Source organism: Lacerta agilis, chromosome 10 (genome assembly GCF_009819535.1).
Source record: "Lacerta agilis isolate rLacAgi1 chromosome 10, rLacAgi1.pri, whole genome shotgun sequence".
In the NCBI taxonomy this organism is placed as follows: domain Eukaryota; kingdom Metazoa; phylum Chordata; class Lepidosauria; order Squamata; family Lacertidae; genus Lacerta; species Lacerta agilis.
Window position 1 is genome coordinate 50,741,256 of NC_046321.1, and position 72,089 is coordinate 50,813,344.

The 72,089-nt window shown below is 42.8% G+C and overlaps 3 protein-coding genes across 3 annotated transcripts; 1 reads left to right on the forward strand and 2 right to left on the reverse strand.

Moving 5' to 3' along the window:
• Window positions 1–3,665: 3,665 nt before the first annotated feature.
• Window positions 3,666–5,599, reverse strand: LOC117053855 (serine/threonine-protein phosphatase 2A 55 kDa regulatory subunit B alpha isoform). The gene has a single exon (XM_033162137.1). The coding sequence runs from the start codon at window positions 5,502–5,504 to the stop codon at window positions 4,158–4,160; it is 1,347 nt and encodes a 448-aa protein (XP_033018028.1). The 5' UTR covers window positions 5,505–5,599; the 3' UTR covers window positions 3,666–4,157.
• A 5,135-nt stretch (window positions 5,600–10,734) lies between these two features.
• On the reverse strand, window positions 10,735–44,137 carry PPP1R3A (protein phosphatase 1 regulatory subunit 3A). Its single transcript, XM_033162313.1, has 4 exons — window positions 43,275–44,137; window positions 16,278–16,336; window positions 16,031–16,167; window positions 10,735–13,637 (listed from the first exon to the last, which is right to left on the reverse strand). The coding sequence occupies exons 1-4, from the start codon at window positions 44,093–44,095 to the stop codon at window positions 10,827–10,829; spliced, it is 3,828 nt and encodes a 1,275-aa protein (XP_033018204.1). The 5' UTR covers window positions 44,096–44,137; the 3' UTR covers window positions 10,735–10,826.
• Window positions 44,138–52,526: 8,389 nt separating this feature from the next.
• On the forward strand, window positions 52,527–53,628 carry LOC117054560 (hepatocyte nuclear factor 3-gamma-like). Its single transcript, XM_033163517.1, has 2 exons — window positions 52,527–52,530; window positions 52,682–53,628. Exons 1-2 carry the CDS (start codon window positions 52,527–52,529, stop codon window positions 53,626–53,628), a joined length of 951 nt encoding a protein of 316 aa, XP_033019408.1.
• The last annotated feature ends 18,461 nt before the right edge of the window (window positions 53,629–72,089 follow it).

A 72,089-nucleotide genomic window follows, 5' to 3' on the forward strand; every position in this document is an offset into this window, starting at 1 on the left:
ACCTCATGAGAAGAGATGACTCCCTGGAAAAGACCCTGGTGTTGGGAAAGATTGAGGGCACAAGGAGAAGGGGGCGACAGAGGACAAGATGGTTGGACAGTGTTCTCGAAGCTACCAACATGAGTCTGACCAAACTGCGGGAGGCAGTGGAAGACAGGAGTGCCTGGTGTGCAGGGCCGTCTTAAAGGGATCGGGTGCCCTGGTGCGACGATTCCTCGGCACCCCCGGTGGGCCGCCTCTCCGCCCACGTCCCTCCCGCGCTGGCCGCCCCTGGGGAGGGGGGGTGGCTGAGCGGGGGATGAGGGGCGTGGTGCTGCAAGCCAGCCACCCTCCGGAGCCCCAGCTGGAGCACTGGGAAGGACGCGCAAAGCCCCACACCGCTCCAGCGCCACGCCCCTCATCCCCCCATGGGGCGGGGGCGGGTTGGGGAGGGGGCGCCCGGTATGCCGGCGGGCTCGCGGGGTGCCCCTGGGGGGCCTGGCGCCCTGGTACACCACGCCACCCAGCCCCTATGACGAGACGGCCCTGCTGGCGTGCTTTGGTCCATGGGGTCACAAAGAGTCGGACACGACTAAATGGCTAAACAACAACAACAACTGTGATGCTATGCAGCCAATCAGTTTTGGCCAAGTGGTGATGTCCCTGAGTCAAATGAAGTCAATTCAGAGCAAGGGCACTATTTTCTGAATAGACAAACTTGTGACAAAATCATTCATAAATCACTACACAGGAATAGCAATTTTTGAAAAGGTGCATTAGGAATAAACGGACTGTGCAACAAGAGGAACTGTAAATGATTATTGCCTTCATGTGGAAACTTTTATAACTCATTAAGTCAGAGCTTTCCTTATGACTTGGTTAATGATATTTGATGAAAAGTGCTGTGCCTACTGTTTCAATGTATGTTGCTATTTAACCTCTACATCTGTATTTACTTTTTGCATTTTAATTATGCAAAATTAAACTTAGCAGAGTTGGGGCAGAGCATGACTTATTTTGCACACAATGGCTGAGGATGTTCTGGCGTTGGACTCACTCACATGCCCCTTCACCCAGATCACCTCCAAACCTGTGCAAACCTGTGCAAACCTGTGCAAACTGTCGGTCCTGCACAATGGAGGTGAGACTGTGAAGATGCAGAGACTATACTGATGCTCTCTGATCAGCAACAGTAAAACCTGGAGTTCTGTGATCAGCCCTAAGCAATGTAAGTTTAGAAAATATGTTGACAAGTTAGGAAGGATTTTGAAGAAAGCAACAAGGATATTCAGTCATATGGGGGAAACAGTTTTGCTTGACATACAGAAAAATTAGAAGGGACACATTAAAATATTTCCCTATAGGATGTCAGAAAGAAGAAAAAGAACTGCCTTCACCTAACAGAATGAAATCCATTGGTTTTAAATTAGAGTAAAATATATAGTTAAAGATTAGGAGACACTTCTTATAAGCAATGCAGCACTGGATAAAATGATGTGCGAGGGGAGTCTTGAATATTTTTGTCTGCCTAGGATGCTATAGATATAATATTTTCTGTCTGAGAATATGGGATTAGATAAGAACATGGATGGAAAATCCAGATGGCATTAGCCTCCAACTCCCATCATCCCTGACCACTGGCCACTCTGGCTGGGGCTGATGGGAGTTGGAGTCCAAAAACGTCTGAAGGGCCACGGTTTTCCCACCCCTTCCATCACCATCACCACCAGCAGCAACTCATTACACTTGACATTGTACTGGCACCAGAAAACCCAGGGGTAACAGAGGTCCTGGATCAATCCACTCTGTGTAAAAATACACCGCAAGTATTTCAGCTTCAAGGATTATATAGAAGAGTGTGAAACTTTTGAAAACAAAGAAAATCAAGAACAATAAGATGAAGGTTAGAGTTGGTCCTTCTGAATGACTATATATTGATTTTGATGATGAAATAAATAAGTGAATGATGGATAGTTCTGTTATCTCTTCATATCTGGCTCACTCCTTTGCTTTGGCTGACTAAAATGTATTGGAGCGAATAAATGTGACGGAGTGTGTGAAAGAAATAAAGCAAAAGTTAATAACTTTGCATTGAGCATCTGGGAATACCACATCTCTTTGCTAGATCATTTTTAAATGATCTAATGCTGTAGGCAAACTTGTGTATTGCAGATTGTTATTGATGATACATTAATTTATGAAAACTCAAATAGCTGGAGACATTAAAATAAAAATTGCATTCTGTCTACAAGCCTGAAACAAATTATTGCAGGATTTATTCAACTGTTAGTTTTAACATTTGGCATGAGGAATTTTCTCTTCTAATTAAGATATCAGAATTAATTCTCTTCTTGTCTCTTGCAGTTCAAAGTTGCCAACAATAATGATGCAAAAAGAAATGAGAGTGGATGTATTGATGTGCAATGTATAAAACAAAGATCAAAACATGCTAGAATGCTGGCTTGGGCTCTGTTGACAGTCCAGAGCTGCCTGGAATCAAAGTGTGCACAGGCATTGGGTGAGCAAGCAAGAAGGCAGCCCTGCCCCTGAATTCCAACTTTCCTACTGCCATCACCATGCCCAATCCCCAACGCTCAGGAGAGGCTTTTCAAATGGGGCAGTGAATTGCAGTAGGAGAAGGGTTGGCAGATCTCCATTATAGGAGATGGCTTACATTTGCATAACATTGAATGTGGCCCTCAGAGTGTTACATTATCAGAGGGAGCCGTGAAACAAACTTGCAGTGATTCAGGTAGGATGTGGCACACTGGCATCTTAATCATGGCGGTTATACAGAGGTGTCAAGGCTCAGGGAATACTATCCCTCCACCGGTGACAGCCCTCCCCCCAAAAGCAGATAACACGCAGAGTCCTTAATACGTAATTTATTCAGTATTCACAGAGAATGACAAAGGGATGTAGTCTCTATGCAATGATGGTGTTGCTCCAAGTAAAGTCCCCCCCCCACCCCTCGTCTCCCTTTATCTACGTCAGTCCTGCGTCAGCTAATCTGAGCCTTCTGCTGCTGAGGTCTCTGTTCTACTACCCTCAATGCCCGTCTGGTCCTGGGGAGAAGGGGGATCAGGAATGCTTTCCAAGGACACTGAGTCTGTCAGCTGTCTCTCCCCTGGTGGTGGTGCTGCTGCTGCTTCCTGCTGATCCAATTTACCAATATTTGAAATGAATGAATAATGACTGTTCAATAGAATCCAAGAGGTTTTTTTTAAATGCAAACTGCTCTTAAATACTAAAGTGACATTTTAACATTTTCATATAGGAATAAAAAGAACCCTCCCTCCATTTCCTAATGAAAAATAATACTGGTTAAAATCAATGCCAAAACATTTTATCATGCGTCAAGTTATTTTTAATAATAAAAAAAGAAATTCATATATAAAGAGGTAGATTAAAAGGGGGGGGAGAACAGATTCACCATCCTTTGTCACTTTTATTCAGTAGAACCCCCCACCCTTTTTAGGATTTTATTTTTTATGCCACAAATGGCAAAGAGTGATTACAGTCAATTGTTTATTAAAAACACTTTATTCTTTGCAACACAGACCCCTTTGACCCATTTTATGTGCTTTTCACTTTTTTTCTCTATGCACCACCACCATGGGGCGGAGGGGAGGGGAAAGGTTTTTTTGTTTGTTTTGTTTTTCTAAGGGAAAGGAGTCCAGGAGTCATAGGAGGAATGCTACAAGCCACAGCAAGAATGAGCTGTTGTTTAATAATAAAAAAGGGCCACAAATAATACAGTAATGAGGTTACACAATTAAATCCCACAGCATGACTTGAAGGCTTTTCCCTGTGGCAGACGTCATCACAATGGAAGGCATAAAAAACTGGAGGAACCAAATGTTGATAATAGTCCAACCTCTAGTCCATTAGGCAAGATGGTGCAAGTAGTCGTTGTGTTAAAAAGTGCCCTAGCCTCACCTAAATGGCTAGCAGACATGGAGAACTCCTCAACAGAGAGAAACCATCCACATAGCTATCTAGAAGAGTGTGTTGTTAAATATGGCACATTTTTTAAATACTGGGAAAGATGTGCCACAATGGACTTCTCTCGCTCTCCCGCACTCTGTTTTCTCCCCTCTATTGTTTACGGGTACAAATGCTAGATTCATCTATCTGAACTATGCAGGAAGTGGACTCCTCTGCTAGGAACACTAGCTCTAATTCACTTTGTCTTGAAATATATACAAGTTGTTTGTAGTGGCTACGGCAATGATATTTTCCTTGGGATGCCAGGCTGTGTGGAGGATTTTCTTGTTGAAGTCTAGGCTGTCAACACTGATCTCGTCCTTCTTCCGTTTGCCGCTTGCGCAGACTTTGCGGGGCTTTAAGACTGTGCGGGGTTTATTGTTTTCCCGAGATGCTTCTAAAGTGATATCCCGCTTCGTGTTCCTATCAAACATTCTGAAGAAGTTGTTGTAGGATCCAGTCATGACGACACTGTCTGATCCATTCCAGCAGCACTCAAACTTGTCAAAAATGCAGTCATTTTCATAAAGTGAACAAAGTTTACTTCTGAGGTATTCATGTACCTGGTATGTTTCCACAGGTCTGTTTTCCATATTTAAATCCCAAATTTTCACAGACAGATAGTCCCTAGTCATCATATATCGACCACTATGGCTGAATTTGACATCAGATATGGAGGAGATGATTTCGGAGAAAAACGATCGGTTGCTAGGGTCTTCTGGCTCTTCAAACAATTTTGAATGCCTGTCGCAGAGTGCAGATGCCCTCATGTCACAAAGACGGATTGTTCCTTTGCTACTGCTGTATACAAATGTGTTACAGCTGTTTGGATGGAATTCTGCTGCCGTTATCACCTCTGTCAGTTCTTCCATGTTGGCAGGCTTAATATCTACAATATTAAAACTTCTGTCTGTAATTTCCAGGTGCCACAAGTTAATCCGTAGGTCATCAGCAGACAGGTATGTTTCATAATCACTATTGATGGAGATAGAGTTAATGTGGTATGTATGTGCATTGGCAAATATTCTTCGTGGACTGGCTTCTACCATGAGATCCATGGGCCTGAATACTGGCACCCGTAATGTTGTGACTGTAGTAGGGTCCCTATACCGCCCATCTTCTTCTTTCAAGTTATAGCCCTCTGGTCTTTTATCCCGTTCACTGATTTTCCATAGTTTTATTGTTTTATCATTTGTAGACAATAAAAACTGAGCAGCATTTTTCTGGGGTAACCACCTAATTTTGTTGATCTTTTCTTCAATTTCTAAACTTTTCAAGTAGTCAAACTCTGGTTCATGGCTTTGAAAGGTACTGTAAACATTGTATTCTCCTCTGGTGTGAGATTGTGTTTTGTTCTCCTGCTCTTGTTGAAAGATAACAACTCTACCGCCTTTGTCTCCTGTTGCTAGCAATTCTCCAGAATGATTAAACTCTACTGTAGAAATTATATCTGCTTCAGCTACATCGTCATCCACAGCCCCTTTCACCTGAGAAAAACACCACTGAATGTCATTCCCGCCACCTCCGGCTCCTGCCATGTTGGGCTCCCAATGGTGGCCGGGTTGGCTGAAGGGGCCTCTCAGCTTTCCGGTACTATCCCCGTCCCAGGCTGAAACGGAGCGTGGAGGGAGGATGGCGGCGGATCGCGTCCGGGGGGGGGGGCGGGGAGCGGGAAAGGCGGCTTCGCTTCCAGGGCTTCCCCCGCGCCTGGCTTCCCTGCTGATCCTTTCCCAATATTTCCCAGTTTCTGCCCTCTGCAGCCTCTGAACTATGCCCTTCTGCAAGCCGCTGATCTAAATCTATACTGTCCTCCTGTTCCCGGGAAAGTTCAGGAGAAGAGGGGAGACGGTCCCCACCATTCCGCCTCAGTCCAGCCCCTGACAAGAGGACAGACATTGCATAATTTTCCGTGAAGTCTCCTTTAACTGCATGCATATGTTCTTGTTCTCCATATTGCAAGCAATATTATAAGCACCAGGGGTGGGCTGTAGCTCAGTGGTAGAGCATCTACTTTGCATGAAGAAGGTCCCCATTTCAATCCCCAGCATCTCCAGGTAGGACCAAGACCCATTCCTGAAACCCTGGAGAGCCACTGCAATGTAGCCAATACTGTACTGAGCTAGATGGACCAATGGTCTGTCTCAGTGTAAGGCAGCTGTGTTCCTGTGGGAGGCAATAAGAGGTGACACAGGAAAGAGAGAAACAGAATGCACGTTTATTTGTTCTAGACAGAGAGCACATCTTGCCATTAGAATATGTCATTTTAACATGGCCCCCTGCCTCTAAACACCATTGCATCATGTCCCAAAGAAGAGAACCTCAAACTTTAGCTCCTGTTATGCTATTATTTCATGCTTCTTTGGGTACCAATCCAAATGGTGCCAAATTGTCATGTTTAAGAATATTGTTATAACTGTCAAGTTTGAAGATGGCCATGTATCGAGTCTTTTCTGTGGTGAATAGCTGGAGACAGTTGATGAACATGCATCCAAAGTTTTTTTTTGTGTGTTTTTTTTTAAATCTCTCAGGAGAAAGGGTGATAAAAGTGCACATATCTGTGAAGATTGCATTAAAATGCATTATATTAGGGGGAAATACTTGGAAACAATGGCATATTGGGCAAGACTGCATAGAAAAGAATGGTATATAGGGTGAAATGTGCACTCAAATGCCACTGAATTTTCATACAGACTTTTTAAAAATTGCAAATTGATGAGGAAATATAGTGAACTGAATTTAAGATGGGAAAAGTGAGAGAAATTAAAACTGACAGAATCCTCCATTCCTGGCTATATATTCCACCATAGAAAATCATGGGCATCTCTGTTTGCTTTGCAAGCCATATGTCTGCACTAAGACTTGATGTACAGCTGCAGGTGGTTGTCCGACCACGTCATCTAATCTAAAATGTCATGGTACGATTTGCTAGTGTTGAATTTCTTGCACTCTGCACCTTATGATGTTTGACAATCCTAAATTAACGAACCATTTTGTCTAAACACTGCTTTTCCATGACACCTTGCACATTATCAAATTAGTGAAACAGTGCCATGCTATTCTGGGGGTTTTACGATGCATTTCGACATGTGATTTAAAGCAAAAGGTCAGAGCTGCAGCCCAGAAATGGCATGGTAGTTATGAGCTATCTATCACATGAAGAGGAGAAAGCAGTGGCCTTCCCTAAATTTGGCTTGCACCACATATTCACATGCTGGTCGTTCCATGCAACTCCTTCCTGCTCTCTGTTCCCCTGTCCATCAGCATCTCTTCAGATGTGACTCTTGGGGTTTGATATTATTCATGTGTTTCAAAGTTCTATATCCAGCTCTTCCATAGATACCAAATAGTTTGCGAATGTTGAAAACTGCACATGCTTATATATATATATATATATATATATATATATATATATATATATATATATATGATTGGTTGAGGCCTGCAGCTCTTGGAAATTCATATATATATATATATATATATATATATATATATATATATATATATTGTAGGGTGTGTTTTTTTTTAAAGCTACCCCTTTAGCTTCAAAGGTGGGCAATGATGGTTTGAAATGAAAAACGTATGCCTACATATTTAACATGTTAATAAAATTGTTCTGCACAATAGCTGATAAGGTAAAAGAAGACAATGAAAAATATTTTAGAAATAAATAGAACACAACAACCTGAAAGTTTTGTCATTGTCAGTAAAAAGAGAAGTACAATTCTGTCTCTTGCATAAATATGTAGAATATGTATTTTATTTTATTTTATTACTTTTTGTGGCAGATATTTTATCTGAAATTTAGATATTTATTTAATTCATCTTATCACTCCCCTGCCCACTACCCATTTGTCTGATTATTCAAGAACAGATTATTCAGATATATATTTGATTCATTTCAGCAGCCATGGAAATATATATATATATATATATTTATCTGTGGGTCTCAGTGCATTTTACATATTTTAAAAGTCAAACAACTAGATAAGAATCTAGGTAACCAAGCTGTCAACATTTTGACCGCCATTTTGGATCCAGAACTTTTCATTTCCCATTTTAATAAAAACTGAGACAATGGAATGCAGTGGTTAATTACATAAGCTCCCAGTCAACAAGTCTCTTACTCAAACCTCAGATTACTCTAAATGCACAAGGTGGCAAGGTACAATCAGCCTCAGCATACCCTCCCTTGTCTGTTAAATGGGGATAATGTGCTCTACTGAGGAAATCTGTGGGAAACAGTTTGATCATTTAGGAAAACAAGTATACAAATGCCAAGGCATAGATATGTAAGGGTGTTGGGAGTGGAGCCATAGAATTATTGTGCAGTGCACAGCTCCACACATGTGAAGATAGGGATATGGGGAAATACTGGATATAACTTAAAATGTTTTCAAAGTAACCAATTATGGAGTCTATTCTGTCAACTGATACAAACCATTGTGGCAATAGAAATTAAACCTACCTGTCTTGCCATGAAAAGAAAGAAAGAAAGAATTTTGTTTCAAGATTGGCCCAATATGGATGCTTGGGGGGAATATATTGACCAAAGCAACTGATTTTCATGGATTCTTTCTATATTCGCTTTTCCATAATTTTCACAAAGCCAAGGCTTGTGGTGAGGACTATATTTTCCTTGCTGACTGATCCAAACTTATGGAGCATCAACCTTGGAGCAATAGAATATACAGCAGGAACTGGAGATGTTTGGAAATAGAACACCACTCCCAGGGTTCTCACATTCCCAGACAATAAACTGTCATATTAGAAGATTTTTTTTAATGTTTTGGGCATACATTTGAAATGTACTTCTGAAAATATGTTCTCTCTCAGCAAGTAAGTTAATGAATGCAGCAGATAGTTTTGCTTATCACTCACATCGTGGATTATTTCCCTTTAAGAAAACAAAAACAAAACCCTTATTAGAACCATTAACAGTCCAAGTAATATTCATTGGACTACAGCTCCCATCAGCCCCAGCCAGCATAGACAATGATCAAGGATAATGGGAATCAAAGTCCAACCACATTGATGACACCCTGCTATGGAATCCCTGCAAAAAAAGGCTTAGGATTCATTATTATCTTTCGGGGTTCCAAAGTAATCCACACACAATCCAACCATTCAGAATTTGTTTATTATTACTATTATTCAACACTTGTTGGGATTGCCTTTCTAAAGCAACATGGTTTGAACAACACCATTCAGAAAGTCCAACTGGAATAATGCTAAAATTAAGTGAAATTATTCCTTTCTGTTACACAGTCTTCATTTACAAAAAGTATATATATATATAAACAATATCTGAAGACAACCAGGCTCTAATTTGTATCCTTCAGTCTACATCAGTCCATATCAGCTCTGTGGTGTGAACAAGAGCCTGCTTTTTCTGCATAGCACTTTTTTTTTTTTTACACATACAAATTTACATCACAATTGCACTGGAGTCAAGAGTTGTAACTGTGCCAACATTAATGTTACCTATTTAACTCATCACATTGGGAGGGGGGGACAACAGCAGCCACCTATGCCTCCTTCAGGCATTATCAAGAAGTATTAAGTTAAGATTGGAGCTGGGGGTAGCTCTGCCTCCCACTTGTCGCTATTTCTGCCAACCTCCAGTGTGTACAGGACAATCTTCTGAAGTGGGGGATCTCTTGTACATAAGCCGCCCAGAGTGGCTAGGGAAACACAGCCAGATGGGCGGGGTATAAATAAATTATTATTATTATTATTATTATTATTATTATTACATCTTTCTATGTTTTTTAGAACGCTAGAAAATCAGGGTTCTAAAGCACATATGAGCCTTCATGAGGGTAGAAGGCTTTGCTTCAGAAGACTGACCTCGATTTGGAGGGAGATGAGAATTGTTACAAAGGGGAGAGCTGGCATACTTGACCGCATGACCCCCCTCATACGTTTCCTTAATTCTGATTGGCAATGTCTGATGACGGCTCCACTTAACCCATAAAGTTGAGTTTTTCTACCAAAATATGTTTGCTAATTCTAGTTGTACATCATTAAATGCATATGGGGCACATTTCTTGCACTCTTGCAGAACTCTCATCAATTTCAGCGGTGCATGCAGAGTGACATCCCAGTGGACCATGCCTATGGTCAGTATTAATATATTAAGGGCATGTCCACATTGCATAGTTTGAAAGAGGAGGAAGAGAAAGGCTCCAACTCGGTGCATCAGATCCCTGCAAACAATACTGCAGCTTTGGTTTTCCCATCTGTTCACCCAGCAAAACAGGAAAATCATGGGATGAATGGAGGTGATATAGTCCACAGACTCCACACTGAGGAATGGTGTGCAAAATTCCCTGACCAAACAATACCTTATTTTGTGGGGCCTACTTCTCATCCTTCCATTTTAGTGCTTAAGTGCCCAGTATAAAAATACAGGAAACTCCTAAGTGGACATGCCCTATTACTGTGTTAGTCATAATGCCATTCCCTCTTTACTTACTTGCTATATAAAACCGTTTTTTAAAAAGCCTTTCAGAAAGAAAATAAAGCTTTACTACAAAACAAATGAGTGCGATAAAAATCGTAAGAGACTCTGAAGAGACTCAAGCTTCACATCTTCCTAACCAGAAAAGGAGCAGCTCTATTTAATTTCAACTTGATGTGCTTCAGAACTCATATTCATATAGGTATTTAATGATCCAAACTTAATGGTCCTATGCAGAATAATTACTTATATGATGGGAAAAACACAATGTACATTCCTTTAAGCATTGTTTTAAGGGAAGGGGGGGATCTTGAGTTGGTTCTGTGTGGACATGGCTGTCCTTTGGGATATACTGATATTAAATGTTAAGTGCTTCATGTAGACATTTGGAAGCTTTATACTACTCTTTTTTGACCGATTCCTCGCCCCTCCTGCCCTCACAGTATAGCCAATACAATGAAAAGAAGTAGAGTGCAAAGCAAACAATTAAATCGTAGTGGTACAAAGTGACGCAAAACACAACGAACAAGAGGAAATAAAGTATTTTGTAACCAATGTGCTTTAAAACGAGACACTCAGATGGTAAGCTATAAGCCTCACTTTGCTGGCCAGAAATTGCTGTGTGACCAAAAACAAACTGGTTGCCAAGCCCGTCAGTGTTCAATGTTTCTTCCGTTATCAAACCTTCAGACTCTGAGATTCTCTCTTCTCTTTCTTCTAGGGGTTCACTAATTAAAATGGTTGGCCCTAATAGCTTTTCCTGTTTGAGCTCTGTCTGATGGGGAAACTGACCTGTGCTTCTTTCTCCTTTCTCACTAGAAGGCAGCACTGCTGAACTCTCAGGAAGTTCTTGGAGTTCAGTCTCCAAAGAAATATTTGGAATCATGGGAGCTGTTTCACCAGTTGGGGTGAAGCCGCATGCTGAGTCAGCTGCAATATCGACTGAAGCTTCTGTGTCTGGATGCAACTCTTGCCCCCCCTCAGCAGAAAGAGCTCCCCTGGACTCTTCCGAAGATGTCACAGATGAACTTTCATAATAGCTGCCAGCAACAATGACCTCAGAAGGTGAAATTTTGCTTTCTGCTTTAGCACCGTCATGAGGAAGTGTTCTCCAGACACTTGCCTCTTCAGCCTCTTCGTTGCATAGGCCTTGCGGTAGGCCCTGCAAAGCTTTCGGAGATGTTTCAGGATATAAATCCTGCTCTGAAATGGCTTTTACTTCTGCAGCAGAAGTCCATAATATTTCATCTGGTGGTGAATGTTCTGCTCCACCAAGCTTTTCGCTTGCACTGCGTACTGACATCATTTCTCCGTGCACCGTTTCATGTATGCGTGCATTATAAATATCTGAAACTGATTCCTCTTCAAATTTGGTGTCATATAATACACCCACTGTATTGCATTGACAAAGAGGATAATGTGAACCATCACTTCTCCCTTCATGTATATCAAACACTGCTTCCTTTTCCTCTGTGGACCTGTCACTTAGTGCAGTCTCTTGAGGTAGCTTAACAATTACTGCTTTTTCACCAGCAGACATTTTTTTTGGAGTGCTTTCTGATGTCATTTTAATTATATAAGAGGCTGTAACTGCCTCTGCTTCCCTTATACTATCATGCTCCGCTACATAAGACTCTTCATATCTCACCGGGTCTTGGCAGGTAAACAATTCATCTGTGGGAGTTACATCCAAACATCTTGTATCGTCTTTAATTCCCCATATAGCTTCGCCACCTGTTAGCTCTTCCACCTGCACTCCTTCATTGGCTTCGCTTTCTTTTTCTGCCAATTGACTTCCTAAGTCTTTCCAACTTTGATTCCCCCATGTGGCCCTGCTGCTCTGATCATCATCAGTTAACCTGCCAGGATCACTTTGGCACAGCTCTGCCTGCAACATCTTTCTGTTTGCTAGGTCATAGCCCTGACTGTGCTTCCCTTCTTCTAAATTTCCTCCAGCATCAAACACATCTTCAACATTTGTTGATGCAGAATATGTGGGTATACTTTCATCAGCTGCCTGTACCAAATTTGGGTAGCTCAAGCAAATCCCACGTGTAGTCTGGATGTCTTCTGGGTAACTACTCTCTGCTCCCTTTAAATTTTGACTTAATTCGGCTACAACAGAAGTTGTGCTTTCCTGCTTATTTCTTTTGCCCAAGATTTCTCCAGCATTTAGCCATGATAAATCTATGGACTCATGTAATTCCTCATCTTTTGCTACATCTAACACACCAGGACTTATCATTTCTGTTTGAGAAAACTTCTCTATTGTACTGCCTTCGTTGTTACTTGGTGTGAACAACAATGGTTGTTGATTTTGTATTTCAGTGGAATCTTTTCCATGCCTGTTAGTAGGGCATGCTTGTGCCTCTTCTGAAGATTGCTCTAAAATGCTCAACTTTATTTCTTTCACCTTATCGAGATTATACTCAGACTTATATTTTTCTTCTACAATGTCATCTTTGGTTTGTGAACTTGTGAAAGACCTTGGTGTGACATCAGCTTCAGCTAAGGTATTAAATTCTCCTCTTAAATATACCTTCTTGCTCCCATATCTCTCAATTTTGGATTCATTTTTGTCAATGTTTTCTAAAACTGATTGAAGAGTTTGGGAAGATGTTTCTTGCATATGTTGCCCTAGAAATGGCTTGACCTTGTCATCCACTCTTTCCAATACTTCCTCTTTTAACTGGATGGCTTCATCATACTCAAAGGGAACTATTTTGGGCCTTGTTTCCCATGCCTTTCTGTGGTGATCGTAATTATCCTCTCTGATTAACAAACTGTCCGTTGTTTTGCTTCCTGAGGCATCTTCAGATTCATTCTTTTGAACATCTGCAGGACACACCCCATGTTTACTTGAGATAACATCTGTAAAATGGTCGGCCTCCTTTTCTTTCGTTCCAGACCTGTGCTCCAGTAATGAAAGGGTTTCAATGGTACTAAAGCTTTCTGAAGACTGGGCCCTATTGTTTACCGAGTCCAGTGCAGTCAATTTTTCTGCGGGTAACATGCAAAAATCATTTCCTGTTTGGTTATTGTGCAGACCTTTGTCTTGCAAAGCACGTTCGGATGAACTTATCGGCAGAGGTTGCCTAAGCAAGCCAGAGTCTATCTTGCCCCCCAGTTCTTTTGGTTCATTTGGAAATCTAACTGGCTCGGTTGTGTATAATTTCCTTTCATCCTTGGCTCTAGTGAAGTGCTGACTTAGCTGAAAGAACAGAATAAGAAAAAAATGATCAGAATGCATGTGTGCATACACATATACTTAGATATATAAGAGGAAGGGTTTTAATCAGGAAAGTTTTGTATTCAGTAAGATGGACTTGGAGAAAACAAATCAGTTACAGATTTTATGTTGCGTGTCCTCTTTAAAATAAAGGGTCTTAGAAGGTTGTGTAAAAGCAAGAAATGAAATAGCCCCGAGTCCCCTCTCTTTCTTTCTCCCTCCCACCCCCGCCCCATTCTCCCCACCCTCTTTATTCATGAGCTCAGTAAGCTGCAAGTCCATTTCATACAAATGAATCCAAAAGAGAATATTCTCTACAAGAGAAGCTAATTCATTCACAGAGCACATTCCCTCCCAGGCATGTTTTATTTTAAAGTGACTGCATTGACACTGCATATCAAAGCTAGAGAATGAATGGTATTGTCCGGTAAAATAAAGATACATTTGCACACTGACAAATACTCTAAGGGTTCCCTTTTCTTCGTTCCTCTCAGCACCCATTTTACAGGTTGCATACCAGAATGTTTTGAGAGTTCTAGAAAGTGTAAAAGGAGTTAGTAAAGGAAAGGCCAGGAACAAGTAAGTTTCTTCCCTCTCTCTTTCTCTCCCCCCTCCAAATATTGCATTATACAATTCAACAGCATTTGCTTGTCATGGCATTCTCTCCTTGCTTTCGAATACTCAGGCTGATGGTTTCATACCAATCAATTAGAGGATAGCTTCTTGGGGGCCACCTTATTACATTTACACTTGCAGAAGATACCCCCATTACAGTGACTCTTATTAATATGTTTTCTGCAAAGCCTCAGCAAACTATTAATAGTAAAACGTCACTCAAAGAAAAGTGAAGGAACTAATGTTTCTGCAAATTCTGTTTTAATGACCCTCTGCCAACTGGTGCTCAAATGTATCTGAGCTCTTCAGTGATGCCAACTGTCAGGATTTAATAGCGAGATGCCTGGGTTTTCCCCCTCCTCTCTCTCCCTCCTCATAACTGACATTTGCATGATCTCAATAATTATATGCAAATCTTACGATTTCCCCTTCTTCTCACATAAGGCTCATGTTACTTGTCAACTGCCGAGCTGTCTTGTGAGCAATTGCCTATGGGTTTCAAAGATTTGGTTGCATTTCCATTTATTATAGGCCTCCATTGTTTAATTCATTACGCAGCACATAAGGTAAATTAAAATCTGAATGACATACATATACGCTCTTCATTTATTGTACAGATGATCACTTTGATTTTCCCTTCTTGTTAAAAACTGTTAAATTTTAGTGTATTCATTGTCTCAGGGAATGCTAAGAGTATCCTGTGATTCCCACCCCCCTCATCTTCTTATTTCTGTCTTTTTGTTTAAAAAAAAAGGTTAAAAAAATAAATTTACAAAGATGCTGGTTTTCACACAGTGAATGCTCCCGCATTGGGTGACAACTCTTAACTACCCTAAAGTTAGAGAAAGGGAGTCTTCATGCTTATATGTGAAAAAATCATTTTCTTGCTCACTGTCCAAAAGGGCTGCAAGTCCTGTTGTGGGTTTCAGCTTTCCTGTGTTCTCAAACAAACAGTATTGTACTCCATACTTATTTAGCTATGTGCACACAAGCGATATGAGCTCCAGACTTGCTGTCATTTCTTCCCACAAAATGCAAGGCAAGGCAGCCTATTTTGGACAACCCACGCAGGTTAAATGCTTGCCGTTTAGAAGGGAATTGATATGAATCAGAGATGCTGGGAATCTATGTTTGATAGCTGGCAGGTGAGATACATGACCAAGATGTGCACAAATATTGGTCTTAAAGAGGTTCATAAGCAGGAAGAAAGAGGAAGTTGTCATACCAGGGATGTGGGGTACAGCATGATTCACCTTACCCATTGGCCGGATGCCAAGATAACTGACTCCCCACATCATTGCTGTTGCTCTGTGGTGAGCTTACAAGCAGCCACTGCAGGGCAAACAGCCATCTACATCCAGTCATAGTCTGTGTTAGGCAGCCTACATGTAGAACAAAGGAAGTCTGCTGAACAAAAAAAAATGTATACATGTGTACACTGATCACAGAGACCAGAGAGACAGGACTTTGAAATAGTCTTCTAGGGCTCTCAAATTGTCCCTTATCGCCTGTGATAAAAAAAGAAAAGAGATAAGTTATTGAATTAAGGGCAGCAGAACATAATGGAATAGACTGAATCAAAGCACTTTTTACCACCGATCATGTTAAAGGTGCAATCATAACTCTGATGTTGGCATAGCATTGGCGGATCTCTCAGTGTACCTATCAGCACTGTTGAAGCAGGGGAACACCTAAATTTCTTGGAGGAATAAATGGGTTCAAATTATCAAACCGTTAAGTGAATAATGCACAACACTTACCAACAACTCTAATTCTTTTTCATTATCTTCATTATCATCTTCATTACGTTCCACATCTTTACTGCTTACATTTTCCTTAAGTTGTTGAATTTCATTATCATCCACGTGTGAATAAAGAATTTTGGGGATGTCTGACTCTGTAGAGTTAACAGACACACACACACACACACACACACATCAGAGTGTTTGTTACTTTTAAAAATTAAGATGTGCAGTAAGGAAGAACTAATTGAATGGGGTTTTATACCTGAACTCCTGGAATTATTCCATATGTCTTCATCAGCCGTTGGCAATATTTCTTCTTTACTGTTAAAAGAGAAAAGAAAGTCAGTGATGCTCCCCAGAATTTAAGTTCAAAATCTTTTTATCTGCAAAGCTAATGGCATCAAAGTTAACGAGGCAGAATAAGCCATTAGCATTTCCCCATAAACATATCAGGGTTCCCATGTGGCTTGTGAAGTATCATCATCTGAGGCCACCATAGGAAGACCCTGGCAGTTGCCAGAGGTAGCCTAACATCTTTGTGTCCTTTCCAAATGAGTTGGGCTGAAAGCAGAGGGCCAAAACATTTCCTCCCCCCAAAACTGATTATCCCACGCCTTGTGTTGTTTATTGGGCCATATCCGCAAGGCAATTGTCCACTAATCACATTGTTTGCAATTCACTGGGGTCCATTCTGTGTATGCCATATAGATCAATGGCTGTGCATGCAGAAGCTCCCAGGTTCAATCTCCAGACTGGACTGGGAATGACTTCCTGCCTGAAACTGCACAGCTACTGCCAGCCAGTGTACTGAACAAGATGGACCATTGGTCTGACTCCACATAAAACGCAATGAATGATATACTGACCTCCAAAGCTGAACTCAGAAACTGTGTTCGCTGAAGACAAAAAATGATACTAAGTATTCCTAAGTAGTATACAGAGGGTATACAACTTTAATCCTACATATAATATTAAAATCTAATAAGGGTATAAATAACATTCATCTATCCAGGTCAATGCCTGGTCAACAAACTAATGTGACAAACAGGGCCATCTTATCCATAGGTGCTAGGGGTGCGGGGCGCCCGGGTGCAGGCTCTCAGGGGTTCCAGGCTGAGAGTCCAGGGCCCAAGAGTTGAGTCCAGAGTGCTGCCCTGGTGACAAATAGTGGTGTCTTAATCCTGAAGGGAGTCATATGGGGTCGCTCATGCCATTCTGTGCCCCTAAAGAAGAGATACATGCATATGACTGTTAGATCTATTAAGACCCACATTTGTGAGCACAAACTATATCAAGAACCACTTGCTCAGCACTTTCTACAACAGGGGCATGATTCTGTTTGAATTCTGACTGATTATAAGACAGCTTCCAACAACACACTATGTTTCTATGCTGTCAATAATTGTGTTGTCGCGTGCATTCTCCATTCTCAAGATTAATTTGCACGTTCTGTGGCTGAGGACAAGGAGAGGTTGGCCATCTGTTTTGTTCTCTTTTATTGTTATTTATACCCAGGCTCTTCAATAGCTTGTGCCTTGGGAAAGACTGCTTTGGCGCAGCTTGAGGAGAATTCTGATTTGAAATGCCAATGTCTTTCCCTACATGAATGAAAGCATTTTTAGAAATTGATAATACAAAGAATGTTTGTTGTGATGGTCAGAGAAGGAAGGAAGGAAGGAAACCTAAGTAGTTCCAGTGACACCTAACCTTACATGTGTTATGTTGACTGGAAAGCACAAAGACAGTTTTATTGTGGAGTAAGCCAATAAGTGGTGATGAGTAGGTAGACACAGTGCCAGGGTGGGAAAAATTCATGTTAGTGCTCTGACTACCTTTGCCTATGGCCCCATGCACAAGTGGCATACAGCCCTCAGGCCAAAGAAGGCTTCCCACCCCTGGCCAAATGTGTCCCTAAAATCACTTACTTGTTTATCGCATCACTGGGAATTTTTCACAAGTCAACTGGCACACCACTGATCACAGTGCACCCCCTTGCTAAAGCTAAGCAGGTGTCAGTCTGGTCAGTGCCTAAGTGGGAGACCTCCTGAGAACCCCACGTTTGCTGCTTTGAGTGCCAGGATGGCAAAGAGGTGGAGTATAGATAGAAGTTGAAGAATATATTTTATTTTACTTTGAGTATATTTATAGGCTGCCTTTCTGTGTAGGACGGTCTCAAGGGAGCTTTCCTGATAAACATTCAAAAATATAAAATATCAGATGTTTTGTACAAAACACCCCAGCATTAAATGAATCAGCCATAGGAAAACACCGCTCAATCCCAAATACGAAAACATTGTTTTCCCTTATTATTCCAGTTCAAAGAGCACTACAGCAATGAAAGATATAATTCATGTCTAGGTCACCTGAAACAAAGAGGTCCTCAGAATCTCTCTATAGGGCTGAAGTGTGGTGAGCTGACAATGAATTCTAGAGACATGGAGCTACCACAGAAAAGGTGCTCTCTCTGTGTCCTTTTAATAGCTCTATAAGCAGTGCTATTTTTCGAGAAGAAGAGGTGCCAGAACTCACCATGAATGCCTTCCTTGTTATTTTATCAGGCAATGGCGCCCACCTGAGAGGTGCTGGAACTGAGTTCTGGTTGAAAAAAGCCCTGACTATAAGGACATACAGGTATTCCCCCCCCCACACACACATACGCATATTCTATGCATGCACATGGCACCAGGAAATAATAAAATAATTTAATTCATATCCGGAAATGGCAGGACAGAGCTGCAGAGTCCTTGTGCCTTGCGACAAGACCCTTCCTGGAACCTGAAGAGGACATCGGTGAGGGTGGAGGAAGCCCTGAAGAGACCAGAGGCACAGCAGGGCTTTGCTTACGCTGCTCAGCCTCCCCGTCTAACAGCTGGTGTGTGGGGTAGAGCAGCAGCAGCAGCAGTTTTACTGGGCATCCTCCAGCTTCCTGCCAGCCCAAGAGCTTTAATTCTAGTTGGGGATAATTTTGGATGCAGTATTTTTGGTATGGATTGAAGAGTGTCAGAGAGGGCGTTTAAAGGGTGTTTCCAGGGTGCTCCCCACTTTGTGCGATTTCACTTATGTGTGTGGAGACCCAGAACATAGCCCCTGCATAAGTGATGGACAAAGGGTTTATTATGATCCCTGTTAAAAACAAACTCATCCAAAACCTATTCCTACACTCCATCAGGAGCAAATAAATAAGATCAATTACACTGCAAATCACTTTGAACAGGGATCTGTTGTTTTGGCTAACAATTTCGTTAATTTGCAAAAGCAGTGCATACAATTGTGTAACAACAATGGCAAAAGCAGCAGTTATAGCATCAGCCACAGAATTATAACAGAAATACCCTTTGGGACATTCGTTTTAAGATCAAGTATAAGTGGGGGGGGGACAGATATGTCAGTTCCTGGTCTCTCCGTTTCTCATTTTCTTCCTATCTTAAATTCAGTTCTCTGCGTTTCTGCAGAAATTTGCAATTAAAAACAAAAAACCCTCATGAAAATTAATGAGCATTTTGGTGCAAATTTACCATATAAAACACTTTTTTTGTACAGAGTTGTGACTGAAATATACAGTTTTGCATGTTATTTTCCTTAATAGAATGCTATGTTCACTAGCATAATGTGTTTTTATGCATGTCTCTCTGACATGTGCATTTTTAGAGAAGTGCATCATGAAATTCAGAGAAGAGTGAGTTTCTTAGGATAGCTTTGTTTCAGTTTGTGTATTGGTTCAAAAAGTATGAACTAGGTAGATTCTCATTAAAATGTAAACAAAACCAAATTTCTCCTCCACCCCTAACAATACCTTTGAGGAGTCTGCTACAAAGCTAAATCAGTAAACAGCTTGCAGGTTCCTCTGTAGCAAGTGCTTATTTCACTTGAAATAGTTAGATGTACTTTATAACTAAATATCTTGTATTTTTTACCTATTGCAACATTTACCACTGATGTTGCCACATGGCAATGGAGAGAAACAACATGCATGGCTACTAGCATGGCCAAAGACAAGGGATGATGGGAACTGTAGTTTGGCAGCATCTGGAAGGCTACAGATTCTGCATCCTTGCTTTAGGGGTTTTTGCAACAACAACATCCTAACATGGACTAGACGGCCTTCAGCTCCATTTCCAGCCTTACAGTTGGCCAGTTTTATTCCCTTCCTTCATCCCAACTATAGGAACTTCTCCTTTAGGAGAGCTGTCTTGTAGATTCTGCCCTATATAATTCCATTTGGGTAGGGGAGGCATTTATGTGCTGCCATTAGAGAAAATCCTGGAGTTATAATGAATTATACATCTTTTCCATTCCATTTTATTCAAACATCTTGCAGGCAAGCTGAAATAATTCTCCAAAAATATTCAGCGGCAGGTTGCTAAATTTATACTTGGTTACAACAATCTACACATGACCTGTCACCACCTTTTTAAATTTATAATGTAGCCTTTATTTCTTTCCTTAGTTCACCAGTATCTTATTCACAGTGGGAAAAGTTGTTTTGGACAAATAATGTTTTTATTTAAACAGTGTATCTATCGTCAAACAACATCTCTGCCCTGGATATGTGAAATCCACAAAAGGAAAGGAAATATATATTTCCAGTTTCCTGGCCCCATACAGTCGCTTCCCACAGAAAATCCACTGAGTTGTATCCAATGGTTCTGTGAGTGGAAGACAACTTGCAAAATCAATATTACCTTTTCCCTCATCTGTCCTTCCCCTCCACCATCTGCAATCTTCAGAGGATCAGGGGGACATTGTGGGCTAAATCAGTAGCGTAGCATGGGTTGCCAGTGCCCAGGGCTGCGTTGAGGGGGGTGGGAAGGAGAGAGGGAAAAGGACAGAGTACACATGCACATTCAGCTGCCTAACAGTGTCCATGTCACACAGGAGATCGCAGCCACTAAGATTAGAAAAGAAAAGTCATACCATTGTCTGGAGAGATCACTTCCTGGTTTACATAGAGAAGCCGTTTTCAACGGACCCCATCAACAGAAGCGCAGTAGGGAGAGTGAAATGATACAAAATTGGGCTGAGGGACCTTTCCCCAATGGAGTTCTGCTTGTGTAAGGTTTCTTTGTCTGGTTTTGGTGATTCCCACATCCTCATTCCCCCATCTTACATTGTGGCACAACCCACAATGATCAGCAGGTCCCCTTGGATAAGCTTTTTGGGGTTATTGGGGGCTGCAGGAAAGAGATGGGGAAGGTGAAGATTGGTTGAGCAAGCTGCCTTCAATTGACACAGCCACTGGACAAAAACCATTGCCTTGTTGACATTTGTAGATGCTTCCAGTTACATTTTCATTCTATCGGTATTATATCAATCCTTCACTTTGATTCTACCTTCTAGTTTCCTGTGCATTCATTTCTGTTCATGAGCCAACGTAATATAGAGGGAGTCTGTTTTTTACACATATCTTGCTCTACAACAAATCACATCACATCACGGGCTTTGCATAAGCTGTCCATTCTGAAACTGGGGGTGATTCTAGATCTCAGTGATTCTGGTGAAAGGGAAGCCACTTTTAGGGAGGGCCAGCAGCCTGACATCTAGTCTGAAAAATAGCATTCAACAGACCACCCAAAACATGAGAATCCAACACTTTCCTCTGATGATGGGGATTTAGACTGCTAAACCAAGGCACCAGATTCACCGTTCCCTCGTATCTCCAGCTGCCCAGGACCCCTCTTTCCCTGGGGTGCTGTGAGAGGCAATCCAGCTTTGGAGCACCACAGGCCACAGCACTGCCCTCTTTGAAATCTTGCTACCCTTATGCTTTTAAGGGGTCAATATTTAGGTGCCCAGCTGAGCTCAGGCCTTTGCTGAGCAACCAACATTGATTCTGGGCTTAGTCCCAGGTTCCTTTCTCAAGTCTAGCCTTCTCAGTCACCTTTACCCAGTCTGACTTACCTGGATCCTGGCTACCCATTGTTTTCTGCTCATCTCAAACTGTCATCTCCAACTGACCTTGTTTTGCACTATGCAGTGTGATGGCCTGGGAGTCAGACTCTGATGCTGAACCTGAGGGATCCCAGCCTGCACAGGATTCCCCGCCTCCAGAACCAGCTGAGCCGGGGCCAGGGCTTGAGCCTGAAGGATCCCCACCTGTGCTGGATCCCCAGGTGCAGGCATCAGCAGAGTCTGCTCTGGCTCCTGATGGGAGGGAGGACCCATTGCCTGCAGGTGCTCCACTCCCAGCCTCTTCAGAGGAAGCTGAGGCATCCCCTGGGTCCAGTAACCCACCAGCCTCTCCTGAGCTACAGAGGCTCAGGGCAGAGAGGCGAAGGGAGTTAAGTGTCTGCAGGAGGAGTGCTCGCCTCCAGGCCCGGAGGAGAGGCGAGTCTCCAGAGGATCGGGGCGGCCCTAAGCATAGGGCCAGATAAAAGCCAGCCAGACCCAGCCCAAGTTGCGTGAGCAACATAGTTGCAAGCGTGTGCTCAACCTGCAACCTTGTGCCTGAACCTGCCTTGGACCTTGACCTGCTCCCTGCCTTGCTCCCCGCCGGACTGACCTCCTTTGGACCCCTAGACCCAGGACTGGACTTGGACCTCGCTTCATGGACAAACCCTTGGGGCCAGCACAGTTTGCTCACGCCACACCCGCACTCCCCCTTCGCTGGGGTGCGTTCGGGAGGAACTAATAGCCATGGCTGACCAGGCGGCTGCGCTGGAGGCATTGGCCCAGGAGAACCAGGCCTTGACCCACACCGTGCAGCAGCTAAGCAATGTGGTTACGGCGCTTCAGCAGCGTTTGGATGCCTTACCGGCTCCTGGGGCCGCCGCCCCAGCTCCTGGCAAGTACCCCGTGGCCCTGCCAGAGAAATTTGATGGGTCCCCAGCCAGCTTTCCCATGTTTCTCGCCCAGGCCAAGCTGTATATTCAGGGGCGAGCTCGGGATTTCCCCGACGACCGCACCAAGGTGCACTTCCTGATCAGCTTGCTGAAGGACCAGGCGGCCAAGTGGGCGTTGCCGCTGCTCCGGCAAGACTCCCCCTTGCTGACAGACTATACGGGGTTTTGCAATCTTCTGGAAACCACGTTTGCCAACCCTCAGAAGGGGAGTCAAGCCAATCGGGCAATTCGGCGGTTGAAACAGGGCAAGTCCACAGTGGCCACCTACGCCACAGAATTTCGGCTGCTGGCGCAGGACTTGACCTGGAACGACTCTGCACTGCGGGACCAGTATCTCGAGGGACTTTCAGACGAGGTACTGGATCAGCTGGCCACGTTGGATCGCCCTGCCACACTGGATGCCCTCATCCAACGGAGTCTGCAGATAGATGATCGGTTGGAGGACCGTCGCCAGGCCCGGGGCCGCCGGCACTCCGGGCTCCCAGCGCCGGTGCTACCCTGCAGTTCCGTGGCCAGAGCTGAGTCATTGGAGGAGCCGATGCAGCTCGGGGCAGCGCGGCCTCGCCTCTCCCCCTCGGAAAAGACTCGGCGTCGGGAGGGGAACCTGTGTCTCTACTGCGGTGGGAGTGGACACTACGCCCGAACCTGCCCTGAGAAACGCCAGCCGCAGGTGAAACGGCCAACCCCAGTAGCCGATGGCCCAGGCTACCTGGGGCCCCAAGCATCGCATGATGGGCCCTCACCAGTGGAATTGCAACACCTCATGATACCGGTGCGTCTATACCCCCCCGGTGGGCCCTGGATTCTCACCCACGCTCTGGTGGATTCGGGGGCAACCCGCTCCTATATGGACTCTGCCTTCGCCACTCAGCATCAGGTGCCGCTTCAGAACAAGCCGGAACCAGTACAGGTGGAGGCAATTGACGGACGGCTCCTACGCTCGGGCGCGGTTACTCGGGAGACCCAGCCCTTGGTCCTGTGCTACCAGCAGCACCGGGAGGTGCGAACCCTGGACATTGCCACCATACCCCGGTTTCCCCTGGTGCTTGGGATGGACTGGCTGGAGTCGCACAATGTTCAGATCGACTGGGTCAATCGGACTGTACGCTTCCCAGACCCGGGTTCCCATGCTCAGTCCGAGTTAGTAGCAGCTGCTCCCATGGGGCAGGCTGTGTTAACGCTCCCTGCCGTGTACCAGGACTATTTAGACGTGTTCGAGGAACAGGGAGCAGACCAGCTGCCACCTCATCGGTCCTTCGACTGCGGCATAGACCTCCAGCCTGGGGCGCCCCTGCCTGTAAGCCGCCTATATTCTCTTTCGGAGCCAGAGCGTGAAGCCTTGCAGGACTTCCTTCGCAAGAACCTGGAACGCGGGTTCATTAGGCCCTCTACCTCACCCACTGCCGCTCCTGTACTCTTCGTTAAGAAGAAGTGTGGGGAGCTTCGCCTCTGCCATGACTACCGGGCCCTGAATAAGATCACCATCCCAGACCGGTACCCCTTGCCCCTTATTGCAGAATTGCTGGAGCGGGTGCAGGGGGCGCAGATGTTCACCAAACTGGACCTCCGAGGGGCCTACAACTTGATTCGGATCCGTGCCGGGGACGAGTGGAAGACGGCATTCGGGACCCGGTATGGGCAGTTTGAATACCTGGTTATGCCGTTCGGATTATGCAACGCACCCGCCGTGTTTCAACGGTACATCAACCACGTGTTCCAGGACTTGCTAGACAAATACGTGGTGGTGTACCTAGATGATATTCTGATTTACTCCCGTGACCCAGCCCGTCACGAGAGTCATGTTCGGTCCGTGTTGCAGCGCTTGCGGGAGCACCGCCTGTATGCCAAGCTCAGCAAGTGCGAGTTCCACCAGCGGTCAGTGGACTTCCTTGGACACCGACTCTCCCCTGACGGGGTGCAGATGGACCCTGGGAAGGTGGCTGCGGTTCGGGAGTGGGCAGCGCCCCGGAACCGCAAGGACTTACAGCGGTTCCTAGGGTTCGCCAACTATTACCGGACCTTCATTGCAGATTATGCTCATCGCACCACCCCATTAACCCGACTGCTGCGCCCCAAGACACCCTTCTCCTGGGATGAGGAGGCTGAAGTGGCATTTCAGGGGTTGAAAGCCTGTTTCCAGAGGGCGCCGATTTTACAGCATCCTGATCCCTCTCGTCCCTTCGTGGTGGAGACTGATGCCTCCAGTACGGCTCTCGGTGCCATCCTGTCTCAGCAACACGGACCCGATGCGCCGCTGTTACCCTGCGCCTACTACTCCCGGCAGCTCCTTCCGGCGGAGCGTAACTATACCGTGTGGGAGCGGGAACTACTGGCCATCAAGGTGGCCTTTGAGGTCTGGCGCCATCATCTTGAGGGGGCACGACACCCGGTGGAAGTGAGAACGGACCACCGGAATCTGGAGTACCTCCAGACCACCCGCAAGTTGAACCAAAGGCAGATCCGGTGGGCGCTGTTTTTCTCCCGGTTCCAGTTCCGGATCCGCTACATCCCTAGCTCCCAAAACCGGAAAGCGGATGCCCTGTCCCGGAAACCCGAGGACGTCGCAGACACTGTACAGCAGGCAGTACCGACGACTATCTTACCACCAGCCACATTCCTGGCCACTCAGGAGGCCAAGCCACTGCAGGCTCGGGTGCGAGAACAGCAACGGGTCGACGCTTGGGCTCAGGAACGGCTCCGGGAACTGTCTGACGGGTCATGCCCTCGATATCCAGGGCTGGCCCTGCACCAGGGCCTACTGCTGCACCAGGGTCGTCTATACATCCCACCAGGCCCATTGCGGGCTGAGGTTCTCCAGATGTCCCACGATGCCCCAGCAGCAGGGCACTTTGGGCGGTACCGGACCACTCATCTGTCCCACGATGCCCCAGCAGCAGGGCACTTTGGGCGGTACCGGACCACTCATCTGGTAAGCCGGGAGTTCTGGTGGCCCCGCCTGAAGGCTGATGTGGCACGCTATGTTGCTGGTTGCGATGTCTGCCGGCGGGCCAAGGGTCCTACTGGGCGACCCCCCGGTCTGCTCCAGCCATTACCAGTCCCACCACGTCCCTGGCACACGGTCTCACTGGACTTTGTGGTAGACTTGCCCCCATCTCGTCACTGTACCTGCCTCCTGGTTTTCACGGACCATTTCACTAAGATGGTGCACTGTGCCCCCTGCCCGTCCATACCCACAGCTAAGGAGACGGCTCAACTGTACATGCAGCACATCTTCCGCCTGCATGGCCTTCCCGAGCGTGTGGTTTCTGACCGCGGCGTCCAGTTCACATCCCACTTCTGGCGAGCCCTGCACCAGACCCTTGGGACGGAGGTCTGTCTATCTTCGGCCCACCACCCGCAGACCGATGGCCAGACGGAACGGGCAAATGCGGTGCTGGAGCAGTACCTCCGGTGTTACTGCAGCTTCCAGCAGGATGACTGGGTCGATCACTTGCCATTGGCGGAGTTCGCCTACAACAATGCAGTGAACGCCTCCACCCAGCAGACCCCGTTCCAGGCCTCCTACGGCTACCATCCACGTTTGTTCCCGGACGTGCTGCCAGCTTCCGCGGTCCCCGCAGTGACAGACTGGCTTCAGGAGCTTCAGTCCCAGCAACAATTATTGATGGAGCAACTGCGCCAGGCCAAGGACGCATACAAGGCCCAGGCTGACCGACATCGTCAGGAGGGGCCAGAACTCCATGTTGGCGATCGGGTTTGGCTCTCTACCCGTCACCTGCATCCTTCTCGGCCCTCACGAAAGCTGGATGCACGGTTTGCCGGCCCATTCACCATCACTGCGCAGGTGTCACCGGTGGCGTTTCGCCTCCAGTTACCTCCATCACTCAAGGTTCACCCAGTATTCCACCGGTCCCTACTTAGTCCAGTCGCCCCGCCCGACGAGTTCCACCCAGACAATCCACGACCGCAGCCAGTTTTGGTTGAGGGGGAGCCTGAGTACGAGGTGGAGCGCATTCTCGACTCACGATACCGCAGGGGGAAGCTCCAATACCTCATCGACTGGAAGGGGTATGGGCCTGAGGATCGTTCATGGGAACCAGTGGAAAACGTCCACGCACCTGCCTGCCTCCGTGATTTCCATGCAGCTTACCCCAGCAAGCCTGGTCCGGCCCCTCAGTTGAGGGGGAGGCCTGGGAGGGGGGATGGTGTGATGGCCTGGGAGTCAGACTCTGATGCTGAACCTGAGGGATCCCAGCCTGCACAGGATTCCCCGCCTCCAGAACCAGCTGAGCCGGGGCCAGGGCTTGAGCCTGAAGGATCCCCACCTGTGCTGGATCCCCAGGTGCAGGCATCAGCAGAGTCTGCTCTGGCTCCTGATGGGAGGGAGGACCCATTGCCTGCAGGTGCTCCACTCCCAGCCTCTTCAGAGGAAGCTGAGGCATCCCCTGGGTCCAGTAACCCACCAGCCTCTCCTGAGCTACAGAGGCTCAGGGCAGAGAGGCGAAGGGAGTTAAGTGTCTGCAGGAGGAGTGCTCGCCTCCAGGCCCGGAGGAGAGGCGAGTCTCCAGAGGATCGGGGCGGCCCTAAGCATAGGGCCAGATAAAAGCCAGCCAGACCCAGCCCAAGTTGCGTGAGCAACATAGTTGCAAGCGTGTGCTCAACCTGCAACCTTGTGCCTGAACCTGCCTTGGACCTTGACCTGCTCCCTGCCTTGCTCCCCGCCGGACTGACCTCCTTTGGACCCCTAGACCCAGGACTGGACTTGGACCTCGCTTCATGGACAAACCCTTGGGGCCAGCACATGCAGGATTATTGCAGCTTTTTGGGAGCAGGGCAAGATATCAAGCAGCTGCAACTTTCACATTTTCAGTAGGTCTCATGTAAATATTATGGGACTGATAAGCAGAGGTGGCTCACCACAAATGGAGCTTAAAAGCTAACAAGGCTACATATATTGTGAGAAATTGTAGGAATGACTAACGGTGGTAGCTAAGGCACAACAAGAAAAATTGCCAGTTCAGAGCTAAACATGTGAAAGGGATTTTGGTATAATCAACATCCACAACCACAGGAACCTTAATATTTAATCCAAATTCTGTGTTTTATGAATTTCAGCAAAGTTTTGAATTTCATAAAAGGTGTAGCTGATAAGAAGGTAAAGAACTTATTGGCTCATGTGCAGGTTCTTACAGAGGCGATGGAATGGCTTTTAAAATACCTGTCATATTTAATTACAAGGTATTATTCTGGTGCTGTGCCAAATATGTCTCCCACATTTTTCTATTAAGGGGTGGAGGGATGGTGTTGAAAAATATTTCAAGGGAAGAAAATATTTCTGTGAAATACTCATGGGCGAGATGCAGGGTTTGGGTTTGCTTCCCTTACATTTGAGGAGGGCATGGGTTGCTAGTGATGAATGTCCTTCTTCCATTCTATGACTCTTCTCTGTGGTGGTTTGTACTCTGCAGCATTCCCAGATGTCTGCTGCTTCAATGAAAGCCCAGGGAAAGACAAAATGAGGTTTTTCCACACATGGACTTTAAAAAAAAAAAAAGATCAGGAAGCACAGACAACTGGTGTGGGACCGGCAGAGTGCTAGATTTAGGGCAAGAGAAGTATAGCTTTGGACAGACCCCACAGAAAAAGAATAAGCAGTCAAAATTTTGTAATCACATCTGTTCTGTTAATGATCCTGTAAACATACATAGCAGTAAACACAGCAGCTCTGAGTGCTGAGCGATGTCTCCTATCTGTAGTGCAGGATGCAAGTATCATGTCACCAGTTCCCTGTTCCATTAAAAGTCAAGGATCCTGTTTCCAGTTTTCATGAGTAAATGCTATATTTCTTCCTCACACCATGTATGTCAGATTTGTCTCACTTCCTCCATACTAAGTAGATGCAACCCCAAACCTATACTATTTGCCACAGATGCAAAAGATGGCTTAAATCCTGTTCCTGTGAAATTAGATGTTATATTAGTTATGTAGCTGTACCCTTATGTGTGGTATGCAGGTGGCTCTGTGTTGTAAACCACTGAGCCTAGGGCTTGCCGATTGGAAGGTTGGTGGTTCAAATCCCTGTGGCGGGGTGAGCTTCCATTGTTCGGTCCCAGCTCCTGCCCTCCTAACAGTTCGAAAGCACATCAAAGTGCAAGTAGATAAATAGGTACCACTCTGGCGGGAAGGTAAACGGCATTTCCGTGCGCTGCTCTGGTTTCACCAGAAGCGGCTTAGTCATGCTGGCCACATGACCTGGAAGCTGTCTGTGGACAAACGCTGGCTCCCTTGGCCTATACAGCAAGATGAGCGCCACAACCTCAGAGTCGTTTGCGACTGGACCTTACAGTTAGGGGTACCTTTACCTTTGCCCTTATGTGTAGCGTTTGTTTGTTTGTTTACACAAATTGCCAGTGTAGGGGTTCCATTCTGGATCAAAACCTTAGTGCCACTCTCTGGTTCACTAGGTTTGACATTTCTTGAGAAATGTCAGCTTTCTACTGGATCACATTAAGTTTGGATAAGGAATTAGGTGTGGTTACAGTAGCAACTTGAGGCAAATTAAATCCTATGCTTGTCAGATAATTGCATAGATTGTTTCTCTGTTTTTGAGCTTCAGTCAGTATTCAGAGTTAACTGACTCATGCGATGAGGTGTAGAAACACTTCTCTTCTCATTCTCCAAAGAACAGAGCCACTAGTGCTTGTAGGAATCATGGATTCATATAAGTTAGCAAAGGTCAACATCTTCTCAGAGGAGGACGTACAAGTGGTAAGGCATTTTTGCTGTGTTTCTCCTGGTTATTCCTAAAGTAACTCCAAGAGCAATTTTTCTAAAGTATCACCAAGAGTGTTGCCTTCTAAAAAGGGGCAATCCTGCATTATTTGGCAGCGATCCTCCCATTGTAACAAGCAGGCCCTCCACTTTCAGACTCTTCAACACTTCTTGAGATGCTTTTATGCTGACCGCTCTTTTAACTTCTTAGAATAAAGTGGATCTTAAGCGCTCCTCTTGTGAGCCACTAAACCATTCAATAAGTATTAAGATGCAGCAAAATAACCATTGGGCCTCAGCATGCTCTTGGCAAGGTGAGTGACTGCTACATTAAGGAAGAGCAACCACCCCCAAATGGGCAGAGATGGAAGCATATTAGAATCAACCCAGCAATGTACTATTCCAGAACTATACATGGTGGCAGGAGAGTTCTGACCTCACATTGCATAGGATACCACTGGGGTAGCACTCCAGTCTGTGCCTTATCATTTCTATGCATATACCCAGGGTATATGCCAGAGGCATAAGACAGGAATTGGAGGCTTCTTCATGCTGAGGAACATGAACTCATTCCTGGGTAGTCATTACGTTGTATCAAGTGACAGCTAGTTCTCATAACCTTTTTGGCATGTAGGTGGAGATGTCTTAGCCATGATTTTCCTGTTCATGACAAGGTCATCTAAAAGTTGCATCACAAGCTCCGATCGTCAGCAAGCTTGCGTTTCCCTTCGTTACTCAGCTCAACACCCATTTGCCTGAGTTAACAGGAGGAATATGGTGTTTTTTTTAAGGTGACTGTGCAATATGTGTTTCTTTCCCTGTCAATATAGCCAGCATTGCATGGCCAAAAACCCAGCATTATTCCATCTAGTAAGCAGGATTTGGCAGCAGCCCGGCTGTGCAGCCAGCACTGATCCTCTTAATCGGCTCGGACTAGCAGGGATTGGCACAATTCCAGTGTGGCTTTGCAGAAACCGGGCAAGAGACGGTTTCAGTTCACCCAACACTTGTGAATACTTCTGCCTGCAACAGTCCTGAGACTAAGCTGCCAGTTTGAAAATATTAAAACTTATCTCTGACAAAGAGGGAGATCAACCATTCCACTTTTCCTACTGATAATAAGACAAAAAGCAATGAGTTTAAACTGCAGGAAGATTGTTGTTAAGGGTTAACAACAAGGGGGGAATATTCTAATTGTTGAGATACTAACACGTTAAGCTCTTGGGGCCAAGTGGACCAAGGATGTTCTCCTGCATGAGCCCAATGAAATGAATGGAGCCTTGTCCATGCAAGAACTCTTGCAAAGCTCCCATTCATTTCAACAGTTTGGCAGGGGAAGTTCCCAGTGGATTGTGCCCTTGGGCTGTACACAGGAGTTTCTTGATTTTCTTTACAGTCCCATCAGATAGTCCCCATGGTAGGAGGTACTGAGTTCTTTGGAGCATTATTTCAGGTGAGTCCATAATCGGTCACCCTGGGAATGCTTCAGTAGAGCAATGGTAATGCAGACAGGGTGTTCTTGTTCAAAGCCACCCAGAAGGTCCATACCCTGAGCTTAAAAGACAAGCATTGGACCTGGGAGACAAAGTGCCCCAAGTCCAACTCCAAGACCCACTTGGCTGAAATAAAGGGGGCATTACACTCATTAATCCACATTGTTCACTATCATTCTTGCTTTGTAAATCCTTAGCTTCAGTCTGCTGCATGAATGGCAGCAAACATGAAGGCTAATGCTCTCACCGGGTTCTGCCACTGATTATCTCATTTTCAACTCATATGAGCAGCTGGCTCATGTGATCAGTGCCCCGTGTGAAAAACAGCAGGCAGCACAGAATGTAGCACCTTCTTCTATGATGCAGAGAGCTCCAAAACATTCCTAATAGACCACACATTATACACTCTTCGCATCTACATGCCTGAAAGAGACAGGAAGTGTAGGACAGGGAGTCTAAGCCAGTAGTGTATGACAGGGAAACCAGTTATTGTCTCCAGAGATAAGTATGGGCCAGGATATTGGTCTATCTAGTCATATATTAGACTAATATTAAAGGCTCACATGCCTAAGGTCACTGCAGATTACCACCTTTGGAGATGATTAGCAGATGAGTATATTTGAGCATGATATTTGAGCTGTTTGGTGTGCTGATCATGTTCAATGTTTAGAGGGTAACTGACCAATGGGGAGGGGATTTAAAATGTGACTCTGGGAAGTTTTAGAAATTCATGAGAAAGCTCTTCATGGTGCTGTGACAATTGGCCTCCCTTGTTCCATGGGCTTCTTTATGGTGACCAGAATGGTACACCACCAGATTGGTCTATTTTTCATCTGTGTCACTTTGCATGCATTCAGTCATAAACATGTTCTGTTTCTGCACTAATCTAGGGGTTTGCATTTAAGTGTGTGTTTAAATGTAATTGCCTGCAAAAGGGCGTTAGTAGATATATATTCTCTCATGGTGTGCATTTTTTTTTAAAAGTGCATTTATCTCAAAATGCAGCTCTTTAAATGCATGCTGGTGCATTATTTTAGATCTGAGAATTGCATAAGTGTAATTGGAGAAGTGTGAAATCTAATGAATTGCTACATTGTGGTCTGCATATTACTCTGGAAAGGGCAGTTCACATCTGAATTCACAAATACTGAATTCTCCAAGGATCTATAGTGTCAGGATGTAGCACAGAATATGGAAATATCAATGAGAATTAATGTTTAATTAAAAGTGTTGATTTGGTGATCTAATTCAGGGTTTGCTCTTTAGCAGCCCAGTGGGTTAGGGAGTAAAGCATAACCAGGGATAAACAGCAGATACTACAGATTGTACCAAAGGCAAATAATTTGGTTTATTGGAACACCATACTTCAGTCACCTGCACAAATATAAGACAGACGGACAACTGGCTTACCAGTAGCATATGTGAAAAGGATCTTGAGGTCTTAGTAGACCACAAGCTTAACATGAGTCATCACTGTGATGCAGCAGCAGCAAAGAAAAATAATGCTATTCTAAGGTGCATCAACAGAAGTATAGTGTCCAGATCAAGGAAAGTAATAGTAGCACTCTATTCTGCCTTGGTCAGACCACACCTGTGGATTACATTCACAAGCTGGAACATATTCAGAGGAGGGCAGCGCAAATGATCAAGGGTCTAGAAACCAAGCCTTATGAGGAACAGTTGAGGGAGCTGGGTATGTTTAGGCTGGAAAAGAGGCGATATGACAGCCATCTTCAAATATCTAAAGGGCTGTCACATGGAAGAGGGAGCATGCTTGTTTTCTCCTGCTGTGGAGGATAGAACTTGAACCAATGGCTTCAAGTTACAAGCAAGGAGATTCTGACTAAGCATCAGGTAGAACCTTTTGAAAGTGGAACAGTCTCCCTCAGGAGGCTGTGGACTCTCCTTTCTTGGAGGTTTTTAAGCAGAGGTTTGTTGGCCATCTGTCATGGATGCTGTAGTTGAGATTCTTGCATTGCAGGGGGGTCAGACTAGATGACCCTCGGGGTCACTTCCAACTCTATGATTCTACGATACACGTTGATCAAAAAGCAGAGTCCCTTGAATTTCTGGCTCTTTCAATATGTCTGTGTCTGAGACCTGCTGCTTACATCCATTAATTACAGGCAGCATCATTAGGCACACCAATTTGATGTGTGTTGGACTGGCCAATCCAGTCTGCTCACCATGGAGATGTGTATGATCAAACTAGATTCATCTACTCTTAGTTCCTGCTCTGCTTGTTCCCCACCCTTTAGTCTGACTAATAATTTCTCCAGATCTATTTATCCTATTGAATGTTTCCAGAGATAAGGAACATTTACTTAACACTCTAATGCAGGGGTCAGCAAACTTTTTCAGCAGAGGGCCGTTCCACTGTCCCTCAGACCTTGTGGGGAGCTGGACTATATTTTGAAAGGGAAAAATTGAACAAATTCCTATGCCCCACAAATAACCCAGAGATGCATTTTAAATAAAAGGACACATTCTACTCATGTAAAAACGTGCTGATTCCCGGACCGTCCCGGGCTGGATTGAGAAGGTGATTGGGCCGGATCTGGCCCCTGGGCCTTAGTTTGCCTACCCATGCTCTAATGGCTTGTAAACTCATTTGAGTTTCAGCACTACCTGCAGCACACAAGAAGTGTTTATCTTCTCACAACGCCTTTCAAATTGCAGCTTCTTCCCCATATCCATTACAAAACAATAGAGTGCATTTGCTCCAATGGCATGTGTTGAAAAAGAGAAGGAATTACACACACACACACACACACACCCTAGTGACATTAGTCAACATTTTGCTTTGCACCATGAGTACTAGAAATTTACTTTTGGTGGGGAGGCCAATTTTCTAAGCATGCTCACTAAGAAATCATATCATTGACAACTTTGGGGAGCATGAGTTTTCATGGCAGAAAGACATAAAATGGCCAGCTGCAATACTGGCAGCTTGGTAAACGAAAAACTGAGCACATCACTGTTTATTGTGTGCTGTGGTGCTTGTCTGACAAAGGCGCCAGGGCTTTCCCTCCCAGCTGTAGCCAATTACAGCCGTTGGACGGCCAACAGAACCAGCCTCTCTGATGGCTGCAACACGCCCACTCTTGAGCATTTGCCCTTCACACACATTTAAATTTGCTTTTGTGCTTCTCTCTTGCTGTTTATTTCAGTGCCTGATCATTGTTCTCATGTGCAAGAGAAAGTGGAGGAGAGGGTCTTTGTAATGGAAATGAGCATCCCAGCCAAAGGCACATTTTACATTCACATTAGGAAGCTGATTGAAGCTCGAGCCCGATGTTAGGGTGGGGGATGTTGTGTGTCTTGCTGCCATGGTCCACAGTTCCTGTCACTATTCTCTATTAACTATTGTCCAGATCAGATGAGCAAAAGAGAAATACTTCCCTTTCTGGGGGCTGATGGTATATGAGTCACCCTATTTTTAAGACATAGTAAGTTTTTTTTTACAACTGTTATATAAATATGATTTTTTAAATGCCAGCAGATCAACATAGTTAAACCATTTTCTTGAGTAGCCATTTGCTTTAATGATTGCTTTTAAAAGTTTTTGCACTGCTGTATAAATATTTTAATAAGTTAATAAATAACTGCATTTACCAAAAATCTTACCCTGTTACATTACAGTGACTGCATAAATACCATGCCTGTACCTACATATTCTGTACGTCTGGATTTATTTGGTATTGGGTTAAAGTCCTTTTCCCCTTATAGTTGTTTCATTTATTGCCACTCTTTAGATTTAGGGTTGTGGCCAAGTAAATTCCACTCAGAGTAGACCTGCTGAAGTTAATGGGCTCCTTTGGGGAAAGGGGTGGGATATAAATTTAAAAAATTAAAATTAACCTAGGTTTGCCATCTCCATTAATTTCAATGGGTCTACTCTGAGTACGGCCAACACTTAATACAACCCACAGTATTGTAAGTAAGAGGAACTGCTTATTGATGGTCAGTTAACCTCTCCATCCTTTCCCACACTTCAATGGTTGGCCAAGATGATGAGAAAATGTTTCTGAACCTCTGAACAGCACATGTGGAATCTGGTGGCGATTGAAAAAAACATGATTAACTTACACACACACACACACACACACACGGAAGCAAATAAACAGGTAAGAGGCTTTTTGTGGTAGGCTGGGTGTGAGCTAGGAAGTCAAGGGTGAAGGGGCTCTCTTGATACTGAGCTCAGTCTTTGTTCCAACACTCAAACCAACCTGGACACCACATTCAGCCCCTCTGTCCTTTCTCCATTTGCCTTTTCAGTGGTAGCTTCCTATTTGTGGAATACTCTTCTGAGGGAAGCACAGCAGGTGCCTTTGTTGTCTGTTTCTAGGCACCAGGCAAAGGCATTTTTATTTACAGCAAGGCATTTGGTCCTCAATTTGAAGCGTAACTAGTTATATCTGTGGCCTCGTCTTATGTGCATCATTTTAAGTTGGGTGAGTAGGATTTGTACCATATGTATTTCTATTTTGATTATGCCTGCAGCTTTGATGGACTTCAGTGTAAAAGGCAAATGATGATGATGATGTCAATTGGATATTATTTATGTGTTGGGCCCAAAGAAGTTGCAAAAAGCAATCTATTTCTTTTTACAATTTCGCTGCCAGAAGTGCCCAAACATTTGAGACTTCACTAGCTACCCAAAAATTACTGTGAATTTCTTAGCGCTCTAGTGTAAAGAATATTAAAGAGGACCTGAGAACAGCGAGAGTGTTGTTTTCTCAGTTGTCACCCTGTAAATGCAAAGCCCACCCTCACAGTAGCAGGGAACAGCTGCTCTGCTGGAAAAGACCATGTACTGGAAAAGACCATGTACATCATCACTTCCTAATAATAGCAAAGGGCTTTAACCAAAGCCACAGGCTGAATGCAGGGTGCAATTTCAGTTTTGGGCTTGGAGCAAAAATCCCGAGCTATACACTTTTTAACACATGTCTTTCTTTTGTCAAGAAAAAAGTTATTAATTGCTGGAGAGCAATCATTTAAAGGAAAACACAAGGCAAACAAGTTTTCTTAAAGAGGGAGAAGATAAGCAGCTGTCGGCATTATCAAGTGAAGGCTTTGACAAGACTTACCCAAAGGTCCGTTGAAAACAAAAACAAAAACGCAGCCTGCTTCTGCAAGATGAGCACCCCACGTTTCTGACTTATCCTAGAAAGGGAATTATATGCATTCGCCTGTTTTCCAGCATCTTAACGTGCATCTTTTGTTTAAAAACAGATATTTGAGATTTTGTAGTTGTTGTTTTTTTCATTTGGCGAGGAGCAGACTGATGGCAGGAGCAAAGTCAAAAGTGAAGGAATAGCAACAGGGGTGCATTCACATGAAAACATGACTGGGTGCTCTGTGCATGCAAGACCCTATACTCAAAGGAACAGAGAGCTGATTCAAAACGTTAACAGAGATACACGGTACAGCCCTTACAGGATTTTGCCACCTCTGAACACATGCAATCCTAGACACACCTACCACTTGGGAGCAATCAACATTTGACTCAATGGGTCTTGCTCTTAGTAGATATGTATACAGTGCTGGATTTACGTATAAGATAAACAAGCTAAAGTTTAGGGCCCCACTCTCTTGGGGGGCCCCAAAAAAATTAAAGGAAGAAAACTGGATGTACATTTCCAAAATATAAGATAAAAAAACCAAATAAAATAAATCCTACATACAGCAACAGTGTTTTGTGTTGTGTAGGCTCCTATGATGCAAGTAATGGTCCCCGCCTGCTAGCCTGCTCCCTAAAATATCACTGGTTTGCTCATTTCTATAACAATTACTTTGATAAAATACATATTTTGTTATGTGTAAATGGCTTTACATACCTATTAGGTCCATAAATTACCATATAGCATATATTCAACACAAAAACAGAGACAATTTGTTGTTGACAAAGGACAGCTGGACATATAAAGGGCCCCATTACCTTCAGTAGCTTAGGGCCTCATAAAACCTAAATCCAGCCCTGTATGTATAGGTTGACTCGGTTGTTAACTCCCTGCATATGAAACAAGTTATGTTACAGGAAAAACTCTGGCTAACATTATTTGTTCTTTCTTTCATTCATTCATTTAAACATTAGTGTCCTGCCCTTCTGGTGCAAAAGCAGCACTCTGGGCACCTTGCAACATTTAAAACCAAAAACATATTCGTAACCAGTTCTTCTCCCTAACATAGCAGCAGGAGTGCCAACTTGAATTAAATATTGGGGGGCAGGTAAGCCCCGTCCCACATAATCAATCACATGACACGGCACATGTACACCATTTGAATGGCAACGCCCATCAACTGGGGGAGCAGTCCCCTCAGATATGGGGGAGGCTGAGGTGACCTCAGCCCCTGGGAGTTGGGTCCTAGAAGTGACAGGTTTGCATATGCAAGCATAATTTAATATGAGGTTTTATAGATGTAAGCTCTTGGCAAGGTTGTATTATTTTCCTTTATTGTACAATTCCCAGTATTAGGTGTCATCATCATCATCATCAGGGGATACACTCAGATTTGTGATCTCTCTCTCACACATATATAGTCATGCTGTAATCTTGGGATAATCTGTACCCCATACTTTTGCTAAATGTATGAATTAGTACTAAGCCTTTTGCAGACACTGGGTTGTATCCGTTGTTACAGTACATACTCAGAGTAGACCCATTGAAATGAATGAGCATGGCTAACAGGGGCAGTAATTTCAATGGGTCTACTCCGAGTAGAACTTAGTTGGGTTAGAACCCATCACTTTAATATTTCTAAACATTTCCACAGCTCTATGCACTAGATATGAGTTAGGTTTTTTTCTTAAGAGAAAGCAGACAGTTTCAGCAAATCAAAATCCTACATAATTGTCCAGATTTCTATAAGAAATTCTACCTACATTGGCAACAATCACTGTTACATGCATATTTTAGTTGTGGTTCCTTGTGATAGAACACTCCAATATTAAAATATTTGGTCTCTCGTTTATCTTAGACCTATGAGGGAATAGATCTAGTACTCCATCATGTATTATCTCTTTCAAAAAAAAAAATCCTTCACTAACATTTCAGATGGATCAACTTGGGCTCTAAAGAATTATATAACTAATATCTGACTATCTTGACACGGTGATGACAAAAATAATTGACTGTGCCTTTCTTTGAAAAAGAACAGATTACAAAATCAGATCATATCGTAAACTGAAAATGTGTGACTGTGATCCAGGAATGCGCCCTGCTTCCATGGAGCCCTGAATGATGCAACAAACTCAGGAAAGATACTACTACGCATTTTCATTAAGTACACAGTAGAAGTGACTAGTTCAGGTAAGTAAAATAAGTAAGTACCCCCATCCTAAAGCAGTTAGAAGCAGCACCCCATAGCGATATGTTTTGGGTTAGCAGCTGGCTCCTCTAGTCTGCTTCAGATATTTCTGCCATCCCCTTCACTCCCTCATGAGAGGGAATTTTGGCCTCTGCCCCACCTCTCTGAACCACCCCACTGGCCTCAGCACTCCTGATAAGATTTCTCATGACTTCTGGCCATTTCTGCCCACTCCTCACATGGCCCATGTCTCAGCCATTCTTGAAGGCAATGTAGAGTGATAGCCCTGTCAATCAATCCCTAGCCCCATACCAAAGTCAACCTGCTCACTTCCCATTTTCTATCTCAGTCTGCCAGCATCCATGGCTGATAACATTTCTGAGTATCACCAGACACAACTGAGACAAACTGACAATTCAATTGTGTGGGGCCAAGCTATAGAGAGGGGGCACTACAAGCTCCCAGGCACAGTGAGCTGCTATATTATATATTTATATTATTAATATTTTCTAATTTTATTACTGGGGGTGGCAGCAGCCTCAGGAAAACAATGTGTACAGAACACATTGCAATATTGTCTCATTTATGTTCCCTACTACAGAGTGAGAAACTTTAGTTTGAGAGAGACAGAATGACTTTCACAGCACCATCTAGATGGCTTCATGGCTGAAGGAGGAAACGAATAGAGATCTTTCACATCCATTTCACTTGCTGAAAGTAGAAAAATCAAGTCAGCTGATAACTACTCACCTCAAACCTAAACACACTTCTTGATACTAAGTTCCATTGATCTTAATAGCACAGATTACTAGAATGTTCATGCTCCACAAGCAGGAAGTTTGGGAGAGGGTTATCTGGGTGCCATTGGCTTAATTGCTGTGACACCACCAATGGATGAAGCAAATTGGAGTTCAGGAGGTGACTTGTAAGTGTAATTGGGGAGATTTCAAAATTCTAATGTCAAAGTCTATTAATGACTTTCGTTACAGCAGGTATTTCTGTTCACTGCATATTTTTTAATGATACCTCATTGTTACAAGTGAAGCATTTTATTAAAAAACAAAGAGACACATGATGCTTAGTCCATAAAAATATGAAAATTCCTCTTGCCCAAAATGTTGGGCCCTAATCTCTGTCTGGAAAAAAATTGTAAAAATTGTAAATTGTTGCAGGTTACTTTAGCAAACAATTTAAACTACATGGGGCAGGAAAGGAGAAAGAAAGGTAGTTTGAAGATACAGCCCAATAAACACTCTGTATTTTCTCTAAATGTATGAGTACATGTGACTATATATAAAAATCTGCAACAGATTACATTTTACAATTAATACATAAAAGGGGTTGACCAGGTTCTCTGGAACTACAAATCATCATCATCATCTCATCATCATCATCATCATCATCATCATCATCCACCCATCTGACTGGGTTGCCCCAGCCACTTTGGGTGGCTTCCAGCAAAATAGAAAACACACACACACAAAAACATGGTGATAGTGTCAGCCACACATCTCCCTTATTCCCATACAACCTGTGAGGCGGGGCATTATTTTACTAGTAAAACCTTTGGATCGTGAACACCACACACACACCCTGCAACAAAGCACACGCCACAAACTATCCCATTGGCTCTAGTGGAGTGCTTCTTTCAAGGTTAATTTCTGCAGGTGGTGCAGCCAAAGAAAGAAACCCTGTGGATACCAAGGAAGGTCTCGACAGATGCAGGTATGCCTCTCTGTGCCACATGGGCAACCTTCGAAAGGAATATATGAGAGCGCAAAGGAGCATCTGGTGAGTTGGAAAGGTGCTGAGTGGCCGCCCTCCCCAAAAGCAGCATTGTCGCCACTTACCAGGATGGGCCACCGGGTGATTGAGAGGTCGGGGCAAGATGGGCACACCAATGGGAACAATGCATGGATTCTGAGGTGTGGCTGGGCACCCCCAACCTCAGCACCACCGTGCACCTCTATTGCATCGGTAAGCACACCACCTGTTCCTGGGAGAGGGGCACTGCATCCCCCTGACGCATGAACCCCCTGATCTCCCCTCACGCAGTTGCTCCAAGCACTTTTCTCCCACCTTAGCTTTGATACTAGAAGTGAGCGAGGAAAAGAGAAAAGTGTCTAAGCCATAGACTGAGAGGAAAGGAGGCAGGAAAGAGGATTTAGCACATCTTTCCTACGCGCTTCTTTTAGTGCTCAGTCAGATCCAACCACTTCCAATTGTTAGATAGAGAGATAGAGAGATTATAGTCTTTCACCATAAATTTGTGACATGTCCTCCCTAGTGAGGTGTGCTTTTTTCCTTGTTATTAACTTTTAGGAATAATTTGAAAATGCTCCTTTGTGGTTGTTCCTGGCTACCTCGAGATCATTGGATCATAGGTTTTTAATTGCAGTCGCTTTTAGAAGTTTCTAACTGTAATTGTTTTTTGGGATGTTTTAATACAGTTTAGAATATTTTTGTTTTGGGCTTTCGGATTATATATTTGTTGAATTGTATACCCTTGGGGAGGATGGGAAAGATATAAATTCAAATAATAATAATAATAATAATAATAATAATAGTCACAGATTAACCAGGGCGACAACATACATGTTATATCAGTTCCACAGAAGAAGCTATCCTAATTCAGCAAAATCTGATTAAGATGAATACATTTGCCCCCCCCCCCATCTGTGAACAAGGCAGGGAGGCATGTGGGGGGAGAAAACCCTGCCACTGTCCTGCATAGTTCAACCCTTAAGACTTATTCAGTTGCGTCACAAATTGTCAGCCTTATATTTGAGTCCTTAGAATCATGACCAACTATATACAAATAGGTTATTGTTATCAAAATATCCCCTTAGGGTCAAAACTATTAAGGGAGCAGGTGCCTGAGCTTAGTTTATTGCTTACAGAAAACTCATGATCAAATGCAGGTCTAACAGATTCTGAAAGGCAGCATAGGTGTTATGCTTTTGGAGGTCAGGGCCAGGATCCAACAGAACTGCACAACTAGTTCCCCACACCCTAAAGGGCTTTGGACTCGTGTTTCATGCACATCCTCATCACACCATACAAGTTGTGAGTGTAAGGCGATGTCCGAAACCACTGCTTTGAAGCAGGGCTCTCAGTGGCACCTCGCTGTTGATATCCCACTTGTGGGCTTCCTGTAGGCATCTGGCTGGTGATTGTGAGAATGGGATGCTAGGGAAGATAGGTCAGGTCTGATCCAGCAAGGCTCTTCTTAATTGGATCTAATCTTATAAATCCAGTCTGCACAACCCCACCACAGGCCCTTGGTACCTCAGGTAATCACTGAGCATCCCCACTAGTGGATGCCTTCTGCCAATTGGGCCTGCCTACCCACCTTTGCTCCCTTGAGCCCACTTTACCTTCTGAAATGGAACAGCAACCAAAATGATCACAGGGAATTGAACAACATTTGAAATGGTAGCTCCTTGTTACAGATCATGGCGCACTGCCACTAACATGCCCAAAGAGGAGCCACCAATGTTGCGGCAGCCTGCCAATGTCAGGAGCCCACTAGGCAAATGGCTCAGATATAGAGCCAGCTCTGATTGTGGCCACATCGGGGCTAATGGATCATTGTGCAAAAGAAAGCATCTCTGTGCATTATTTTATGCCATGGCAACGAAGCAAATCATCTATGTAAACAGAGCAGGCGCCATTATAGGCTGCTTGTTTTAAACCTTCAAAAAGATAGCTGAAATCTCTGAGATAATGGAGATTGTTAGGGACCCAACATTTCATCCGCAATATACATTTCTACACTTGTAGACTTCCAGTCAAAACATACACCGGTAACAGATAGGAAACAGCACAATCTAGATCAGGGGTACAGCAGAACTTGTGGCCTTCCAGATGCTGGTGGACTACAACTCCCAGCATCCTTAGCTATTGAGCCTACTTGTTGGGGCTAATAGGAGTAGGAGTCCAACAACTTCCAGAGGGCCACAGGTTTCCCATCTGTGGCCAAGATTATGGTTCAAAACAAAACAAAACAAAATTGATTATTGCTTTTCTCAAAGCAACCAAAACATAGATCTTTACATTGTGTGTTTTCTTTATGACTGAAATATAACAAAATCCTAAATATATTTATGCTATTCCTCTCATGCACGAGTCAACAGCTGCAGACCTCTGAAGCAAACCTGGACCCCCAAGGATGCTGCTACCTGCCCCTTCCCAAGTTACCAGTCTAAAGGTGAAAGATAAATTGGTCTCTGTGGCAACAGAACTTGGTGTAATAGCATACTAGGTGGTTTTCCCATCTCAAAGTGTCCTCTGGACAGATTCTTTACCAGAGCTCTGTTATGACCAATATAATTGTTTTAAAAGGATTATGGGGCTTTAAAAACATTTCAAACATTTCTCAACTATCGTCAAAACCCATTTAAACTCTCAGGAGTATACAACAACTATGCAGGTTTATTGCTAAATTTCTACAATGGAATTAAATTGGAAGTGATCAAAATCTAACTATGCTCCACGTTTTAGGCATCAGGAATGAGCTGCTTCACCTGTAATGAACTGCTTCACCTATACTTAGTAGTTATGACTTTATACTATTTTGGTAATACACTTAGTATGTAAGACTAATTACATTTCCCTCCAGTTAACTTCGCTGGGGGAATATATATATATATATATATATATATATATATATATATATATATATATATATATATATATAATTATATACATTTTATTTAAAGTAGTATGGAAGCACAAAATTAACCACAGGAACAGATTTTGAAAAGTTATTAACAGCATCTCCTTCTTTGAAGAGATAGGGTCATATTTTGGGGAAACTATCATTGAAAGAGGTTTTACAATACTTTTTTAAAAGGAAGGAAGTGTAAGGTGCAACCTCACCTGCTTGGTATTGTCTTTAAGCAGCCTTTGATAGATTTGTCTGTAACACCTTCCTGGACTTTATCTGTAACTTCTCCCTGGGCTTTATTCTCTTCTGCTGGTGGCGCAGTTTCCTTTTTGTGGCAGATCAAAATATAATTGCGATTGTCATTGTTTGCCCAAAATATTCCCACCGATGTCTCATAACGGATGCAAAATTCAACCTTAGCGTCCTCTCTCTGATAAGGAGGAACCAATGAAATCTTGAACAAGAACTGGTCAGTCTCGCCATCACAAGAATTAGGCACATAATCTCCTAAGATGTCATAATAAGTCTGCCAGTTGTCCAAAGACATTCGGACATAGACCAGCTTTTCGAAGGATACATTCAGAACACGGATGGTGCCCTTCATACATGTTATCCCTGGCAGGAACTCGACAGACTCTAGCCATACTTTCTGTGCACGCACTTTTTGCAAAAGCTCTTCTTGTGTGGCAGGCAGTATAAACAGTGGAGATAAATAGAATTCCTCCACAGGCACAACTTCATCTTCTAAGTCGTCATTTGGTAATGTAATTGGAACATCCCAGGTATCAAACTCCTTAACAGATACAAGGTCAAAACCAAATGCATCAGCAAATGAAACTTTTCTTGCAATGGTGGATGGGGCTTCTGCTTCCATTTCTTCAGAAGAATCTGAATTCCGCCTCCGGGGGCTGGGGGAGAAGCGGGGCTGCAGTGTAGCTTTAACATCTTCATCTTCTGAGAGAGAATCGCTTAAAGTGGGAACTTCTAATAAGTTCTCCCTACTAACCTGACCAGGTTCTTCAAAAGACTCCATTGGGTTCTCTGATATAAACCGAAAGAGACCCGTCTGAGTAGTGGCAGCTGATATTTGAGACCTGTGATTTGAAACAAGGATTAATATTACAGTTGACATTGCAGAAGGGAATCTGCTCTATTAATAGAAGCAATGGCTTTTTAACTATGCTTGCCTGTTCTCCAAAGGCCTTCAGTCTGATAGCATTACTGTGAAAACATCCATTTTGAAACAAATGTCTACCAGCCAACAACCTTTAAACCTGAAACCACTGTCATCATGAAAGCTAGCATAAAAACATACTTATTCATAATATACTGTACTAAGTTGACATTCCAAGTGATAGAAAACAACCATAGATTCCTCATCTGGGATGTTTATTTTGTCATCTTGAGGATTCTTATATTGTATGAGATTTCTATGTTATGCACAAAATAAGCAATTTGACTTGCCTTGCATATGTGTATTTTTTAAAGGGCAGGGAACCCTTAAAATCTGCCCTCCATGAACCATGTTAATCAACACCTTGCAGACAGATCCTAGGGTTGTAATCAGTTAATTTGGTTTAAAGGACAACCACAGTATTGATGCCACTCCTTGTCTCTGTCATTCCTATAGCTGCCTTAAGTTTCATTTAATATCCTTTCTATATAGTTTTTGCCCTGTGGTTTAATGCATAGTGTCCTAAAATGCACAATACTTTCAGCTTAAATGCTTTTCAAAAGGTAAGATTCTAACAAATGCATTTTTCAGCAGGAACTCAATGGAACTCAGTTCCAGCACCTCTCAGGTAGGTTCCATTGCCGTTCTAAGAGAACAACGGAGGTGTTCATGGTGAGTTCTGGCACTTATTTTTCCAGAAAAACAGCACTGATTCTAACCCTTACACTTGAAGCAAAGGATGAAACTGCCTTGTGTCAAAACACATGAAGCATTGTGGGGAAGATGGAAGGAGGGAGAGAGGGCCAGGGGGGAATGTTGTAGGATTTTAATAAAAGGTTATGATCATTGCCAGCTAGCAACTGCAACACAAATGTGTCCTATGTGACGCAAGTGTGGCAAATCTGCCCTGCTATGGTGCCTGTCAGATATAATCCCATTATAACTGAATACTACAATGTATCAGGTAGCTCTCGGCATTTCATGAGTCATCTTTTGACCAGCCCCTACAACAGTCTTTCTCTGCCCATTTATATATATATGGAATGACTTTGTGTCAGCATTAGAAAGCACCTGCCCATTGTGCAAAAGAGTTAAAGCCTACCCTGAATAGATTACAGATGGGAAATAAATTTGGTTCGGTTAGGATTTTATTGTGAACCTACCTAAATTGCACTTAACTGAAACAATATATGAGCCAAAACTCATCTGTCCTTTGAAATTTCTCCAATCAGATGTTTGCAGAGATGTGTGTCTTAGGGGACAGTTTGCATAAAATACATATATTAAAGAAAATTGCATATGCATTGTATTGGGGGAAATTGCCTGCAAAAATGTGTGTATTAGAAGAAATGCTGATTTTTTTTATGTTGTGAACCACCCTGAAATATAACAATGACAACAATGTTGTTGTTCAGTCGTTCAGTCGTGTCCGACTCTTCGTGACCCCATGGACCAGAGCACGCCAGGCACACCTATCCTCCACTGCCTCCCGCAGTTTGGCCAAACTCATGTTAGTAGCTTCGAGAATACTGTCCAACCATCTCATCCTCTGTCGTCCCCTTCTCCTTGTGCCCTCCATCTTTCCCAACATCAGGGTCTTTTCCAGGGAGTCTTCTCTTCTCATGAGGTGGCCAAAGTACTGGAGCCTCAACTTCAGGATCTGTCCTTCTAGTGAGCACTCAGGGCCAATTTCCTTGAGAATGGATAGGTTTGATCTTCTTGCAGTCCATGGGACTCTCAAGAGTCTCCTCCAGCACCATAATTCAAAAGCATCAATTCTTCGGCGATCAGCCTTCTTGATGGTCCAGCTCTCACTTCCGTACATTACTACTGGGAAAACCATAGCTTTAACTATACGGACCTTTGTTGGCAAGGTGATGTCTTTGCTTTTTAAGATGCTGTCTAGGTTTGTCATTGCTTTTCTCCCAAGAAGCAAGCGTCTTCTAATTTCGTGACTGCTGTCACCATCTGCAGTGATCATGGAACCCAAGAAAGTGAAATCTCTCACTGCCTCCATTTCTTCCCCTTCTATTTGCCAGGAGGTGATGGGACCAGTGGCCATGATCTTAGTTTTTTTGATGTTGAGCTTCAGACCATATTTTGCGCTTTCCTCTTTCACCCTCATTAAAAGGTTCTTCAATTCCTCCTCACTTTCTGCCATCAAGGTTGTATCATCAGCATATCTGAGGTTGTTGATATTTTTTCCGGCAATCTTAATTCCGGTTTGGGATTCATCCAGCCCAGCCTTTCGCATGATGAATTCTGCATATAAGTTAAATAAGCAGGGAGACAATATACAGCCTTGTCGTACTCCTTTCCCAATTTTGAACCAATCAGTTATTCCATATCCAGTTCTAACTGTAGCTTCTTGTCCCAAATAGAGATTTCTCAGGAGACAGATGAGGTGATCCGGCACTCCCATTTCTTTAAGAACTTTCCATAGTTTGCTGTGGTCGACACAGTCAAATGCTTTTGCGTAGTCAATGAAGCAGAAGTAGATGTTTTTCTGGAACTCTCTAGCTTTCTCCATAATCCAGCGCATGTTTGCAATTTGGTCTCTGGTTCCTCTGCCCCTTCGAAATCCAGCTTGCACTTCTGGGAGTTCTCGGTCCACGTACTGCTTAAGCCTGCCTTGTAGAATTTTAAGCATAACCTTGCTAGCGTGTGAAATGAGTGCAATTGTGCGGTAGTTAGAGCATTCTTTGGCACTGCCCTTCTTTGGGATTGGGATGTAAACTGATCTTCTCCAATCCTCTGGCCACTGCTGAGTTTTCCAAACTTGTTGGCATATTGAGTGTAGCACCTTAACAGCATCATCTTTTAGGATTTTAAATAGTTCAGCTGGAATATCATCACTTCCACTGGCCTTGTTGTTAGCAAGGCTTTCTAAGGCCCATTTGACTTCACTCTCCAGGATGTCTGGCTCAAGGTCAGCAACCACACTACCTGGGGTGGATGAGACCTCTATATCTTTCTGGTATAGTTCCTCTGTGTATTCTTGCCACCTCTTCTTGATGTCTTCTGCTTCTGTTAGGTCCTTTCCACTTTTGTCCTTAATTGTGGTAATCTTTGTACGAAATGTTCCTTACATGTCTCCAATTTTCTTGAACAGATCTCTGGTTTTTCCCATTCTGTTATTTTCCTCTATTTCTAGAGGAAATAGAGGAAAATAACAGAATGGGAAAAACCAGAGATTGACAACAATAACAATAACAATAATTTTCACGAGGACTTTAAAAAAACAGTCCATTAACTGATGCAGAAATGTAGCAGTTCAGGGAATGTGAATACATTGATGTCAGTTACATCTGAATAACAAGGATCTGCATATGGTGCAATTCCATGTTTATTGAACAATCAGGCTCCATATTGGTATTCAGAATCAATTCTGAATTAAACTGAAGTCCCACCTAGTCTGGCATCCTGTTACCCACCGTGCCCAACTAGGCATTTCTGGGGAGCGCAAAAAAGAAGGCATGAAAACAACAAGCCTTGGCTGATATGGCTCTGCAGCAAATGGCATACAGAGGCATGCAGGTTTCATATAGCCACCATTACCCATACCCCATGTGACTTTGTCTAATCCTTTTTAAAGTCATCTAACCCACAGGCTATCACTATGTCTTTTTGCCACAAAATCCCAGAAATTACAAATTATTTTGTCTGTTCAGAATCTCCAACAAATCAGCTTCATTGGATTTCCCCAGATTCTTCTATTATGGGACAGGGAGTAAGAATACCTTTTCTCTATCTCCTTTCTTCATGCCATGCCTAATTTTATTAAAACGCTTAGCATTTATCCACCCCCAGTCACATTTTTTAAAAGTAAAAAAGCCCCAAATGCTTTAGCTTTCTTTTCCAAATAGACACTACTTCAAACCTCTTAGAATTGTGATTGCACCTTTTTGCACCCCTTCCAGCTCAACGTATCCTTGTTCAGATGGGATGAGCAGAACTGTATACCTTATTGCACTTGTGATCCACATTGCAGACTTGTATTAAGGGAATGATCATACTGATGCTTTTATTTTTAATCCATTTCCAAATTCCCTCACATGGAATTTCCTTTTCCTTTCTTTTTCTTTGCAGTCCCCACACACTGCATAAAATAGTCTTACCCTTCTCTGAATTTCTTCAGCATCTCAGCAAGAAAAATTCAAGCAAGAAAAATTCGAAACAGGGATGTTTTCTGTTGGAAGAATTCTCTGACTTGATCTCACATGTGGCTCCACCAAGATCCATGAATTTTCTGTCCAGTTTACTGTCACAATATATTGGTAGTCACAACATATTGGCATTTAACGTCTCTGTTTTGTATAGTATATTTTCAGGCTTCATTTCATGTACTTAGATACATTACATTGGCAAGCGGAACGTAAAATGGTTTTGTAAGGGACTTGGCCCTTTGTAAGCTGGAATATTTTTGTCTGCGTGGCTCTATTATTTTGTAACATTTAGTTGTTGTTGTTTTAATTGTTTTAAGTTGTTGTGGTTAGGATTGTTTTACATTCTTTAAATAAATAGTTGGGAAGTCCCTGGACCATAAGGGAAGGTAGAATTGGTCTTAATTAACTAGTTGATTGATGCAACCTTTTGGATAAGCTTTTCCAGCTACATTAAAAGGTCTCTGTCCTAGGTATTCATTTTGTAATCTTCAGCTGTTTTTTATATGTATATAAAAGGTGGTTCATTATGCATGAGACATGTGTAAAAGTTGAATGTGTGTGTAGTCTTTCTGTACACCAAAACAGGTAATGAAAACTGCTAAAATATTAATCCAGTCTGATCTATCCCATGGGTGTGTTTAGATCAGATGTGCTGTGTATCAAACTGTATCTCACTGAGCCAAGGCAACCTCATTTGCAGCAAACAAATTCCTTGGCCTTTCCACAAGAGAATAGAAGCAGCCTGGTAAGAATAAAAACCAAGAAGCTATCAAAAATCATCCTGGTATGGGGAAAGGGAGGATTTCCAGATGTTGTTGAACTACATTGCCCATCATCTTGACCATTGGCCATGATGGCTTCGACTGATGGGAGTTAGTATCCAACAAGTTCAGGAAGGCCCCCCTCCAGATATTCAAGCCACCCCTGCATCAACAGTTCACATGTGCGTTATTAGCTAACCACCTCTTTTATTTAGTATCTCCAGCTCCAAAAGCCAGCTGTGGGTTTTCTGAAGATTTCACAATTGGTGCACAGCACATGGAAGATAGAAGGATTTCGTACCAGCAACTAGGACCAGCGCCGGCCCACCCATGAGGCAAGGTGAGGTGGCCGCCTTAGGTGGCAGTTCTGGCTTCCAAGGAATGCATTGCTCATTGTTGCTGCCACTGCACTCCACTGTTGTGCCTCATGTAGATCTTTACCCCCCCTGAGCCTGGTAGAGATCTTTTTAGTCCCCTCTTGTTCCCTGGTGGATGGGCGAGCGCCATTTTGTGGTTTCCCTCAGGTGCCAAAATGTGGCTAGGACCACATGTTCCAGAACCACACTGCACAATCACTTGATATGTTGGTAGTGGTCAGCTTATCACCTGCTAAGCTTGCATTTCACGGACTGGTGTGTTTGCATGATAAATAAAAATAGCACTATACATAACTGTTTATCAGTGGCAGCTTTTTCATACATTTCTGTTATCTTGAGGTTGAGGTATTGAGGTGCTATTGAAGCTGTGTTTTTAATAAAGGTTTCCTTCAACAAACAACTTATGAAGTTTTTAACAGTATTATTGTACATTCAGATCCATTCTCTCTATAGAATATTAATCTCAATGCCCTTTTCCCATTTTTGCATGTAATTAGATTCTGGTATCTGAATCTGATGAAAAATATCATTTCCCAGCTAAACCTTTTGAGTTAACTGATGCAATTAATGTTTCAGATGCTGTCTTTTCCCAAACTGAGGTAATTTTTCATTCCTCTTAATGATACTCTTTATCTGGAAATATTGAAGAAGTCTATTTGCACCCATTTTATTAAGAACTTTATCATTACCACCCATTTTATTAAGTTCTTGAAGAGATAGCAGGTGCCTACCACATGCTAGTTTGGTTATTTAAATACATGCTATAATCATACCAAAAAAAGACACCTCCTAAGACATTGAGTAAAGTGAAGCTTTCTTTGTAGATATCGATGCTCTTCCTCAGGAACCTGGTCAGGCACTAACAAAAGTTTAGGCTCTCAGTAATGAAGGGCTTCAGAGATGAAAGCTTCTGTTTTGATTTTGTGCAATAGACTGGAAATAATTACAGTCAAGACTTCCGGCGGCTGGCGCCATGATGGATGGTCGTGGGCTGCTTCGGCTGCGAAGCACCCAGTTCATCCCGGGGGTCAGGAGCCCTGCAGCCGCATAGCGGGGCTTCGGTTGGGGCGCGGGAAGAGCGTCCCGTGCCCTGGGCTCCCCGGCAGTGCCCGTTGTGCTCCGAACCCTTCCCCCGCGCCCCCTGTAAAGGGGGAGTGGGGGTGAAGGGACCACGGAGCCGGGCTTGAGGGGAAATGCCCTAACCGGGATGTTTACATGCGGCGGCAAAGTCCGTGATGAGCGTCTCTGTTCTACCTGTCATTAAGGAGTTGCTAAGAAACCAGAAGCTGTGAGTAATTAACTGACTCTTTGTATTCCGGGAAAGCTCTGGGATTAAGAAGAACAGGCAGCCCGCCTCTCTCCCTTCGGGCGGTGAAAGAAATTAACTCTTTAAGTGACTGCTGCTACAATAATCAATTGAAAGTATTTGGAATTTGAAAGTTGAGTCTGTTGAGATCTCCTTTTGGGGGTTAACTGTGGAAAAAATATCTCCATTTGAAGTTTTGGTCTTTATACCCCGGCATCGGAAGAAATGGCGGTGATTTGGACTTGCGTAGGAAAAAATTGAGACAAAGGAAGGAAAGACAGGAAACGTAACTTGATACCCACCTCCCCCCCCCCCGAAGATGTTGGACTTTGCGCTTACGTTGGCACTGAAGGACTGGGAGGATGAGGAAAAGCTTACTGTCTTTCAACTGGAACTGCTTGATCGAAAACTAAGAGCCTTGAGTGCGATTATAAATGGAAAGAATTTGTTTTCCACAGAGGAGGCTTTTCGAAAGTTTTATTCAATGGAAACAGACTTTTGCAAAGAGCTGGAAGATGTGTTGGAAGGATGGTTTGAGATGGCTGAGCAAATCCGAATGGAACAGGGGTCGATTTCAGGGGGTGGCAGCAGCCCTGGAACGGAAAGATTTTTAATATCCAGACTCCGAGGTGGCAGCCCGGGGTCGAGGGACATAGAATTAAGATTTCTACAAGAAGAAGAAGTATGACACAAAGGCACGGAGAAACTCAGAATGGAGAGGATGAACATCTTGGAGCTCGATGCAGGGTTTGTTGTGGTTGCAACCTGGATCTGTGGACATTTAGAAGAATATAATAGGAGATTCGGTTCTGGTGAAAGACAGGAGAAGATAATGGACAGAAGGGGAGTGGGTTGAACTAATTAATGTATAATATAGATGGTCTGCCATGGCATCCGAAATCGGAGTGTGAAGTCTGTTAATTATAAGTTTATTTTATATAAGTAAGGAGATATTGAATTTAAGTTAAAAGCAGCATGATAAATGATAGAAGAAATAAGTTTAGCTGTAAGAATATTTGGTTAAGTTTTAGGTTACAATGCAAAGATTAAGATAAAGGTGTTTTTGCGTTTTTAAGTAAAGTTAAATTTTTATAGAGAAAAGTTGTTAAGCAAATAGTGTATTGTTTTAAAACCGAAGGTGTATAGGCGGGGGAAGTCAAACGTCAAGATTTGGAACTAGAAATTTTTTTTTTCAGTAAGGTATACAGATAAGAAGAAGAATCCTGACATTATATGTATTTGTATTTGTTTTGATATTTGTAGGTGTGGGGGTTGGGTTTGTGTTATTTTGTGAAAATGTCAATAAATTCTGTTTAAAAAAAAAAAAGGAAATAATTACAGTCAAGTCCGCAACAAATTTCACTTCAATTTGTATTTTCTATCAGGCAAGCATGTGTTCTGTCAAATGCAAACATGTTTGACTAGGTGTCACGCACAGGAGCCAAGCAGTGATATCAGTTTGTTCTGCATATCAGCGAAGGGTCTAATCCTTTCACAATGCTATCAAACCATGATCTTTTATTTCCAGCCCTTGGCTTTCAGTGGAGAACACTGGAGGGTGTTTTCCCAGATTATGCAGAAGGGAATGGCAGTCTGTTTATCTTCATGCCTTTCTTGCTATAATTGTTTCGTTTTCCCTCCCCTATTCAGTTAGCATTTGCACCTTGATTTCTTGTAAATATGGGTAGCTAACCCAGTATAAAAGAGAGAGCAGAATATGAGCTGGAGCTGAACACCCATTTTGGTTGCATTTACCTCATTTACTTTGGCTGCAAGCAGCTATATCAAATGAATATTTACCAAAAATATTCCCATAAAATACTGTAAAACCTAAGCAGTAACCTGGGAATTCAGGACTACTGCAATTATTGGCAACTTTGAGAGCAGCACAGACATTCCAAACACCTGTGAAACCTACCAAGAAAAGGTAGGCACATCCAATGGAATTTCTCCCAGACCAGCCATTGGTGTGCTATATGCCAAAAGAAGTCTATCTAAACGCATAACTGAAGATGCTATGGAGAAGCCACCACTATCTTACATCACTTTGATCGCTAATGAGATTCTTTCCTCACCTACAAGGAAGCTCACCTTAGCTGCTATTTACAAATATATTGAAGAAAATATTCCTTTTTACAGGAAGAGAGGCCAAAGCTGGAAAAACAGTGTCAGGCATAATCTTTCGCTAAATGATTGCTTTATCAAAGTGGGAAGGTGTGAAGACGGCAAAGGAAATTACTGGAACATCCACCCGGCAACTGTAAATGATTTTGTGTGTGGTGACTTTCGGCAACACAGCAGATTGCATCAACAAGAACGCCAAAGGGAATATGACCCACATCACAGCACATCTTACCTTGCACCGTGGGGAAACTGCTCTTGTTTGATACTCACTTTGCCTTCTCAAATGAATCCCTACTTTTGGGATCCCTTCTGGGAAATGCTCTGGGCTGATGCTCAGCATTGTGAAAATGCTTTCCAAGGGTTGGAGGTTAACTTTGGTTTTTCCTGTGAAAAGTTTTCATCTGTGATACAATTCGATGAAGCAAAATGGAACTCCATGGATTTGTTTTATGGGTTACGTTCTTCTTCAACTGTACAGCAGAACATTTTCCTGAATGTTCAACAGACATTCCCTGCTTCCTTATGTATCTCCCCTTTCAATCAACAGAGTAGAGATGCATTCAGCTATATCTTTCAGAACCTGAGAGGATGCTACTTGCACTTGGACTGGGCCAATTCAGCTGGACAGTTCATCCCTGAGGATCAATTCATACTGTAATAAATACAATGTGATAAACATATCTGCTGTAAAAGACAGTAGCGTAATACAGGGACTTTGTTGGAAGTGAGTCTCATTTATTTTAATGGAAATTGGTTTCGCATTAAGAGTGCTTAGGGTCAGACTTGACTGAGATTGCACTGCAAATCAGTGAACCGATGTCTTTTATTGTCACAGCTGTTGCTTGGGGCAGTCTCTCGCTTTTGGTTTTTACACTGTCAATATTATATTCCACAGTTGCAAATGATGCTTCAGAGAATACAGTCAACATCGCTGCATGGAAATCACAAACCATTTCATCTAAGTGATTGTTCAGGAATTGTTTAGCAAACCTCACAGCATTATCTTGAACAATGATTGCAAATAGCTACTCTTTAGAAGGCTTTAAGCTGTTAGTGCTGTACACTCTTCTTTATTCAATAATAAAGCAAGAGTTGCTGACTTTTACAAAACTGCACAGTTACTGCTGATATAATCTGAAACGATGATATGACTGTCAACACATTGTATAGTCCTATTTCAGTGTGAAGTTCATTGCATTGTTTACATTTATTAACAATGAACTTATCATTGTAATGGGGATAGTCTGATCTCATATCTTCTGCTTCAACAGGAATAAACCAGAAGCATTGGCTATTATACCATACAGTTAATGTATTCTTTAGGCATACTCATGTGGAACTATGGACTGGGCAGCCAATGACATAAATGTTTATTCATAATGTGGGGTCTTTATGCCATCTGAAAAAGTGTCATCCTTTTCTAGAAGTCATTATTGCTAGTATTATTGGAATACTGCATCCAGTTCTGGGTGCCACAATTTAGGAAGGATGTTGACAACCTGGGATGTGTGCAGAGAGAATTCAGCTAATAAATTTAGATTTAACTTGATGAAAGATTAGAAATGTTAGTGGGCAATTAGTGATGGAAGATAACATGCTTATACAGATAACTACTGGTACCTGAGATGAAACCATTTAGAGACAATTACCATAATTGAAAATACAAATTACATTATGCTAGTAAGGCACAGTGTCTGAGAGACCTCTTTTCAGATATCACATTGCCATCTATTTTATATTTCCTCCTGGAAACTTAAAACAGCATTCGAAATGTGTACACAAACTTTCATTTTGATGTCTCAGTGTTGAATGCAAATGTTGTGTTGCATTGTCTTTTGCATTTCCCCTCACATTAAAATGGGGTGGGAGTTTCGTGGATACCTGAAACTTCAGGTATGGAATTCTGTCTTGAACACATGTGCAAAGTTTAGTTCCAATATCTTGGTGTTTACTTGAGTTATCACAGAACAAGCAAACAGTATGCCAAATGGACACATTGAACCAAAGACCTTATTCTTCATGGTCAATAAAAAGTTTTTGTTTTAAGAAGGCACAAATATGTTTTAATTCAAGTATGTGTCCTGAATAAACAAGGCAGGAGGCTATCCTTTTATCTGTGCAGCTACTTTTGGAGTGTACATATTAAATGCCAAGTGACTGACATAAATAGCTTAGGCTGAAGTCATGCGGACTCCTATAAATAAGCCCCACTGGCTCAGTTTTTCTTATACCGGCAGACAGTCCCCAACACACTGCTTGAAGTAAAGGTTGATTTGTATATTCAGGGGGAAAGCACATTATTCCCAGCTTCTTGTGGCTGTGGGAGAATCATTTGACTGAATGTTCAGCTGTGTCAATTCAAAAAATCCACCTGTGACAAAATGGGCCTCTTAGGATGAATGGTTTCTGCGTTCACAGAGGAGATTGTTTGAATATGCAATCGGTCACTGCATTTCTAAGTCATACCATTCCAAGAGGGCTTTATAAAATGATCTTCCTGAATGTGTTGATCAGATCTTAGCCCCATTGGTTTTATATTTCATATTTCAGGACTGAAAACAAGCAAAAGCAAAAGTAAAATAACTTGGTTGAAATGTTATTTTATCCTGCATTTAGCAAATAATCAATTCTGTGACAGTCCTGGCCTAATCTTAAATTGAAGGTTTATCCCCCCCCCAAAAAAAATGCTATTTGTTTTATTTAGTGTGTGCTGATTATTGTGCATTTTCTATCTATATGAACTAGCTGTTCTTGCCTTAGGCTGTGTGTACACTGGTACCACCAGACACCACAAACCAGCCCCTGCTCCAAAAGAACAGTGTTGCACCTCTGGCAGTCACCACAATGTCTTCCCTACCCATTTATTTACTTTTCACAGGCTGCTACTGCTGTAGAGCAAAGATGCTTCAAGCAGTTGTGCCTACCAGGTTCATTTCCCAAAGTGCTGTGGAAATGAAGATGGCAAGCATAACCAACAGCAGCAGGGGCAGCCCCTGGTTTTGGGGACTGATCTGCCCCCTCCCAACAAATTATTCTGCTCCAATCCTAAGACTCTACCATTATGGTGGCAACAGCAAAAAGAAAAACAATCAGTTGATGGATGGAGAGCAAAAAATAGCAGAACTCAACCAAGCTGGAATTCGTCTGCTTCTGTGCATCCTGTGATTGGGGGGGGGGGGGTTTGGACCTGTCCATTTTAGTTGTACCTGTTTCTAATTTTCCCCATCAAATTCAGTTTTCTGCATTTCTGCATCCATTTGTGATTTCTTTTAAATAATAATTTAAAAATCCTCATGCAAATTCATCAGCATTTTAGTGCAAATTTCTCCTAGTGAACACAAAATTTGTATGCAGCTTTAAGTAATGCACACATTTTTGCAAGCAATTTCTCCTAACTTAATGCTTTTTGTGTGTTCTTTTCACCAATATATGCATTTTTATGTGCACTTTAATATACACACTTTTTTGCTAACTAACTGCATTGCAAGGTTCAGATAAGTGTGAATTGTGAGCAACGGATGCGTGTTAGCTCTCATATTGTTTCGGGGAGTTCAAATTCAATAGATTTGCCTTTAAGTGCAAAAAGGAATTGCATTTCTCCCCCATCCCTGCCTGTGGGGATGTGTGTACATGTCAGTGTGTATGTGAGAGAGTGTGGGATAGCCACATCCACTGTTGGCCCCCCAGAGGCTTGGTCCAGGGTCAATGTGTCCCTTGGGTCATAATGGGTTAACTGCCCTGATCTAGAGCTTCTTCACTGCACAAGAGCAGCACCCCCTGCTGTGAAAAGAAATCAGGGGATGAAGGCTGTTGCAGTGACTGCTGCTGTCACCACCAACACCTGGTAAGGTGAGAAGAGAGAAGGCCAACCAGGCAAAGGGAAGGGAACAACCATGTCCCCCTTTCTGTCTTTTTCTTTTCATAGAAACATAGAATTGTAGAGTTGGAAGAGACCCCAAGGGTCATCTTGTCCAACCCCTTGCAATGCAGGAATCTCAGCTAAAGCATCCATGACAGATGACCATCCAACCTCTGCTTAAAAACCTCCAGGGAAGGAAAGGAGGCTGTTCCACAGTCAAACAGCTCTTACTGTCAGAAAGTTCTTCCTGATGTTTACTGGGAATCTCCTTTCTTGTAACTTGAAGTCATTGGATTGAGTCCTACCCTCCAGAGCAGGAGAAAAAAGGCTTGTTCCTTCTTCCATGTGACAGCCCTTGAGATATTTGAAGATGGCTATCATATCTCCTCTCAATCTCCTATTTTCCAGGTTAAATATACCCAGCTCCTTCAACCTTTCCTTATAAGGCTTGGTTTCCAGAAAGAATAAAAAGGGATCTGTTCATTTTGTTCCTGCCACCTTCACGCGTGAATGTATTCCAAGACAATGGCGCCAAGATAATGTCCTGCACAAGCATTTTCCTCCTTCAGTTCAATTGAGGCCACAGCCCTGAATGTCCATTCCTTTGTCTAACATGTTCCGCCATTTGCAAAGAAGCACATGGAGAAGTTATGGTTCATCACCAGTTATCGAGGTGAAATGTATTCAGTTACCTTGTGCAAACAGGTTATTGGCTTTGTGTTCATTGACAGACCTTGAAGGACAAGGTGCACTCAAAAACCTATCACTGTGCAGTTAATAATTCTGTCTCTTCTGCAATATCTACACATCAGAAGTGCAGCAGTTTCAAAGTAGAAGTCAGTGCTCCTGGCATTAATGGCTGAGGTGTTTTATTCCTTCACCTCTTGATCACGGAAGTGTGATATAATTATCCTATATGTGCCTAGTAGTTTAGCATCTTTTGATGCTGAGATGGAGAGTCCATGAATCCCTATAACTTTAAATACAAAGAAATTATAAGAGTTAACAATAACACCGAATCTTTAGAGAGAGCCCAAATATAATATAGGGAATGATACACAAGCAAAGATAAATCAGGATGCAGGCACCTCTCCATGTTTTGCAGGCTGCAGGAAGCACTGTAGAAGACCATCAGAAACCCAAGCACTGATTCGGAGAGCAATTCTGAAATGTAACACAATAAATTAAATGGCATGCATCACAAATCACAATCAATCAAGACCAAAGTGTTGTTATGCTTGAAAAGCCTTTCTAGGAGACCTGTTCAGCTGTGGTTCTGCAGCTGAAGATCTTTCTTTCTTTTTAATAGAGATGCAACTGCTGCACATTCCCTCCAAAGTGTAGTAAAGAAATGGCAGATGTTCTACCGGCTGATAATTACTCCATAAATTAGAATCAAATAATAGCTTTTTAACAATTAGAATAATCATAGTAATTTTAAGGGTGGCTGGAACAAGAATGCTGGCGCCAAGTTTGTGAAATTATACAAAACTGAAATTAATATGTGAATAATCTCCGCCATTAATCAAGAAATAAATCCATCTTACTACTGGATTTGCGTTGAGCAGCTAATAACTGCCATCACACTTCCCTAAGCCTACAAGCCAAATATAGATAGAAGGGTGATGGATTTTACTTGTCTGAAAGTGACAATTCTCTCCAAAATATTATTAGAACATGCAGCCAGCAGGCTTTTGCTGTTAGTGGACAGAGCAATCCTTTGGAGGTGGGAGAGTTGGAAGTGAAGGAACTGCCAAGTCCTGCTGGACCCACACCAACAGGACGGAAAGTTGATGCCAATGGGAGAGAAAATAAACATTCCAGCTTTAGGGCTACTACCCCATTGATAGACGTGTCTCAGGGGAAATCTTCTTCTTTGGCGATCACTTGTAGCCAAGTAAGATTGTCTTCCATAAACACGGTCTTAACAGTGGGTCCGTACGTGAGTGTAGAGGCCAATTCTGGATCAATCAATAACAATTTATTCGACCGTCAGTCAGAACACAATCATCCATACAAATTTTAAAAACCTGAGACAACTCAGAGGGGTTTACACTAAAACATACAGTAAAAGTAAATTATACATAAAAACCCATATCGATACCATCGATTTTGACCTTACGCTGTTTAAGGGCCAAAAAAAGAAATTTGGCCACCTCAAAAGTTGTGGTGCCAGTAAAATTATTCAGCAAAAACGAAACCTGACATTCTCCATCTACCAGGCTAAGGTGGCCTAAGAGTGGAGCTATCAGTTTCTGTCTAAGAGCAACATAAAATGGGCAGGTCAGGAGAATGTGTTCGGTTGATTCAACCTTTCCCGAGGCACAGGGACAGACCCTCAGAGCATATGGGACTCCCTTATATCTTCCCAACAGGACCTCTGTTTCCAGGACGTTTAATCTTGCTGCTGTGAGGAGTCTGCGATATTCTACATATTGGATTTCCACCAGGTAAGGGGCTGGTGAATTCCGGAAGATCTGCTCCCCCAAAAACATCCCTGGTTTCACACAAGCAATGTCCTCTTGTCTTGCAATGTCCCTCAGTCTTTGAGAGATCACAGCTTTGGCATGAGAGAATGTCATGGACTCCAGAAAGAGCTGTGACAGTCCGCAAGTCTGCACTTCGTTTAAAATCTCTTTTTCCCACATAGATTGGAAATCATCCCTTAGTATCAGGGGTGCCATGCCTACCGGGTTAAAACAAAGTTTAAGCCATAACCAAAGCTTGGTCTTTAGGGCCACATATCGAAAGGCTTGCCAACCCACTTCTAATCTCATGACTGCACCCGCTACAGACGGGGGAATCCTGAGAATAGCTCTGAGAAATCGAGTTTGGACAGCTTCCAATCTAAGAAAGTCCCTGCGTGTTCCCAAAGATATGCCCGCCAACATAAGAGGGAGAACTTTCATTTGAAAGAGCCTCAAGGCAACTTTCACAGATTGGGCCTGGTTCTTAGCATATAAAGATCTGATCATCATGGCTGCTTTAGAGGCATTAGCAAATATATACTCTTTATGAGCTACAAAGGACCTATTTGATCGGATTCTGGATCCATACGTCCTTCCACAGTGGGGACATAGGTTTCCAGGTGGGAGTTGATCACAGTGAGGGTTTGCCAAATGTGCCTTCCTCTTAGCATGTTTCTCCCTTTCGTCCTGAGTTCGAGCGCCTTCAAAGCCCATTACACCGTTGGTAAAGGCTATTCTCCAATTGGAGCGCTTGCAGGCCAGTGTTTCCCAATTGTCGGTGTTTATACTACATTTTTTTTAGATTTGTCTTGAGAGAGTTTTTAAACCTCTTTTGTTGACCACCAGCATTACGCTTTCCATTTTAAAGTTCAGAATAGAGTAGTTGCTTTGGAAGACGATGACCAGGCATCTGCACAACATGACCAGTCCAACGAAGTTGATGTTGAAGAATCATTGCTTCGACAATGGCAATCTTTGCTCAGGGGAATAGGAGGGCTTTTGATATTGTGAATCCAAGACCTCACCTGATCTGCCCCCCCCCCCAGCATGCTCCCTTTTTACCACTTACCAGAGAACAGCAGCAATGATGGTGTGCATTTACATACTCGCAATTGGGAGGCTTTTGAAAGAGACCTTTTCCACTAACCTTCCTCTAAAACAGGCATCCCCAAACTTCGGCCCTCCAGGTGTTTTGGACTACAATTCCCAGCATCCCTGACCACTGGTCCTGTTAGCTAGGGATCATGGGAGTTGTAGGCCAAAACATCTGAATGGCCGCAGTTAGGGGATGCCTGCTCTATAACCTCTGGCCTCCAGGACACCCTTCCAGGGATTGCATTTTTACATCAGGAAAACAAGCATTTAAAAATCTTTTAACATTAGATTAACTTTGATTGGAAATGTTGGCCACCATCTTGATATCCTCCAATGGAACGACCACTGCGTCTGTTCCAGATGTTTAACCCTGGCATTCCTTCTTCCAATACCTGCTGATAGCCACCTTTTTCTAGGCTACATACAGTAAATGGGGTAGCACATTACAGCTGGTCTGATTGGGATAAGCACCCCTTTTGGATTACACAGCCATGCCTCAAAGGACTACACAAACCACACCTCTGGCAAATTCAATATTCGGTTGCAGAATTGCATCCCTGCTGATGTGCATGCAGGCACATCAGAACTACTGCAAACTCAAAAGCTGCCAAAGAAGAAGAAGAAAAAGGTAGTAGCCTTCATTTGAATCTCTATATCCGAGCCCAATATACTGAGTTGAATCCAGACTAAGTTAATTGAATTTCATTCCCATTAAAATCAATGAGTCTTGAATTAGGCCACCACTAACTTGCCCTGTTGATTTCAATAGACCTAAACTCACCTAACTTATTATGAATCCAACCCATTTACCCCTTTGAATTGCCATGAAAAATAATTTGTATGCACATGAAATATAATGTATTGATGAGATATGAAATCTAATGGAAATAGCTTGCTGTCAATTCCAGTCTTTGTTCCCTCTTTATACACTCCATTGCCCATTGTTCCCCCCCCCCGAAGATCTCTTTCACATAGACCCTCATTAATAATGCCACTTTGTTTCAGAAATAAAATGCAAGGGCAGTTCTATATGACTTGATTTCCCATGATTGTGTGGCTGGGGTAATTGATTCGGTTTTGCTTTTAATAAATGCCAATCAATTAAAAATGAGGGGTGATACGAAAAATGAAATAAATTGATGTCTCTGTGCAAACTGCTAATCAATCTTCTTCTTTAAAAAAAAAAATCTGAACTGCCTTTCACTTTGAAAATGAAGGATGTGAGATACATCTAAGTTGATCCAACTGCTATTTAGCAACTTAAGCATCTAAGAGCACTTTTGATAACCTGGGTAAGATGTATTGATTTCTCCATTGATTTTTTAAAAAGATATACCATCTCTGTGAGACGACTCTCACAGAGTAGAACGGAATAGCTTAGCAAGCGCAAGCTCTAAGCAGTATAACAGGTCTACTCAGAAGTAAGGTTCATTGAGTTCAGTAGGTCTTTCTGGTAGGTAAATAGGGATTGGATTGAAGGTGTACTCCTCATCTTCAGATGGATAGACACAGATTTCAAAATTCTAATATTGTTGAAGCATAAGCCAGTGTGATGATGTGGACAAAAATCAATAGTCTTGGATCTAAGGAACCTGGGTTCAAATCCTACCATCACCAGCAACTCATTGCATGCTTTGAGGTGCTGCTGCTGCTGTTGTTGTATTATAAAACACACACAGAGGTATAGAGATTTCTGGTTGCTAACACCATCCTAAAATGTTTTGGTAAAACTATTTCCCCTTCTAACTGTGCAATTTATCACATGATAGTAGCGTACGCAGACGTTTTTTGAAAAGCCAAAGAATGCACCATATCGCTGTGATGTGATGTGATATCCACAACTCCCACTGATTTTCATGATATTGTGGTTTAGCAAGAACCCCAGGGTATAAGTTTGGACTTTGGAGCTGTACCTGCAGGCTACCAGCTTTTCTAAAGTGCAAGGGGTTGAACAGAGCTGGTGGTTCAGCCCTTGAAACACAACCCACGTGAAAGGGAACCCTACTTATTTCAGTTGAACTGCGTTCACAAAATAACAGAATCACAGAAATTATTTTTCTACACTCATGCATGTAGATAGCTAAAACAGACACTAAATGTGTTGGTTCACATGCCATGTCTCCTTTTCTAACCCTAAAAAAGCAGTGTGTGTGTGTGTGAGAGAGAGAGAGAGAGAGAGAGAGAGAGAGAGAGAGAGAGAGAATGGGGAGAGATTTAATTCTTTCCTCCCTCCCCTTAGTCCCAATGAATCTCATACCCACCCAAAGCCAGACCCTCCAAATGTCCCTATTTTCCAGGGACATCCCTGATTTAGAGAAGCCATCCCGGTTTCTAATTTGATCCTGGAATGTCCCACTTTTCCTTTGGACGTCCCTATTTTCACGGGAGAAATGTTGGAGGGTGTGAAGTTATCTGACCCCCGAGCCGTCTGAAGGCAAACCTGTAAAGGGAATGTTTTTTATGTTTAATGTTTTATTATGTATGCTGGAAGCTGCCCAGAGTGGCTGGGGCAACCCAGTAAGATGTGTGGGATATAAATAGTGAAATTACCATTATGGAATGGGACGTCCCTGTTTTCATCAGAGAAATGTTGGAGGGTATGCAAAGCTACTGTTTGCTGCTGGAGGGAAACATCCACTGGTGCCAAAGGCTATGTCCACCCTACAGTGAATAGCAGCTTCAGGGGAGTAATTTACACCAGGACTGCAGTAAGAGGCATGCCATGGTTCCTGCAATACTGATAGTGAGGTTTCAGTGGCTATTTATGGTTGTAGATGGAGACTTGGCACTTGAAGCGATCATGCCTAATTTGGCCCCCAGAGGCCTCCTTCCACCTGCAAAGGTGTTTTGCTTCGTAACTTCAATGGAGGGGGAAGCTCTGTGCAAACCTCCCTTTGCCTATATTAATGAATTAAACAATTAATATACTGCTTTATGCCAAAGCAGGCTTCTAAGTGGTTTACAAGGTATTTTTTTTAAAAAAAAACCTGTTACACAGACCTTAAAATGTAAGCATCCATAATTAAAATGCACAGTAAAACAACCCCATTAAAACATTAAAATAGAAGCATCCACAATTAAAAGGCAGGATAAAGCAATCCCATTAAATCAATACAGCAATTAAAACAGGAGACTTGGGTTGAGACAGATGGGCTCTGTATAAAAAGGAACAAGCCAAAATAGACATGCATGGATAGGATTGCTCATGGGTGTTGCCTTTTCTTAAAAAAATACTAATAATAACGTCAAAGCAGTCATGAGTTGAATGATTTGGATTGAGGCTGCAGCATTGAGGGATGGAGACTGAACCATTTCTGCTCTGCTGTCCTCCTCCCCATGCTGGTATTTGTCACATTCAGCGCCTCTCCGAACCGCAGCAATCAGAGGGAGCTAAGTGGGGCTGTAGAGTCTCCCTTTGTGGCTGTTTTGCACACTTTGTTCCTCCCTTTTTGTCATGCAGTGATGAATGCACCTGTGAAGACACCTTAAATTGTACAAAAGATATAAGGTTCCCCGTCGTCTGTGCAAAGCACAGCAAGAAATGATTGCAGAAGTCCAATGAACAGGGAATTCAATGCACTGAAAGCACAAACTCTCTGGCCCAATGGAACCCTCTGGGAGCTTCACATATCGCATGTTTCATGCGTGCACAGAAAACCAGTGTCATTCATGCAGCAGGCACAGCTTTGCAAGCACACAAATTAAACGTTGACAAGCTGGCATTGGACACAGTTTCCTTACCACCATGGCATGGACACATGATGATAAGCATGTAAAGTCTGCAGAGCAACCCTAATTATGTGGTATTGGGGGGATATTTGAACTGTACACATATGGGAAAACAGTGTGTTGTCATTATTAGTTTTAAAGTGTTTAATTGAAATATTGAGAATGGTTTAAAACGGATGCCGTTGAACCAGTCCAATAACCTATTAACCACTAGGTGGCACCAAATAGCTATTATTGATAGAATGTCCTTCAAAGGTTTAAGGTATACATTGTACACACATACATGGTGTCATTCCTGAAGATTCATTTACATTCATATTTCACTTGCAATCAAAGCCTACTTTTTAATTTAAAAATGCATCAAGTGGGAAACAACAATCATATGAGCACATATTAGTGCAGATATCCGCTTTGAGATTCTTTTCTTAAAAATATGAAGTGGTATAGACGTAATAATGATAATAATATTAGGTATCTGAAGAATTGTGCATGCACACGAAAGCTCATACCAAGAACAAACTTAGTTGGTCTCTATGGTGCTACTGGAAGGATTTTTTTTTATTTTTTATTTTGTTTTGACTATGGCAGACCAACACGGCTACCTACCTGTAACTGGAATAATATTAGGGTGCATTAGTATACATTGCAAAGAAACAGAAGATTATGTGTATTCTATTATTGAAAATCCTATTAAAATAGTTGTGCATCGTATTTTTAAAGATAACTTGATGTCATATATATATTTTTAAAACACATTCCACAGGCAAATACTGCTCTCCTGATGATGATGATGATGCAATTATAGTATTTTGGTGACTGAAATTAAGGAGTTACATTAAATAAATAAAACAGAAGCTACAAATATATATATGTCCAAAGCCCAATGCCAGCTATATCTGCTGAAAAGTAAGTCCCACTGTGTCCAATTCGGCTTACACACTAGTAACTGTGTTTAGGACTGAAGTCTAACAGTGTGGTTTTCTACAGCACTAGTGGGGAAACTTTTCTGAGTGCCCAGAAATTCAGAGAAGTGGTGGTGTTGGTGGGGAATATACTTTGAGTGTGTTTCAAAGGTATTGTTTGTACACAGCCTAGCCTCTGAATATATGTACATAGAATTGTAGCCTAAATCTGATTGATCTATTGTAAGTGCTATCTGCCGTAATGAACTTTGTAATTATTGCAGATTTCAACAAAGTTATGACATTATATTCAGCGGTTTATAACATAGTTTGCAAATATCAAGTGATCTTTTGGGGGAGGGAGTGGATTATCCTTCCCATTGAAATGGCGATGGTTTTTTTAATCGCCATATAGAAATAAGTAAATAATACATTGGGAAGCATCAGAAAGGAAGGACAGAGCTCTCTGAATGCAACATGAGATACAACATGGTGGGAAGGTTTTAACGTTGCTGTGAAATATACATTGTATATTGTAAACTTTGGAAAGTTGGGGAACTTAGAAGAATGGAACTAAAAAGTGCTGTTACCAAATGACAAGTTGCTTCATAATAAATTCTCTCTTATCCATGACTTAATGGTGAATGAGGAGGCTTGACTGACACTGACCTAGCTGAGTTGGTCTCTCCCAACTGTGCCTATCTGGATGGCCTCTTCAGTACCCGCTTAGACTCAGGAGGTGTAGGTGGATGCTGAAGTCTTTAGGAATTCAATTTCCCTTTCCAGGCTTCCTACACACCTGAGTACCAGTGTTGGGTGTTATCTTGGGTGCTCCGGACAGATTAGAGATTCTGATAATGTACCACCCACTCTGCTACCCATCAGTACCCCTGGTGAGTTGACAGACGTGCTGTTGAGAACTCCCAGGATTATTTGTTCTGGTGCATTTCAGCATCCATGCTGAGACTGACACAGCTGGGATGGCTCAGGGCTTCACGGCTTGCCATGGCAACCACGGAGTTGCTCTTGATTTGGTTTACTAGGGGGAAAAGAAGTTGGCCTGAAAGTAGAGGATTTTACATCTCTTTTCTTGTCATGATTAGTCAGAGTACTTCCCACTGGTGTCTAGGTTCACAGTTACTGTTCTCTGTAAGGATGGAGGACCTATTAGAATGGTCCACCCCTGGAAGCTAGTGGATTTCTGAGGGCTCTGAGGGATTTTCCAAGTGATATGACCATACAATGCAGAAATTACTCTGGTGGTTGACAAGGCTGCTCGCCCACTGAGCAGAGCCCATTCTTCTGTGCTGAGGGAAACTAAACTTAGAATGCAAGCAGAGAAAATCTTGCAATAAGTCTGATCAAAGACACAAGGAATATCATTTTAAGCTGTGTTTCACTTACTTTGCATTGTGTTTTAAAATTGGTATTTTTATTCCGAGAAGGGCCCAGATATATCATTGTTCTAGGGAAGTCTATAAATAATGTTGGTAAGTGTGTGGGGGGGGGGAGAGGTAAACTTTCACACAAACTTTCTGTTATATTACATTTACTGCAACTATAAATCAGAGCCTTTGGGAATGAGTAGGATTTAAAAACACAAAGAAACGTAAAAAGCTGATTGTGGTATTATTGCCATGCTGCATTCGAGAAATCTCTCCAGCTGTTTATGGACATTTCTCATGTAGCCTTCCTTCATTTTCACCTCACTTGCTCTCTGGTGTTTCTGTGTCTGTCTTGAACCTCTCCAATTCCTTGGGTGCTAATTACTTTTGGTTATGCAGAAGAAGTGGTGGTGCTAATTATGAGCTACTCTGAATGTTCATAAGAAGCACAGAGGTGGGGGAGCACCATTGACTCACATTCATTCTCTCTCTCTCTCTCTCTCTCTCTCTCTCTCTCTCCATTTGAGTGTTATTCAAAACAGGAAGATGCTCGGTTTTCGTTTAGGAGCTGCTAGCATTTGAACTGGCAACCTTCAGCTCTGCATGCAATTATCCTGTGTGATAAGCCACTGAAGTATATGTTGCAACATCTTTCTAGGGCTGTTTAGTAACTTCTAGCCCAGGACTGGCCCTGCTAGCCATTGGATCCTCCTAGTAGGAAACGGTTATATTAGGGATTTCTGTTCCAATTAAGCTTTTCTTCACCAACAAGGTCTTCCAGAGTTCTTTTCTGTTTGGTTATCCTCCAGTCCTTACTTCTGGCTTTGTTCTACAGCTGCTGGCTTACAACAAGTGGCTTCCCACGGCACAGCTCTCACATCCAGAGAGAAATACTGGGATTCTCCCAACACAGAAGATGTGTGCCTCTACCCTTCAGCAAAGGCCTAGAACTGCCAGAAAAGGAATCCTCTCTTTTGAAGCTCTAGAGGCCACTAGAAACTACCATTCTCTGCATCTTTGTATACCACTTGGGGACATTTTTTGGTCAAGTGCTTTATAAATCTTACAAATAAAAATAAGGGAAGCATGCAGAACTTCAAATTTAAAACGATGCGAATTCCAGAGAAATTGTGCAACAAAAGGAAGTATAGTTTTCCTAGGGGAACTTGTGGAGTATTTAACCAGCCATCTATTTCAGATATGTGTTTCCTGAGAATTATATGGGAGCATGGCCCAGTGACAGCAATGTAACTCATGTATTTGGGGTGGAGGTGGAGGGTTAACCAGCAAGTGCAGTGTTCAGTGAGCAAGACAGCATGTTAATAACAGTAACCATAGAAGTGATCATCCAGAGGAGACCATGCAGTGTACTATAGTTCTTCTGAGTTCAATAGGACTAAATCATTTACAGACGACTTTTCTAGGCAAGCTAAATCCTAACAGTTAACAAAATAAAATCCCCGTTGGACTACTGCCCCCTCATAGCGCCTCCCCTTGTCCGTTTTAACACACCAAAGGCACTTAGTTGATCAGTCTGTAAGACACTTCTGTGCAAAACACTGTTACATTGGTTACAGATATCAAACCACTGAAACAGAACACTAATTGATAAAGTGGTAAAGGGATAGATGTAACTTTAGATCTCTGCTTAAAATGGTATGCAAGCACATTACAAACTACCTTTCTGAGATGGCTCATATGAACTGCTGTCTGTCCAAATTCACTAAAGTCCATGTCAATAGCCTCTCTTTTTTTAAACGGTCTTTGCCTCAATAAATACTGGCAGTCTTCAAGCCAGTCTTGTTGAGGTTTTTGCTGCTATGGACAAATATGGCTAATATTCCACCATTTGCTGTCGAAGTGAACATCCTCAGGTTATTTTGATTACTTAAATTAAATAATACTTTTAAGATGACTTACAGCAATATAATGTTGTTGTTGTTGTTGTTGATGATGATGATGATGATGCAATTTATATCCCACCATTCCTCCCAAAGGAACCTAGAGAGGCAAACAGAAAAGTGATAAAAACAATACAATGCAATAAAGACATTAATATATAAAAAAATTCACACATACGGCATGCCGCTTGTTTCTAGAACAAGGATAGCTTAAGGAGATCTCTCTGTCCCTCTAGCGCAGCATATTTACTTGAATTCAGGCTCCTGCCTGTGGCCTGGAAGGCTGAGTACATTTCAAATCAAGAAGATTTTCTGTCTTCTGAGGCTGGAAAAGGTCTCTATTTAGAGTGGAGTGAGGCACCAGTGGAGTGACAAACCACATGGCTTTTAATATTTGATTTTCTTCTTCTTCTCTGTGTTTTTGTTGAAAGCCACCTAGATTGTTTGGAGCAACCCGGTCAGATGGGCATGGTATAAGAAATTATTGTTATTATTATTATTATTATTATTATTATTATTATTATTATTATCCCGATGGACAATCATAGGCTAATAAAATGTCGAGTTTCAGGGTTTCCCAAAATGTTACAACACCATGTTAGCTCCTTTACCTCAGAATGGAAACAGCACTGGAGATGTAGAAGTTGTTGGCTGTTAGGCTCTCTCCAAAGGAGCAGGCCTACAGTTTGGGTGTACTCCCAGATCCATCTCTGTCACTAGAGGCCCAGGGGACCTCTGTGGCTAGCAGTGCTTTCTACCAGCCATAGGATCCAACTCCTAGGGGCCGAGGTCCCTTTGCCTCCCTCCCAGAGAGCCAGTGTGGTGTAGTGGTTAAGAGCGGTAGACTCGTTATCTGGGGAACCGGATGGCTTTAGCCCAAAGTACGTTAAGGAGGGGCTCCTTGATCACTGAGATCCTTTGATGTGGCACTTCTTGTGGTTCCCCACATCCTAGAGGTTCAGTTGGCCTTTCCTAGAGCCAGTGGAACTCCCTGCCGGAAGACGTTTAACAGGAATTATCCCTGCCATCAGGATAGCCCAGTCAGTAGAGCAGGAGGCTCTTAATCTCAGGGTTGTGGGTTTGAGCCCCACCTCGGGTGAAACTAGTTGGCTTGGACTAGATGACCTTTGAAGTGCCTTCTAACTCTATGATTCTTTCAGATATCACCTGAAAGCAATGTTATTTAGACAGGCCTTTGAAATGTGAACCAACAGAATTCACAGAACCTTTTTCTGATCTCACTGGTATTTTATTGTTGTTGTAATTTTTGTACGGTGTGCATTGCTTTGTTGTATTTCCACAAAAGTCTCATTTAGAAATACTTAAATAAATAAATAAATAAATAAGCAAGCAAGAAGGTTTGGGAGAAGTGATAGGATGAGAGATTAAACCATCTAGTTATATCAAAGAAGGAGGGTTTTTTGGGGTGGGGGAGGTAAGGTCACAGAGCAGTAGTAAGTTTAGAAGGTGAATGCCATGTCATAAACTTTGACAGCTGCTGACTCCAAGTACTTCCCTGTTGCTTATTTGCCCAAAAGAACAATTTATTTCATTATATACTTGCTTTCATAGCCCACCTTTTACCGTATGTCCCCAGGGCAGGTGACAAAAATATAACAATTAAAACTGTACATTTGGAAATCATTTGGAAATAGAAACCACAAAAACCATCAGTGTCAGAAAAAAGAAAGCAGGACAGAGCTGCAGCGCAGAGCAATAGAGAACAATTAGATTCATCTCACACAGCATTCCAATATCGCCAGACCACTTCATAAGGAACAAATTGCCTCCCTGTGCTTCAGCTACATATTCTGTGGCTCTCAAGCCCCAACATTTAATTTCTGTTTGCTTGCTAAATGGTTCCTGCAGACTATTGCCAGCACATAAAGCCAGTGCTCAAAAATCTGTGCTGACTGCCCATTTGCATCCAGGCCAGGTTCAAAGTTCTTGTATTAATTTACAAGGCCCTTAACCATTTGGGCCAGGATTCCCCAAGGATTGTCTTATTCCTTATATCCCTGCCCAATAATTGAAACCTTCAGGAGAATCATTGTTAGCAGCCACCCATGGTCTGAGTGCATCACCCAAATCCACCCAGAGCTCTGTGGGCCCAGTTTTATGGAACTCCCTTCCAGGTGTAATCAGACAAACAAAATCTAGCAAATGTGCCCTAACAAACGCCCGGTGCCTACTGAAATCGTTGTTGTTGTTGTTGTTGTTGTTGTTCCATCAAGCATTTTAACTGAAGTCTGATTTTATAGTGTAACTGATTCTTATTTTAGGTATTGTATCTCTGCAAACCACACAGAGACAAGTAGTTAAGTGATATATTCGTTATTCCAATAAAATAATAAAATAAAATAAAATAAATACACGTGTTTTTAATTCTTTAAAAAGATGAATCTAAAGCACCAGACATTTTAAACTTTGTTAAAGCCATGGCTGAGGTAGCAATCACCACCATGCTCAGTTTAAAAATAATTTTCATCATGATGCTAAATTGAATACTAGGAGTAAATTTTGGCAGTGGCGGCACCAGAAAAAAATGGGGGGAGGACAGAAGGGGTAATGTTTCAGATATAAGGGACAAGTGAGGAGCTGAACCCCTTGTTTTGGGGGGTGCTTTTCCATGCAAACTTTGTGATCTAGCAATGAAACCCCACTTTTAATCCAGTACAGATGATGCAATTCAAGTGCTATTGAAAATTCATTTTGAATATTTGCAATCCTTACTTACTTTAATAGGAAGTTTCCTGCACATTAAGGATTGGTGTGGTTAGGCTTTGGTAAGTATAAAATCCACACACCCCTGAAATATTGGTAACATTTAGGAATGTGTTCAATTTATTTCTCAACTGCAATGATCTTTCACAAGTTCTTGACAGCATAATCTCCCCCTTTCCACAAATACTAAGGCACTATTTTTTAAAAATGCAGCAATACGATTCCCCAAACTAGCGAAGGGCATGCAATGCAGTAATACTGGATGTGATGGGTAGAATGAACTAAAGTGAAGCAGCTCTCAATAAGCTGTACAATTGCAGCTATTAAAACATAAGCCCTCTTTGGCCTAAGCAAACATGCTGAATTCAAAGGGAGCAACAAGAAGGCATCACCTTCCCCAGTTTGTGTGGTTAAATTACATTTATCAAACAAACAAGTCAAGACTGGATTTTGGTGCCTGTTACCACCCAAAAAGCTCAGCTGGAGGAATCTCCACATTGCAAGAGTTGTTGGACCAAAACGTGGTTTGCTTGAGTCTCACTGAAGTATTTCTGTATCTGGTAGAATAAAGGCTTCCTTCCTGAAGCTGTTAAACCACTTGCTCTTCTGCTCCATCTCTCTGAAGCCCTGGTAAGCCCTGCTGAAGCAGCTCAGCTGGAAGCAATACCTCCCAGCACACAGCATCTGGCAGAACTTCTGCTGATCTCGGAGAGATCAGGCTCACACGGAATTCTATACTGGATGAATACCAACCTAGATGCTGATGGTGGAGGAGTGTGTTTGTGAACTGGAGATGCCCACCTTACGAGAAATCTATCCAATCTTACAAGCCGGGGCACTTATTTGTTTCTGCAAATCAAAAGAAAAATTGCACTGACAGAAAGCTGATAGAAGCTTCAGATTCCCAGATAATGGCAGCCCTAATAGGATGTTTGGAAATCTCTTCTTCCTAGCTAAAAGCTCATAACTCACTGGACTCCGATTTTAAATTAATTGTCTTGTATGCTACTTGTTTTTCTGCATGATAAATTGGCTTGATTGCTAATTTTATTCCAG

What these genes read in the sequence shown, in the direction of transcription:
- LOC117053855 (XM_033162137.1), bottom strand. Translation starts at nt 5,504, where the DNA reads ATGGCAGGAGCCGGAGGTGGCGGGAATGACATTCAGTGGTGTTTTTCT.
- PPP1R3A (XM_033162313.1), bottom strand. Translation starts at nt 44,095, where the DNA reads ATGGAGTCTTTTGAAGAACCTGGTCAGGTTAGTAGGGAGAACTTATTA. An exon ending in GAATAATTCCAGGAGTTCAG is followed by an intron (nt 16,168 to 16,277) that starts GTATAAAACCCC and finishes TTAACTCTACAG; the next exon opens with AGTCAGACATCCCCAAAATT. An exon ending in AAAAAGAATTAGAGTTGTTG is followed by an intron (nt 13,638 to 16,030) that starts GTAAGTGTTGTG and finishes CTGTTCTTTCAG; the next exon opens with CTAAGTCAGCACTTCACTAG.